This window comes from Hippopotamus amphibius, chromosome 7 (genome assembly GCF_030028045.1).
Source record: "Hippopotamus amphibius kiboko isolate mHipAmp2 chromosome 7, mHipAmp2.hap2, whole genome shotgun sequence".
NCBI lineage: Eukaryota > Metazoa > Chordata > Mammalia > Artiodactyla > Hippopotamidae > Hippopotamus > Hippopotamus amphibius.
In genome coordinates, this window is record NC_080192.1 from 109,917,448 (window position 1) to 109,988,991 (window position 71,544).

The 71,544-nt window shown below is 49.2% G+C and overlaps 1 protein-coding gene across 1 annotated transcript; it reads left to right on the forward strand.

Moving 5' to 3' along the window:
- Positions 1–10,186: 10,186 nt before the first annotated feature.
- KCNK12 (potassium two pore domain channel subfamily K member 12) lies at positions 10,187–56,221 on the forward strand. The gene is made up of 2 exons (XM_057742724.1): positions 10,187–11,132; positions 54,898–56,221. Exons 1-2 carry the CDS (start codon positions 10,739–10,741, stop codon positions 55,797–55,799), a joined length of 1,296 nt encoding a protein of 431 aa, XP_057598707.1. The 5' UTR covers positions 10,187–10,738; the 3' UTR covers positions 55,800–56,221.
- Positions 56,222–71,544: the final 15,323 nt, after the last annotated feature.

Here is a 71,544-nt window from a genome sequence, read left to right on the forward strand (position 1 = left end):
AGAGGCCTTTGCACATGCTGTTCCCTCTGTGTGGCTGCTCTCTGGCATTCACACGCCGTCCTCTTTGTCAATGCCTGCACATCTCTGCCCTGTTTGGTCGAATCTCCCTGCACTCATTTTCACAGAATCATGCGGTTTTCCCTCACAGTATTGTTACATTGTTAATTTCTCATTTACTTCTGTGATTTGTGATTCCCCAGTGGCCCAAAGCTGTGTGAAGCCCGAAACAACATCAGTTTTGGCTCTCGTAGCCAGCACTTAGCAGCACACCTGACATGTAGTTGATGCCCCATAATACTTGTTGGAAAATGAAAAAGAAACAAGCAAATGAGCCTGCGATCTTTCCCATGAACCTGAGGCCCTTTGAGATGTAGTTTCTCTTTGGGGAAGGGGAAAGAGAGGAGAGAGTCACTGGAATCCCAGCATTTTCACAAGGGCCCTCCCCTACCCCTGTCTGGGCTTTTCTTGTCATAAAATCTGCTTATGAGGAATGCTGGGGGCAGCCACAGCTCCCAGAGTGAATCCAGCCAGTGCTTCACGGGCTTTTTACCCCAGCTTATCATGCTTTTTCACATGTGACATAAGGAAGGCTCATATCATGAGAAAACACCTCCCAGATCGTAATCAATTTCCAATAGTGCTTTTACTCAGCACATTCCTCCTGGCTCAGCAAACTGGGGAGAGACTGGAACTTTTCTGGCAGACTTTTCCGGAGCTGGTCTCTCTTGTCTCCCTTTTCATTCTCCCTCATCTCTCTGCCTGACAATTCTCAACTGTTCCACTGCAAGGGTGTGAGTTGCTGAATAGGCTGAACAGAAGGGTCTGCAAATGTGGGGCTTCAGGCTGACCTCCTTGGGGACCCTGGAGATGATAGAAATACATTTTCATGACTGCTCCTGGGAAAGACTGAGTCTGGGTTCCTAGGCTTCCAGGAACCTCCCTGGCAACAAGTCAGGAGAGTCTGGAGTAGAAATGGAATGTCTTCCAACTCTGAAGAGGTATCTCTTAAGAATCACTCATAAGAAAGGCTTTTAATGACATCACCTCTTTGTCCCTGAGCTGAGCATCCAGGATACCTGGACACAATCAGGATTCAGCAGCAAGGATGTTTGTTGGTGGGTCTGGCTGAAATAATTATCCACAGGCTAAGGGCACCTAGCCAAAGTCACCTAGCCAGTGAGTGGCAAAGCTGGCCCTGCAGCAGGCTTTGCATTTCTTTGACCTTTCCTCGTGACACAGGAATTACGGCCAAGTATATTTCCAGACTCTGACCCTGTAAGACCCATTTCAGTTGATCCAATGGACCAAGCCCAACTTTCACAAACTCAAGGGTCCAGGAGGCTCACCTGGGAAGTCTGTGGCCCATGTAAGTTCCCGGGCACAATCCCTAAACATTGGGATCCTGCAGGTCTGGGCTGGGCCCTGTGCACTGCATATCTAGTAAGAGCTCTAGGGAATTTGGATGCTAGAGACCCCAGGACCATACAGAGGTCCCACTTCAAGCCCAGCCAGTCCGGTGGGCTTTTGGGCGGACAGAGATTGCAAATGCACTGTGGGATGTGAGTACCTCTGACTGTCCCTCTGGGCCTTAGCTTTCTTATCTGTGATTCCAACTGCCCTCAATGGCACTCCACCCTCTTTCCTATCCCATCCTAAAATAATCTGTAATGAGTCAGAATCCTTAATAGCACAGTACCTGCACAGAGTAGAGGTTTGGAAATATTTGTTGTGTAGGTGGAAGGAAGGAAGGAAAGAAGGGAAGGAGGGAGAGGGGGGTAGGGAGAAATGAGGGCAGGTTGATCACATTTACATGTTCATCTATAGAGAAGACCTTCTATCTACAAGGAACACTGCTGCCCCCAGAAGCCCTATTGACTTATGTAATACCAGAAAGGGGTCCCCAAGATTCTTCTCCCCACCCCATCTCTGCACCTACCTCCATCAATCCTACCCTCCAGACACCATCCCCATTCCCACTCCCTCCTCCAATCTCTCTACCAACCAAGATTCATTACTGGGCTATTAGCAAGGGAAACAGCACGTTTCCCTAACAATTATTTAAGGTGAGCATGCTGTTCTGTGCTGTGATCCATCTTTAGCACAAGAGTTTTAATTGATGCCTAATGAACAAATTTCATCTTTGCACATGTTTCACAACCTATAGCCCAGTTAACAACCTGAAGAATGATTTGGTTATAAGAACAATTGCTTCCAAAAACTGCCCATTCTCTAATGCTGCCTTCCACTCCTCTCTCCTCTTGGGCTCAACCCTCTTTTTTGAGTTGTCCAACCAAAAACAATGCTTTAATCTCTAAAGATCAGTTCAACATTCTTAGACCTCTGACTCATTCACACAATGAGGTATTAGCTATGATAACTCCAAAGCATCTTTCTCCATGTGCCCTCCTCTTCTGCTTTGTTTTTGCTTTTGGGTCTGGTAACCTAGTATTTTTGAATTTAAAAAGTTGCTGATATTTCAGCTCCCCCAATTGCAAGAATATGTAGGAATAAAGTGGAAACACACACACACACACACACACACACACACACACACACACACACACGCACACACACAGAGGAAAGTCAACCATCATGAGACCACAAAGTACAAGATATCCAAGAGAAGGGAAATTGGGGGATGAGAGGGAAAATTTGAAGCAGAAGAAGGACTCAGGCCTGTTGATTGTCTCACAATATTTGAAGGTCTAAATTCTCATCTCAGACTGATTTCAGTCAGGAACTTTTGAATATTCAGAATATTTGACTAGTGAAATGGGTTAAATACATTAAAGGTTCATTCTCTTCCATATAAGAAGACTAGATATAGGCATTCCTCTGTTATGCAAGCTCATTTCATCATCTTGCTCTTCCACAAGGTGGCTTCCCTTCCTCAAGGGCACCTCATGATTCAAGATGGCAGCTGAAGTCCCAGCTATCACATCCACACTCTGGGATGCATGACTGAGGAAGGAGAAATAGTGGAAGGATAAAAGGGCACCCCTTCCTATGGATTTATCTTCCTTAATTCACCCTTCCTGAAAGTCTTATATAATATTTTGCTAGAACTTATAAACAGTCTCACCTAAGTACAAAGGAGGCTTGAAAATGTCATCTTTTAATTGGACATATTGACACCAAAAATAAAATGGATGTTCTGCTGCTGAAAAAGAGGTGGAGAATGGATTTGAGTGGGAATTAGCAGTCTTACTGAGAAGCCAAACCCAGACATCTATTGATATTTTAATAGGGAACTAAAGATAGGGGAGAGGGATGAGAGGGAAACCTTAAAAATCCAGGAATACCTGTCAGTGTGAAATTCAGCTACATCTTCATTTGGAAGGGCACTATGCCAACAAACGTCTGTCTGTCACCTTTTTTTAAAAACATGAAAGTAATGTAAGCTCCATGATCATTAATCAGTCCGAGTACATGGAATAGTAGGTGCTCCACAGGTATGTTTGAATTGAAATATTTGAAATATTTTTTAATGATCTATACTGTTAAAGAGTAGGTTTAAAGCGGTATGTAACACCTCCCATAATTTTAATAAAATTAAATATGAATGCGTAGATAGATAGATAGATAGATAGATAGATAGATAGAGCCAGCCACCAGGCAGGAGAGTCATTAAAATGACTGATGATCATAATTCTCTCTGGATAATGGAAAGGAACTGTAGTAATTTTTTTTCCTTTTTTGCTTTTTTAAATCTTCTCATTATTCTAAGTTATTTACACATTACTTACATAGTCTTTAAAAAGTTATATCAAAATCTATTTGGGACAAAATTAGTACATGTATGGCCTTACCTACAGAACAAAAACTCAGATTTAAAATAAGAAAGAATTGAAATAGACATTTAAAAATCATTTCTTAATAAAAAGTGATTTGGCATTGCAAGAGAGGGCTCATGAGACATTGAGATAAGAAACCCACAGCTTTCTGAACAAGAAAATTAGGAGGCAAGGAGTGGTCTCCAGTGGCCTCATAGCAACTCCTCACCCTAGGATTCTGGGCTTCATTTCCAAGCTCCTTATAAACAGACAGGCATCAGTGACTTCATTAATTCTCAAGCATCATGTTGATATAAAGACGACACAGTGCATTCTCCGCAAAGACAGTCGCAGAAGCTGGATCCCATGGAGGTTTTAACACTAGAGCCCTGACTGTACACCCAATATGTTCCACATCTGTCACAGCTAGCTCCACATGGCAGTATATGTGGGGAAACTAAAAGTTTGCCAAAAAGCTGTCTTCATTAAGCTCGAGTCCATATCTGATTCTCACTCTGGAAGGAAAGCACTCAGCTTTGAGTTTCACAGGGTAAGTTATCACACGCACTAGAGTCATATTGAGAGGCTAAGAGGCCAGTGAATCAGGTCATGGAATATAAAAGACAGAGACCCTTCCCTCTCTTCTCACCCACATTTACTCTCTGCTTGCCCCAGTTCCTTGAACAAAATATGCTCTTTCCTGCTTCCACACTTGTACCCAGCTCAGTTCTCCTGGCTGGGATGTTCCCTTTCTTCCAGTACATCTGAACCTTACGCATCCTCAGGACCAGCCCACATACTGCCTGCTACCTAAAACATCTGACTCCTGCAGCCCTCACCACAGACCCCTTTCTCTGACCTCCCATGATCAGAACCACACACGTCAGCTCCTAACTATATGTGCCATAACATAGTCCTTTCTGCTTCCCATATGCATATCTTGTCTCCCTAGCCAGGCTTTAAGCTCTTGCAGGAAGAGCAGAGCTCAATCACACACACACACACACACACACGCGCGCGCGCGCGCGCGCACGCACACACACACACGCAGAGTTCATAGCACACTGTTTTGTATCTGGTAGATTCTCAATAATTATCTATTCATTGTTTATCTGGAAATACATCAGGAGGCAGCTGTTCAATCACAGGCATTCTTAACAAGTTCAGTTGCAAGACAGAGTCTCATGATCTATTGTCTACAAGAGACTCACTTAACATCCAAAGACACAAATATATTGAAAGTGAAAGGGTGGAAAAATATATTTCATGCAAACAGTGACCAAAAGAGAGATGGAGTGGCTATACTAATATCAGACAAAATAGACTTTAAATAAAAAATTAGTATGAGACCAAAAAAATAAATAAATAAAAGGACATCACATATTGTTAAAAGGGTAAATCCATCAAGAAGTTATAACAATTGTAAACATATATGCACCAAACAACAAAGCCCCAAAATATATGCAGCAACCACTGACATATTTGAAAGGAGAAATAGATCATTTTACAGTAATAGTTAGAGATTTCAATACCCACTTTTAATAATGGATAGAACATGTAGATAGTAGATGTTCAGTCTAAAAGTAACTCCCTCTTCCAAATACCAACTGTAAAGAAAAGGAGCAAGGTTACCCCTGTTATTGCAAGTGCCTCTGCACTGTTTGTAGCATTGCTTTTCTATCACTGTTCAGATGCACTGAACAGTGCATCCATGAGTTGCCACCTTGGGCACCAAGGCTGCCCTTTTCTCAGGTCACAAGTCCAGGTTCAACCCTACTCTTCAAATCTCACACAGTGCCAGGGAGATGGACCTATGGGGCATCCAATATCAGTTACATCCTGTCCCACCAAAGCATTTAGACACTTGTCTGAGCCTAGCCTCTACTCAGATTGCTCTTCCTCAGAAAAATTTCAAAAGGCCTTCCCCCACTTCTCCCACCCCCAATCTCTCTGTGTCCCTGGGCTGTGGTTAGACACTGCCCCCTACCTTTCCTCAGCAGGGTCTCTGACCTCAGATTCAGGGAAGACAGATCAGACATTTTTCCTTTCCATCTGCAAAGGCCTTGGGTAAAATTGGTCCACTCCTCCTTGGCCACCAGCTCTGTAAAACACGTGGTGAGAAAGTTTTTGCCAAATCACATAAAACATAAAAGGCCTTATGAGACCCTAATTACAGAAGAATGAGAGGAAGAGGGTTTCTGCATTTGTACAACTGAGAATGCTATTCAAGTGATCCTTTACAGGATAGAGATGATCAGCTTCTCCAGATTTTATGTTATATTTTTATATTTTATATACATATATTTATTTATTTATATAAATATATATGTGTGTGTGTGTATATGTATATAAGTTTTGAGATCAGGAGGATCAAAGAAGTTTGGAGACATCCAGGACATTTGAAATTTGCTATTTGGAACGCAGAATTTTTCATAAAAATGTTACCAACACAGATTAATCTTTAAGAGAAAGTATTTTGTGGCACAAACTCATTTATTCAAGTTTAATTTCATAATCAATTTTCCCTTTAGCACAGCTAAACTTTCCATTTTTTCCTATTTTCTTATTTTAAAGAAATTATTTTTCTTGGGATAGGTTCTTTTCTATTTCCATTTTTCAATAAAGATTTGCTTGATTAGTTGCATTTGTATTTGGTTTTTAACAGCTTTACTGAGATATAATTCACATACCATACAATTCACACATTTAAAATGTACAATATGAAGCTTTTTAGTATGTTCATAGAGCTGTGCAATCATCACCACAATCAATTTAAAAATATTTTTTATCACTCTCAAAAGGCACTTATCACTCTCATACTCATTAGCAGTCACTCCCATTCCTCTTCAATCCCCCAGCCGTAAGCAACCATTAAGTTACTAAGTCCTTATGGATTTTCCTATTTTGGACATTTCATACAAATGAAATCATACACTATCTCATCTTTTGTGACTGGCCTCTTTCACTTAGGATAATGCTTTCAAGATTCATTCATATTGTAGCACGAATCAGTACTTCATTCCTTTTTATTGCTGAATATTTCATTGTATGGATGTACCACATGGTACTGATCTATTCATCAGTTGATGGACAGAGGGGTTGTTTCCACTTTGGGGATTTTATGAATAATGCTGCTATGAACATTCACACACAAGTTTTTGCATGAATGTATGTTTTCCTTTATCTTGGACATATACCTCGGAGTGGAATCGACAATTGATTGCATTTGACCTTACCTAATTTTCCTGATTAACACTCCTGCCATTGTGTTTTCTTTTACAAAGTACAGAAAGACAGAGAGAGAGAGAGAGAGACTGGGAGAGTCAGAGAGAGGCTGTACCTGCTCAGGTGTTTTGTCTGAAGTTGTTGAGGACATTCAGAATCAAATAATCTACAGTTGAAATGATGACAAAGTGATTGAGTCAAAATATTCTACAAAAAAAAGAAAAGCTTTCTAGACGAATAAAGGTCTAACCTGAGTTGAGCTGCATATGTGAAGAGCCAGAGAAGAAGAGAAAGAAGACGGCACTCCAGCAGGGGACATAGCATAAGACAAGCACTGGCGACTGGGCTGGTTATGGAGTACTTGGGGGATATGTAGCAAGTAGTAGAAGGTGAGGTTGGAATGATTTGTTGGGAATCACACTACCAAGGACTTTGAATAGCAGCCACAATGGTTTAAACACTGAATTTTTATCGTTTTGAAGGAACCATTGGAGACTGTAGTCTAGGGACACCAGTCGCATGATCAGATCAAATGGGCAGGATCAGGGCAATGACGGGCAGGCATAGGCAGAATAGACAGAAGCATGGACACATCTGTGATGGCAACCTCCCACTCTTTGGAGTCTGTTGCAGCAATTCAGGGCTGAGATAAAAGCTTTGAGGATAGCCAGTTGGAAGCCAGTGACTTATATTGATTCAGTGGGCAAAAGCAGCATACATCATGGTGCTGGTTCCCCAAAGGACCCAAGCTTATGTTCAGGGAACTCATCATTTCCCTATTATATAAATTGATTAGATCATTCAGAGCTGAGATTGATGCCAGGGGTTTGCTACTAATCAAGCTGGAATAAGAAGCTGGAGGACAAGGCAGGCCCTCTGCCAACTGGGCAAGGAGCAGGTCCAGAGGCACAGAACACTGCAGCAAAGCACTGTGTCCCTGCCCTGGGAGTCTGGGCAAAGAAAATCACTGAAAAATCAGGCAATGCCCTTCAGCTGCATCTGGAGGCTCCAGGGCCAACTCCTGGAGTGACACTTCTAGGAGTTCTGTCAGAGCTGACCAGTCAAGTGGAACCCAGCCCTGGAGGTCCATGGCTAGGCTGTCCTCCCTGCCTGCAGGACCTTGTAGAGATGGGGGTATTGTAGGGATGGGGGAACAGGTTGGGGTGACACCAGTGGTGAGCATAGGGGAGGCAAAGGCTTGGAGAGAATAGTTGAGATGTATTTTGCCAATAATAACAATAGTATGCAATAGCAAAAACTTGTGTTTACATAAGGCTCCCACTGTGCTCCAGAAAAAGGGGGAGAGGGCTCTATATTCCCAGTGGATGAAATGTTCTCTCCCTCACACAAAGGTTCCCCCTTTCTGAGAAGACCACTGCAAAGCTAACCACATGCCATCCAGTACCAGTAAGGCTGGTACTGACTATGCTAGTGGTAGAGCTTCTCCCACTTGTTCCTTCTCTAACACAAATGGGAGTAGAGTTGGCTCCATCTATAAACTGGAATAGAATTTCTAGGAAGATCCAAGTCTCTGACGTGCCCTGGTTTGGGAAAAGCAACATCTCAAGTCAGATGCCTTTTAGTTTCTGGACAGCTCCCTTGCCTCCCCCCCCCCCCCCCCCCCCCCGCTCTCCAGTCTCCACCTCCAGGCATAGGGTCAGAAGGACCTGGTTTCCAGGGTTTGAAATGCTTAGTGAATGGTGGACGCTTGCTCAGGAACCACTTTGAGTTCCCTGACGCTTAGGGGACTGATGATGCCACTCCTTTGGGTCAACCTTAGCTTGAGTGTTTTCTATGGTGGAAGCCAGACAGCTGGAGATTTGGGGTGGGAGGCTAGTTCTGTATTTTGCCGCAGTTCACCCACCTAGGGTATCTAAGCACAGTCTCCATCATTGTCTTCATTTTCTGTCATCTGTATCGTCTCATCGTCATCAGGGTCCCCCTCTCCTGTGGAAAGGAGACGGACAGAGAAGGGGCTGGCTGCCAGAAGAGGACGGTTTTCTATCTGTACCAAGGGCGTTCCTCGACACAGAACTTACAGATGCAGGCAAAGCCGGCCTGCGCGGGGCAGAGAAGCTCCGGCAGGAGGGCCGAGCCCCACGCCGTGTTTCCCTGTTGCCGTGGGGCGGAGGGGGAGACGACATAAGGCCCCCCACCCCCCACCCCCACCCCCCCAGCGCTCAAGAACACAGCCTTCCCGCCGCCGGCCTCTGGGGAGCCGGCTAGTGAGCTCTCCCTACACCTCCTCTACCCACCCTGCCGCAGCCAGGTTCTTACCCAGGGTCCCCCACCCTGGGCCGGGGTGACATAAGGAGATCCAGCAGCCGGGTGGGCCTGAACGCTTCCTCCTCCCGTGGCACCTTGGTCCCCTACTCGCTCTTGACTCCTCCCCCCGTCTCTATTCCGCAGCGTCCCCGCCCTGTCAGCACTCTGCTTCAGCTACCGCACCTGCCTTAGGGGCTGAGGGGACACACTGGAGGTAGGAAGGGAAACAGAGGGTTTGGGGAGCACAGCGCAGCAGGGTGACCCGCTGGTCCCGCGCCGCGGGTCCCCGCAGCCCGAGCGCCGCCCGCCCCACGGCTGCGGCACCGATGCGCTGTCCGCGGTGCTGACGCCGGCCGCCCGCTCGGTCGGGAGGGGGAGGAGACGCCCTCATTCCCCAGCCTCCCCAAGCCGAGTGACCCCACCCCCGCTCCCAAGCGGGATCTGATCCCCAAAGAAACCCTCCAAGACCTGGCATTGTGGATGGATTCAGGAAGGAGAAGTGAGCGAAAGGGAACTTAAACTTCTGATGGAGCCAGAGAACCCAGTGTCGGGAAATTAGCGTCTTTCGGCCTCCAGCACCTAACACCGCAGGACAACATCAAGTTGAGCAAAGTTTGGCGGCGGCTTGGACAGAAGGGAGGGATTCCGGAGTCGAAGCGCAGTGAGGGCCTGGACGGTGTTCCCTGGCGGGGTGGTAGCCAGCACCGCAGTCCGGACACCTGCTCCGGTGCCCCGCATTAGTGCCGCCAGAACGACCGGGAGGCGTCGCAGCAGCCCAACTCCCCACCCCTTCTCTCCCTTCCTTACTCCCCACCCCCCCAACACCCCGCCCCGGGCGCCGGTGACTCCGCCTCTCCGTGCCGGGTGGCTCTCCGGCTGGAGCTGGAAAGGGAGCGCTTCCCCGGACTCCGCTCGGTTCCGAGGCTCCGAAGCCGACGCCGCCAGCTCAAGCCCGGGGGCGGGCGCTGGACCGCCCACGGAGCCCGCGCCCGGGAGCCGCTGAACTGGGAACGCCTTATGGGACGCCGCCGGGGTCTCTCTTCGTGCCCTGCTGCCCTGTCCCGGTCCTAGGCGCCTGGGCTCTACTGCCCGCCCCTCCCGCAGCCCGCGGCCTGTCTGGAGAGGAGTATGAGGCCCGGGGCCCCGCGGACGCCGGCCACAAGGCGGCAGGGGCCTACCTTGAGACCCCCGCGCCCGAGGGCGGTGGGTGAGAAGCCGTGGGAGCCGGCCAGGCGTCGGGGCGCGGAAAGGAGCGCCCCAGCTCCGGCGCCCGAAGGGCCGCGGGACCCGTGTGCGGCCTGAGCGCCGAGGAGGAGGCGGAGGCGCCCCGCCGTCCGGGCTCTGGCGGAGGCGGCGAGGGGCTCCGCGGCGGCCCCCGACCCCTGGTCACCATCCTCACGTTTCTGCTCCCGCGGGGGGGATGTCGCGGCCCGGGCCCCGAGCGCCGCCCCGGCCCCGGGGCTGAGCTCCGGACCATGTCCTCCCGCAGCCCCCGGCCCCCGCCCCGCCGCTGCCGCCGCCGCCTGCCGCGCCCCTCCTCCTGCTGCTGCTGCTGCTGCCGCCGCTCGCACCTCAACGAGGACACGGGCCGCTTCGTGCTGCTGGCGGCGCTCATCGGCCTCTACCTGGTGGCGGGCGCCACAGTCTTCTCGGCGCTCGAGAGCCCGGGCGAGGCGGAGGCGCGGGCGCGCTGGGGCGCCACGCTGCGCAACTTCAGCGCGGCGCACGGCGTGGCCGAGCCGGAGCTGCGCGCCTTCCTCCGGCACTACGAGGCCGCGCTGGCCGCCGGCGTCCGCGCCGACGCGCTGCGCCCGCGCTGGGACTTCCCCGGCGCCTTCTACTTCGTGGGCACCGTGGTGTCGACCATAGGTGAGCGGCGCGCCCCGCGCGCGACTTTCCTCTCCGCGCCGGTCACCTGCAGCCCTTTCCACTGCTCGGGGCTCGAGCCGCGTCCCTCGGCTCCCTCTTCCCTTCCGATGCCCCGTTGCCTACTTTCATGTAGCCCTCTCCTCCCAGCCCGTCCCCCTCCTCCTGCCAGTCTCCCTCTTTACTGGCTTTTGGCGCGGGAGGTGGCCTGAGAGGCCCGTCTCTGGCGCTCACCCGGCGGGGACTGCCTGGCAGAGAGGCCACACGGGGAGCACCCTCACCCGGGCGCTGGGCAGACCGGGGGCCACCAGCTATGCAGCACTTGCCAGCTCCGTGACCTAACCTCTTGTGCCTCCGTTTTCGCTTCTTGAAAAGGACTTGGGTGAATATGTATCAGGGGCCTGCAGCTTCCTTCTTATTTCTCACGCCCCTTGGTCCTCGGTTTCCTCATCCAGGTGATTTGGAAAGCCGATCCTCTCTCCACTTACAGAGTTTTTATCTCCTTTCTCTGTCTCGTCTTTCTTCTTTTACCACGCGTTTTCCCTCAGAGTCCTCTAGCCCTTTTAAACTGGGGAAGGCGACCTTTTCCCCAGACTAATACCTAGATCTCCTTCCCACCTTTTTTTCTGCAGTCTACAGCACCCCCTCCCAAAAGAAAAGTACATTAGACTTGGAGAATAGGACTTCAGCAGCTCTGGTTCTGGTTTTCTCCCCTTACTCCGCCCCCCACCTTCTCCAACTTCCCCTCCAATTTCTTGACCTCTCTTCTTTGTTACCTTGCTATCTTTTCCAACCAATAGTGGTGCCAAGGGGTAGCTTGGGTGCAGTGGGTAGTTTCTCTATACTTTTCATCATCCCTTCCTCTTATTTTTGGTAAAATAGTTAATGACTTTGCAACTGTACAAAAAATTCTGTGCAAATATTCCTTGAAGCCCCTCACTTCTTTCACCCCTCCTCTGAGCCTCTCCTGTAGCGATTCTGAAGCCACCACTGCTCCCTACTCCACCCTGTCCCTCTCTTTCTTCTCCTCTCACCCACTTTCTGCATACCCCCACCCCCACCCCTTCCCTGGGCCCTGGGTGTCATGTGAAACAGACCTCCTCCCGTTACTGTATAGAGTGCAGAATAAATACAAGATTTTCACTTCAGCAAGACTTTGTGTCTCATCCACTCTTGCTTTGAGTCCCAGCCAAGGCACTTAGCTAGTCATGCCTATAATCACCCCAAAGCACTGTCTCCTGGTGGTAGTTTTGAAGGAGGGGACTAGACTCACTGGGCTGAGAGGTGAGGGATTCCATAGGCATGCCTTCTGTGGAGGGGTTCTGGGCTGGATTGGTATGCCAGCTTAGAGGTGGAGCATGGACTAACTGACCAGTGTAAGCCATTGCAGATGGCTGCTGGGAGGCACAGAGAAAGACTGCATCCACGTGCAGAATATGAGCAGCTAGAGATGGCTCTCTGAGAGTATATGTATAGTCTACGAAAGGGCTTCCTTTCAGTGAATTTTCATGTGTCATGTTTGATCTGATGACTTTAAATAGAAAAGGCAAATGTGGCCCAACTCCAAAGCACACACAAATTGGATAAAAATACGCTTTAAAAGCTATATCATGTTGTTATGGTGATTGAAGATATAAAATGACCCCCTTAAAAATTCCCCTTTTAAGAGCTGCATCAAGTTGCTATAGCAACTAGAGTTTTTTTTAAAGTGCTTTAAAAGTACTAAAGATGCTTAGTCCTGGAAGATGACATCATGTGTTCATAGCTCATTATTGATTTATTCTCTTCCTCTTGTAAACACACCCTTTTGCTTTTACCTAGAGGCACACCTGTACACATATTGGGCAGCCACAGCATTTCTTTCCCAGGGTGTGCTCTGACTTTGGCTTCCTACAGTTTAAGGGAAAGGTGATAGAAGTGTCCCCATCCTCTACAGGCCATGAATCTATCCAAATGGGGCCTCATTCTAGTGACCTGTGATCTCTGTGTCTTTCTGATGAGTTCCCATCAGTGTCTTCTTGCACTGCCCAGCCACAGCTTCTACAGCTTCTTTCAGCTCTTTGCACAAAATCAAGTCAGTGTGTTGGCAAATTGTTCCAAGCCCAAGCCTTTAATCTACTGGCAGGATTGGTTGTTCTTTAGTCAAGCAGAAAGAAACTATGTTCTCTTTCTTGATTTGTGTTTTGGGAGGTAGGCAAGCATTGTAGGAGGGCTACATTGAAGCTTGTGGCTATGTTACAAATGACCCAGCACACTGTTTCCAAAATCTGCTGCAGGGAGACAGTTATCTCTGAGAAGAGCTGCACTCAGGGACCAGAACCCGCCTGTGGATAGCTCAGCATTGAACTAGCCCCTTTGCAGAAGTGCCAAGAGAGCCACACAAGTAGCAGGGCCTCTGTCAGTTATCCACCTGCTGTCATGGTCTGGGGCAGTGGTTCAAACTGATCACTCTGTCAGATAAGTTCTGCTGAATCCTGAAGTAGCATGGTTTTTATTTCATCCTTCTCTTGCAAAGTGTACTTGGATGAGATTTAAGTAAAGACCTACATATATCAGTTTCACTTCTGTTTATATAGCTCCTTTCCCTTAAATGCCCGGAGTCTTCAGAGACAGTTATTATTGGTGCTTTTATGGATTCAGCAACTCAGGGAGCCAAAGCTGAGTCCAAATTGGGCAGTCAGGATTCTCTATCTGCCACCTCATCCAGCGAACAGGAAAATTAGCATGCACTCAGTTTTATTTGACTGTCTCAGTATGGTCCATGCAGCAGTGTAGATGTTTTCTTATATTGTATTAGACTCAACTAAATGATTTGTCTAGACTTTCGTGCAGAAAAACCTCTCTTCATTCATCCCATAAATGTGATATATTGTGATGTATATATCAGGCCCCAAGTGCTGTATTTTGAAATGTTAAAGCTTATTCTACAAGACAAATGTTGAAGCATATTCCAACATGGATAGTTGGATTGCAGTGTTCATGGGTGCCACATCTTGGCTAGCCTCATTAATGATGATTGGAACAAGGAGGGGTCCTTTGGTACAAACCCATGCGGCTCAGAGTGTTAAGGGATGTGTCTCAGGTCACAGTTAATTATGTGTTCAGCTGGGTCCAGAATCCAAGTGTTTATTCTGCCAGTTTCATTCATATATAATCGGTGGGCACATTCCTGTTTGAGGCTAAAGTGTTTAATAACGTGTGTGTGTGTGTCTGACAGACACCGCAGCAGGGCTGAGCAGAAGGACTGGTCTGTTGGTCAGGCCAACAGTTGATTAAGTCCAGAGAAAACATGATGTGTAAGACGCATCTTAGAGGTCACATAGACTAGAAGCATCTGGTAAGTCTTAGACAGCTGGGAAGGCAAGAGCCAGTACCAAGAAGGTCAGAGACAGGAATGCAAGAAAGTAGGATACGTTCGGGTAAATTTTGGTCCAAGGACAGCAGGCACTTGCTCTCTGCTTTCTTTTGCACCTGTGTGTGTGTGTGTGTGTGTGTGTGTGTGTGTGTGTGTGTGTAGGGGCGGGGAAGGAGGGGCAGGAATGGGCCTTCAGCTAGAGGTGGACATAGAAGAAAACTTCAGGTGTGGCTGTGTGTACTACAGTTAGATGAAACATCGTGATGAGGTGGAATATTTGTCCTGACATTTGGCTTGAACAAGGCCCATATCCAGAGCCAGGAAATTTGCAACTGTGTAGACACACATAGACCCAGGGGGAAGATTTGCCAGTGATTGTCATGGTAGTTGAGGCTGCATAGGAAGTCAGTCTGAATAGCTCCAGCAATATGAAAATCCACTTTGTGGCCTAAATTATTCATATTGATTGCTTACACCGAACTGAAATCCTGGGCAATTATTACTTCTCCCATTTATGCTATGGGACGTATTCCCAAGGGGTTGAAATCAAGTTTGTTTTAATGTAAATGCTTCCATTTATTCATTCCTCCATTCAACAAAATCCAAGACAAGCAGAACTCGTAATCATGCATGGGTCACCTTTGGCGTGTTGTTATCTGCATCTCCTGTGATTACATGAAATCCTGAAGATAAAGACGGTGGCTGGTGTTCTTTTAGTTATAAGCAGTATTCTTGGAGGCAGTCCTTAGCTCAAAGGTATTCAAACAATCCGAAGAGTATTAATCCATCATTTCATATCCTAAAGGATGTTTTATTGGTTTACTTTGAAAAGATTAAAAGGAAACTCTCCACTGGGGTTTTAATTATGCAATTGCTGTCAGATTTACACATAGGGAAGAACATATTTAAAAGTCTCTCTCAAATGGCAGCTTGATATAAACAGAAATATTTTTGCTTCCTTTTATTAGGTTTTCTGGCAGCGTATTTTAGCTATAAAGCTAAAACCATGCCGCTATAGCCAGGATGGTGTAGGTATGAGAGATGTTACTTTTGGCACTGCATAATTTAGCTTGCTACTTTCAGAATTAGGCATACTTAATTATTCAACTGCGAGGTTAGTAACAAGTCCTAACTTTTTTCTTCTTTTTTAACATGGAGTTTTTTAAACATTTTGCTTCAAAGGAAACTAAGACATTATAAGACCAAAATGTCAATACCACATTTACATTTGGTTTTCTTCTGACATGTATGTAATCCAGCTGGAGGTGGCTCTGATGCCGGGAGTGAAATACGTTACCCAGAAGGAGAGGAGCACCTTTCCTCACTCATTTCTCTCATCAGCTATTTTTTACTGGAAGATGATGCTATGACAACTTTGAAGGACATTTAGGGGGAAAGAATCCATCATTAGATTTGAAGCTGTAGATGGAGAGCAAGGAAATACATTCTAATTCACTGCTCATCCAGCACTGAACCCAGCACATTGTAAATAGTCAATAATTATAATAACTCATAATACTCTGCCCTAACATAACTGTTTTCATTTTTGCAAATTCCCATGGAGTTCTTTGTCACCTTTTGTAGGAAAAAGAAAGGGAACTAATTGACAAGTGCTGAGCTACTTTTGGTAGCATTTTATCATCAGTGTTGTTTCCACGTTTCCACACACCGTTCACATACTAATTTTAATGGGTGCATAATATTCTATCTAATTGATGTTCTGTAATTTACTACCCCTATTGCTGGATAGTTGGGCATGGTTCCCAATTTGGGGGCCTATGGTGAGTAATGCCACAGGGATCATGTTTATGAAGATGGCCTTTTCTTTATGCAATATCTCCTTTGGTTGAATTCCCAGCAGTGAAATTGATAGTCAAGGCACTCTGCCGTCTTCATGGCTCTTGGGGTCAGTCCCTTTGGAGTGAAGGACTGTCTCTCCTGAGCTGAGCCTAGAACCTCTACAAAGCCTAGAAGAGACTGGACAGTTACCCAGAAAATTGCTCCATGGAAACAGGCCACAGATCCACTTGGTTTTCTCCAGGATTGCACTCAGTCCCAGGGGCTGAGCTGACCCCTGAACAAGGCAGTGGCTTCAGCATCTCCAGCCTCCCTTGCTTTAATGAGAACCACTTCCTTTGGGAAATTTTAGGGTGTGAAGAAGGGCAGGAAGGAAAACGGGAGCAGCTACCCAGCCATTAAAGTCAGAGAGGGAACACATGGACCCTCTTCTTTCCTGTCCCCTGCATTCCCACCACTCCTGGGCCAAGCCAGCTGAGGGAGAGTGTTATTCGCTTTGGTCCTGACTGTGCCCAAGGACCCCGGCCTGGAATGGCCCAAAATTGTGCCACATGGAGCAGACACCTACCTCTAGAGTATCCCAGCTGGATAGCCCCATAAAAATCCTCCAGAACTTTCCCCAAGCATTCATACTATTTTGTCAGCAAAAGCCAACAAACAGCCTGTTACAGAAAACAGATGGTAGCTGAGCTGCTCTAACTGGGGAAGCGGCTGGAGCCCCACCCATCAGGCCTCCCCTTAGATGCCATGCACTCCCTGAAAGCTTTTATGAGGAGCCCTAGAGCTCCTCCAAGACCAACCTGAAGAAGGTTAACTTAGCCTTGTTCCTCATTTTGCATAGGTTCAGAGAGGGAAAGTGGTTGTCCAAGATTGCACAGCAAGTCAGAGGGGCGTTTGCTGAGAGCTGGAGCTGACCCAGGACCTGCCTATGTAGACTCTGAGGTGCTTGAGCTCTCATGCCACCTTGGAAGTTTCCTGAATACTGCTGAAGATCGATCTCTCTCTATCTCTCTCTCTGTGTCACACACACACACACACACACACACACACACACACACACCCCCCCAAATGATGGGACAAGTACAGAACCAGATCCAGCCATGGCTCTTCTGAGCAGGTACCAGGCTTCCCAGAAGGAGTGAAAGTAAAGCAGTACATCAAGTATAAAGGGGAAGGGCTTGGTGGGAGGGGAGTAGGGCATCTGAGGAGAAGCAAAGTAAGGGAGGTGCCTTGGAGGGGTCCTCCAGGGAGAAGCTCCTGCTCCATCTGAAGGTGGTGGTGGAGCCTCAGGTCTATGTTTGAAGGTGGAGCTCAGTGCCCCCACCCCGGTCAACTACAGTGGGACTTTCCATGCCCTTGCGTGGTGACCTCGGATTCAGAGGAGCTGAGATGGAGCAAAAAGCCATTGTGTTCCTGTGCTCAGCTCCAGCCCCAGGTCTTCCCTAGTCTCCTAGCTCTCCCCTTGCTTCTGCCCGGCTCCACTGACCTTCCCAGGATCCAGCGCTCAGCCAGGGCCTGCCGGCCAGCAAACCAGAACGTGTGTGGGGCTAAGATGGGCATGCAGTCCCAGCCTCTGATCTCACCTGGGGTCAGTGACAGGGTTTCTATGAGGCAAAGTTTGGGGAGGCAGAGGGTCTTGAGGTTCTGAGGACAAAGGACTTTCCGTGGGACTGAGAAAGTACAGGAGAGGTGCTGGTAGAGAGCGAGGGAGAACCCAAGCCCCTTGGCTCTCCCTAAGCCAACTCTTGGCTGTCACCACTGCTGTCAGCTCTGGCCCCAGGAAGTTCTGTCCTAAACCAGGCCATTCTCTAGACAACTGCCAGGTCTACTTCTTGGGGGAATGTAGGCCTCCTCTTCTAGCAGCCAGTGGCTCTGGTAAGGATGCTCTGGACCGTCTGTGAGTGTCGCGTCCTCCCTGGACTTGGGCAACCCCAGCTCAAGGCGAAGCTCCCAGCTCACTAGCAGGTCCGTAGGGAAGGGTGTGTGGGGCCCTGTGAAGGATTAAGCTCTGGGGGACCCACTCTGTCACTTTCCCCGGATCTTAGAGGGCTCATCCCAGGTGACTCCAGGATGGGGCTTCCAGTATCTTATAATTTGAAGGTTTACAGTGTCTGGATACAGTGTAACAGATATTCTCGACCAGGAAGGCCAGGTAGCACAGAGCAGTGCTTCTCAATCAATAAAGTGCATGCAAATCATGCACTTGTCAAAGTGCAAGTTTCTGTTCAGTTGGTCTGGTTGGGACCTGGACTGCGTTCCTCACTAGCTCCCAGTGACGCCCATATTCTTGGTTCCAAGACTGCGCTGAGCATAGCACAGGTACAGAGAAGCAGCAGTGAGTCAGGGACTAGCCGCCTGGACCCGCTCTGCCGCTCGCTGGCTGCACGGCTGTGGGGAGGACACGTCACCACGTGGGGCCTCGGTGTCTTCATTCCTAAAAGCAGGGCGTGCCGGGGTCACTTGGGTCCCTTCCAGCTCTGATGTTCTCATATCTAGGAAGCCTACTCACTCACATCCTCTCGAGCAGTTGAGTGCAGGCTAAACACACCAATGCTGCAGACTGGGTCCCAGTCCCAGTTCTGCCACTGACAAGCCGTGTGCTCCCGGGGAGAGGATGTGCCTCTTCTTACCTCAGTTTCCTCCTTTGTAAAGTGAGGATAACGATGCCTCATGGGCACCTACAAGGGTTGAATGAGCTAATCTGTGTGTGCTTTGCCTGGCAAGCCCTCGGAAAGCATCAGCTCCTCGGAACTGGGCAAGCCTCGTGGGTAAGCCCTGAGCTGCCACCCTGTGTGGAAGGAAACCAAGGCCCAGTTCATCCCCAGCCCGCCCCTCTGCGTACGGCCCTCTGGGTCTCAGCCGCCCACCCTCTCATGGCTGCTGTCTCTGGGGTGTGTTTCTGTCCCATGCTGTTACGTAACTGACCTGGGAGGGTGCTTTTTAACATGCATTTTCTTTGGTTCCTCAACTAGAAGGTCTTACTAATTCCTCATGGGTGTGCTCTTTGATCCTTTTAAAGAAGCTGTTTGGTGAACAGCTGAACAAGTGACTGAGTGGTGGCTTAGACTAGTGTCCCCTGGTGCGTCTCTGGTCCTCACCCTCAGAGCAGAGCCCTGGGAAGCCACACCCCTGCCCACCCTCCTGGTTTAGTGGGCTGCGGGCCTCCGGGCAGTGCTTGGGCTTAGGGGGAGCTGGTGGAGCTGAGACCCTCAGAGAGCCCGGATGTGGCTGAGGCCAGGCCTCACCATGCTTCTCTGAGGTGGATCTGGTGTTGGGACTGTAGGTGGAGGCAGCTGTAGGACGGCACTGAGGCAAACAGCTCCAGCGTGGGTGGGAGCCAGGGTGCTGCTCCAGGTCCCCAGGCCCAAACCTTACTCTATACCCTTCACCCTGGGCCTGCTCAGCTCCCCTGATGGGTGGAAGAAGCATTCCTAGTCCTAGGGCAGGACAGGGGAGGCTGCAGGCCTGCCAGCATATTCCCTCTCCAGACTCCTCCCTGCCGGCAGCCAGGGCCTTTGTTCTGGGGAGCAAGAGGGTAACTGAAGCATTGCTGGTCTTGTTGACTGTCACCGCCCCCCCCCCCCACATGTCATGTTTGCCCATTTACTGTATTTTTACCCATGTTTACACAGGAACCTGCCCCAAACCCTAGGGCAGCAAAGAGGATGCTATTACCCCATTTCACAGATGAAGCGAGCCAGGCTCAGAGAGGTTAAGCTACTTGCCTGGGGTCACACAGCAAAAAGTCAATGGCAGGAGAGAGGATTCAGGGTTCCTGACTGTAGAGCATCCTTTCTGTTGCCCCTGGGCCATGTACAACCACAGAGGGAAAAGAGTCACAACCCAGTCTGGGGTCTGCTGGGTGGTGGGGGCAGCAGAGGTGAATATGAGGTGGTGTCAGCAAGGGCTCAAGCACAGTTTAGGGATTTGGATTTGGCTGTGCTGTGCTCCTCATAGCCCCAGTGGCTACACTGAGCTTTGCATCCTACACAACGCTGAACCCTTTTTGAAGGCAGCTGCAGGCAGGCAAGAGAGAGTGGACAAGCGTGGTGCTTCACGCAGAGCTCACTACAACTCTGGGAGCTGTTGATGGGAACTTTGGGGGCCCATTGCACCAAGCTCCTGCCCAGAGAAAGGACCTCATGAGCTGAGGGCCCTCAGCCTTGCGCTTGGGGTAGTGGCAGTGGCCACGGAGAGGCAGGAACAGAAAAGCAAATAACCAGAAGGTCCGCACTTGAGCACATCAGCCAGGAAAGTCTGGGGACACGGCCAGCTCAGGACTGTCCAAGGTCATGTCCTGGAGGCAAACCCGCCCAGAACATTGAGGGAATGCATGAAACCAAGCACCTGCCAGTGCACCCCTGGCTCCAGCCACTCTTAACTTCTGGCCATCCCTCCTCTACCCCACCCCTCCCTCCCTCCCCCAGGACCCCACCCCTGAACTCCAGGCACATTCAGCCTCCAGGCCATTGCTCATGTTGTCTTCTACACCTGGAATGTTCTTCCCTTTCTCTCCATTTTCCACCAAGGGAACTTGGTCTTCAAGGCACAGCTCAAACAAGGCCACTAGAGCAAGACCTTCTTGGAGCCCCTATTACTGCCCCCAACATATGGTCATTATCTGTTTTTGTGCCAGTTTCCCTGGCAATAATGCCAACCTCTGTTTGGTGGGTAAGGCATGGTAAAAGCTGGCACAGGACCCAGAACCTAGCAGGTGTCCTTTCTCCTTCCTCCAGGTCAAGAGCTCTGTCTTAGTAGTGCTTGTCACTGCTACAATTAATGACAATAATAGCCATATGGCAGCAGCCATGCATTGCATGACTGCTATGAAGTGGGCACCGTGTCTGGGGATGGAGATAATTAAAAAGCAAAGAGGTAGTTTCTGCAAATCATGGAGCAGAATGCTTGGCACAGAGGCGATTAATCAACGTATGTTGAATGGATGGAATGAATAAATGAGTGTGAGTAACTGAGAACCTTGGACTGCTGGAAATAATAAAAAGAGAGCGGAAAAAACTGGGCCCAGGCTGGGCTCCAGGAACCTCCCAGCACCTCCCTCTCCCTCCCCGCCCTGTGGAGCCGGAGGGGCTGGCCATGCACTGGCCCTTCTGCTGGGCCACGGCCTTAATGATCTCTCAGTAGCTGGCAGGTGTGCAGCAGACAGCCAGCTCATTCTGGCTGGGGTTCCCCTGGCAGACAATGCTGTCTCCGTGGCTCTCTGAGTCAGCTGGGTGCCTGTCCTACCCTGCCTGGGGCCCGGCAGAATCACTGGAGTGATACCAAACCAGAAGATTCTGAACCTCAGGCCCCGCTCCCCGGGAGTGGCGGGAGAAGTTCAGTTCTGAACCAGGCCAGGCTTCTGGTCCCAGCTCTGCCACCGACCCCGATGCCCCATCTGGCTGTGGCCACAGCTTCCAGCTGCAAGGAAGCCCTGCTGAATTTTGCCTCTCAGCTCAATAATTCTGCCTTTTCCATCACCAGCCCATGGCACACCCCTTAGAAATCAGATGTTGGTTCACAAATTGGACAGAAGTTTTATCAGTAACTAAATGCAGTTCCACAAATCCAGAAAACCACCCCTGTCCGCATAGCCCAGCACCATCACAATGCCTCTAAAAATACTTGGGGAAGCTTTTACTGGAATGGGGTGTCCCAGGTTCTGGAAAGTTACAGTTGAGATAAACACAAGCCCCAAATCGCACTCCGCGTGACTTCTCCGTAACCCTTTCCAAATGGCCACGATCTCATTCCCTTGCTGCCAAGTGTTCTGAATTCTGAGCGCCTCATGGTGAGCTGCTCACACCAGGACCTGCCAGAAAAGCTGCAGGGACAGCCCAGGCCAGAGAGGGAAAGGAAAACATAAAACTCTGCCCACGTTGAGTGGAACTGCAGGGCCTGATCCTCCCAGCACCCAGGTGCCTGTCTCTCCTGTTCTCTGGTCCATCTCCCGGTGCCTAGCACCAGGCTTGGCACATGGGATGGGCTCCACAAATATTTATGGAATGAACATAAATTTGAATAATTGGCCATTTCCAAGATTTTCAACTCTACCTAGGCACCAGTTTAAGAAAAAGTAAAATACGAAAATCTCCACTTAACAAATCAGGTGATGATTCACTTTGTGAAAGAAAGCTTCAGTTTGCAAAGGGATTCACTCCAGGGCTTCTGTAAGTAGCCAGGCACACCAGTGTATTCAAAGTGAGATGAAACGTGCAGCCAGTATGTCAGGAACCCAGCAGCCACATCAAGTCCCCTTTTCTGCCATTGCCACCTTCACACAAACCCCAAATCCCTAAGGCAGTCCCTAAAGTCAAGGGCTTCTGGTCAAACTAGTGGTCAATACACATGACCTAGTGGGTGATTCGGAAGCGTGTATTTCAAGAGCTGATGTGGGTGATGTATCCTGTGCTGACTGGAGTTACCCAGGTCCGCTGGAGCAGTCTAGCTGATGGAGTGTGTGCCCAGTGTATGGAAAGTGTCTTATAAAGCTCCTTGATGTGCACTGTTCAGCCAGGCAAGTGGGTATTGTATGTGTCTCCATTTTAAGAATGAAGAAGCCTGCATCACCAAGAGACAGTTTGCAAAGCAGTGTACTAGTTAGGGGCAGGTGCTGATGACCCTGGCCTGGGTTAGAATTTCAGCTCAGTCATTCACTAGTGGGTTTCCCAGGGAGCATCTCCTGCTCATTCACTGAAGAAGTCTGGCTTACTGCCTCCCTGTCCACCCCTCTCCAATCTTCCAGTAATGATCCATCCAAGATCTGGGCCTCACATTCCTTGACCATCTCATCTACAGCAATGTTTCTCTCCATCCCACTCGAGCACGTACTCTGTTCTACCCATGTCCTTGCTGTGACCAGTGAACTGCACTACCTTCAAAGCTCACCTTCTGATCACCACCTCCCATCCTTCCAGCTCTCATCCTCTGTTGCCCCAATAGAATATTCCTTGGACCCCAAAACGGGTCGTCGTCTCCTACTATGTTTCCATCATCTTTTGGGGGCCCTTGTTTCTCTTCTAATCCAGCTTAGATTCACTCCCTCTGCAAGGACCCTTCACTTCCTTGCCCCTATCTCTCCCTGCATTGCATCCCTATGCCCGCCCTGGTACCATCAAAATGCCAGCTTCCCACCTATTCCTTACCTGTGCCCAAACCACTACATGTGGCTGGAGAAAACCATGCAAAGATGCTGACTGCTCCAAAAAAAGAGTCCAATTTTATTTATTTGTTTGTTTAATTTTATTTATTTAATTTTTTTATTGGAGTATAGTTGCTTTACAATATTGTGTTAGTTTATACTGTACAGCAAGGGGAATCAGCTATATGTATACATATATCCTCTCTTTTTTGGATTTCCTTCTCATTTAGGTCACCACAGAGCACTGAGGAGAGTACCCTGTGCTATACAGTATGGTCCAACTTTACATTAGTGACCCTGGGGACCAGCCAGACGCTCCATGCTGGCAGGCCCTCCCACTACCTTCCTACTGTGTCACCTCACCGCTTATCCCTCTTCTTCCCACCTCCGGCCGCCTACATGCCTCACTCTCTGCTCACACTTCACTGAGAATATAAAAGTAATCAGACACAGACTCTCTTATCTCTACAACTCCAAATCCATTCATCATGTGGAGCTACTTCTCCCTTATGACAGCAGACACATTGTCCACTTTCAAATGTCTGCTTCACTGGGTCTCATCCCCTCCAACTTTCTCAAAGACTTTGTTTCTGCCATTACCGGCACCATACATTGTCAGTCTGTCCTCCGTCAGTATGCAAACATGCTGTAATTTCTTCCTTCTTAACAGACCCCTCCCTTGATCCCTGCATCACCTTCCAGCTACCTCCCCATTTCTCTGCTCCTCTTTATGGGAAAACTTCTCAAAAGAGTAGTCAACATCTCCCTTCCTCCCCTGGATCCACATCAATCCAGATTCCACCCCCATATTCCCACTGAGTCTGCTCTTGTAAGATTGCCCCATGGCCTCCTTTCTGCAAATCCAGTGATGACTTCCCTGTCTTCACCTTACTCAGTATCTCAGCAACTTTTGACACCACTGGCCATTCCTCCCTGAAATCCTCTTTTCTCTTGGCTTCTGAGACATCACGCTCTCCTCACTGGCTGTGGTCCTATCTCCTTTGCTGAATCCCCTCCTTTGTGTGATCTCTCATTGTTACAGGGCCCCACACTCAGTCCTTAGGCCTTTCTCCCTGGATTTTCTTTCCAGACAATGTCACTTAAAATGTAGGGGAGGAAAGCTTTTTTCCCATATCCCCTTATGTTCTATACCTAAAGTACTGCAAATTAAACTTACAAAAGCAGATTAACATGAAAAAAAAAAAAGGTTTATTATGTATGCATGTGGAGGCCTTTATAGAAAAGAATTGAAGACCCTAAGAAGCAGTTGAGCCTGAGGCTTAGATACCATTTTAACAAAGAACAGTAAGTTGTGGAGAAGTGATAAGGCAAAGGCAAAAGGGCTTGGGCTACTAGGAGTGGTAAATTGTGAGAAGGTAAATGTATGGGGGAAACTAATGGCAGGTAAGGGTTATTTTAGTGAGGCTTGTTGCGCAGACACCAACTTGTGCTATCTTGGGGTGAAAAGTGTCTCTGGTGATTAAGAGTTGTTCTTTCCTGGTATAGTTGCAGAGAGGGGGGACACCTTCACAAAGGGAAATCTATACCCTACCTCTGGGCAGATAGGGGAAGGGTAGAGAGTTTTCCTGAGTCTGCTGTTTCTCTGTTGCCTCCAGCTCAAAATAATCCTTAATAAGCCAAAGTTGCATATTTTGGGGTGACCTTCTCTAATCCCCTTCACACCCCATGGCTTTAGAGCCCACCTATCTGCTGATGACTTCCAGATGAATAACCCCAATCTTACACACTCTGCTTCAAGACCATGGGTCCAAGGGCCAACTTGACATCTACACCTGGCTGTCTAATATGTATTAAAACTTAAAAAAGACCAAAATACAACTTTTGATTTCTGCTTTATTCAGTCTTCCTCATCTCAATAAACGGTACCATCATGATGAGCCATCCTGATTCCTCTTTCTCTCTAATTTTCCATATTCATCATCAGATCCTGTCAGCTCAATCTGCAGAATACATTCCAACTGCATCTCCTGTCTCTGTGCCCATCACTACTGATCTACTCTGATCGCAACCATCGTATGTTGCTGGGGCAACTAAATCAGTCTCCCCACCAGTCCTCCAGCTTCCTCTCTGCTTCTTGACAACCTCTTCTCCAAACAGCAGCCAGGGAGATCTTTAAAAGTATAAATCAGTCAAGTCCTTCCCTTATTTGAAACCCACCACTGACTCCCCATTGCAGGAACGCTAACTCCTCCCCATGACCTGCAAGGTCCGCTGTGACCTGGCCCTGCCTCCTCTCAGCCTCACTAGCACTGCTCTCCCCTTTGCTCAACTCACTACAGTGGCCAGACTGGACTTAGATCTCAGGGCATTTGCATTTGCTGTTCCTGCTCCTAGGAGTCCCGCTCCCTGGGTCTTAGCATGGCTGACTTCTCAACCACGTTCAAGCCTCAATATGTAAAACTAAAATATCACCCCTTGAGGAGTCTTCTTTAACCACCTGACTATAGTGTCCCCCCCTCAACCCCAGCCACTGTCCATCACACTACTGTCTTAATTAGAGCATGTACCACTTTCCTAAATCATCTAGTTCCTGTATTTACTTGTTTGTTGCCTGACCTCTAGCCATCCCTGCTCCGTGAGAACAGGGGTCTAGTCTCCTCACCCACTGTTATATTCCCAACGCACAGCACAGCTCCTGGTGTTTGTTGAACAAATGGAACAAACTTCCAAAGCTTCTGTTTTAACATCTATAAAATGGGGATAAAACAGTGTCTATCTCACACTGTTTGTTGTTGGGAGAATTATGTGAGACCATGAATGTAGGTGCTTCATCTGGTCATGGCATTTAATAAGCACTCTAATATGAGCTAGTGTTTTTATGAATAATTTGGCTGAGATCACACAGTGAGTGGCAAAGCTAGACCCCAGTTCCTTTGCTCATTCCAGCGTCTGATGCCACCTCTCAGGTTGCAGGGTAGGCCTGGGGGAGCAGTGTGAGTGAGGTCAGGACTAGCCTGCCTTAGGCACGTTGAGGACCAACAATAGGTAAAACTGGTCTAATAGGTCTAGGTCAAAGCTGGGCAGAAACATCTTAGACTTGGTGTGGGGAGCAATAAGGAGCCATTACATGTTCTTGAGCAGGAGTGTCATGTGATGATGAGTGTTTGAGAAGAGCATTCTGGCTGATTAGTCACTATATAGTTATGCCATTAAATCAGACAATCTAGTTAGTCTAAATTGTCGGTCTCTAGACTGCCTGGAAACAACCAGATAATTGTGAAGTCCCTTGTTTTGGCTGTTCACTTTGAACATTTAAATCAGCCCACTACCAGCTGTCCCCTTCATTTTATGGGGAGCTTATGTGTCTCTATAGGTGGCAAATCCTTGAGTTTGTAATATTCATCTCTGAACTGCTATGTGGTTCCAAACTCATTCAAAAGAATTGCCAGTGTGTATTGTTTCTTCATGAGCTCTAAGTGGCTCATGATATATGATAGTTCTAATTTTATAGCCACTGGTGTACAAACTTTGAACAAAGAGCAGAATTTGGCACGTTCGACTTAGCAGCTGTACAAATCTTTCTCACAATGATGTCTGCCTCATGGGGTTGTGGGGAGGACCCTGCGTAATAGGCTAAGGGTCAATGAATGTTTGTTCATTTGTTTATGTGGCAGGCCAGGATGCTGAGTATTTGTGTGCAAAGTGATTTGGGTGGAGAGGGCTAAGGCTAGGGGCCAGGGATCCTGTGGCCTTTGGAAAGGAGACTAGAAGAAGTGAGAGATGTTCTTAGAAGCCAAATGGCAGGATCTAGTAACCGGCACTCAACACGACTCAATATTGACCCCAATAATCTTTGTTTTTTTTTTTTCCCATTTTAATTTTATTTATTATTTTTTGGGGGGTACACCAAGTTCAATCATCTGTTTTTATACACATATCCCTGTATTCCCTCCCTCCCCCGACTCCCCCCCCACCCTCCCCCGAGTCCCCCCGACCCTCCCTGTCCCAGTCCTCTAAGGCATCTTCCATCCTCGAGTTGAACTCCCTTTGTTATACAACAACTTCCCCAATAATCTTGGTTCTCACTCTCTATCCCTTCCCCAGTTCTTTCTATTTATTTATTTATTTATTTATTTATTTATTTATTTATTTTATTGACTGTGTTGGGTCTTTTTTGCTGTGCGGAGGCTTTCTTTTTAGCTGTGGTGAGTGGGGGCTACTCTTCGTTGCGGTACTCAGGCCCCTCGTTGCCGTGACTTCTCTTGTTGCAGAGCACGGGCTCTAGGTGCGTGGGCTTCAGTAGTTGCAGCACATGGGCTCAATAGTTGTGGCTTATGGGCTCTAAAGCGCAGGCTCAATAGTTGTGGCGCACGAACTTAGTTGCTCTGCAGCATGTGGGATCTTCCTGGAGCAGGGATTGAACCCATGTCCCCTGCATTGGCAGGCAGGTTCTCAACCACTGTGCCACCTAGGAAGCCCCCTCCCCCATTTCTTGACATCAAGATCACACGTGAAGATCCAGGGAAAGGGACTGACCGTGGGCCTGGGGATCTCTATGATGCATCCAGAGATTTGTGTGCATGCCTCATAATGAGAAGAAAGGAGTTGAGGGTGCTGCTGGCTCACAGGAGGTGGGAAGTGAAGTCAGGCTGAGGCTGGGGGAGAAGGCCCCTCCTCCAAAGCTGGGTTCAGCAGGGCAGCCCTCGCCTCCCTGCTCAGAGGTTGCTGAGGGAAGCCTCCTGGGCCCTGCAGGTGAGAAAGGCACTGGGGGAGGATGGTCTGAATGCAGTGGATCTTGGTGTGTAGCAATGACCTTAATTCATGGCATCTTTGTCCCAAGAATCACCTTCACCTTCTTCTAAATCCCTGGTTTATATCTTTTTTAATGTTTTTCCATAAAATTTCTTCTTCTTTTATAGCTGTTTATGGCTGAAGGGCACTCTAGCTTCAACTCGGGGCTGAGTACTCTGATTAATTCTATTCCAGCTCCTGACCCTCCCCTCTCCCCAGGGCTGAGCAGAGAGGAAAGAGCTGATGCAGACCCTGCAGAGAGATCGAATGAGCCAGCATCTGCAAGGCCCTGGCTGTTCTCCCTTGTATTTTTCCAGGGTTTCCAACCCCAGAGTGGTGCCACTGAAGTGACACACATGTCATTTAGAGCTCCTCCCAGCCCCTTTGAGCTATGCGCAGGGTAGCCTGTGGTTAGAGCTGAACTTTCAACCAATGGCTTGCCTTCCCCAGAACTGGCACCAAAATGTTTTTATGCATCAAGGAGTCTAGAACAAACTTGAGGTATGGATGCAGTGCGTGTGTGTATGTGTGTGTTACTGATTTCACATTCTGTGTACAACAGTGAATAAGTAGACAAAATCCCCGCTATATGGAGCAAGGCAGTCAGCTGGGGGAGGCAGTCAGTCAAAAAATAAGTAAGTGTCAGACAGTGACAAATGTTACTAAAAGAAAAAGGTAACAAAATGAAGAGTGATGGAAGTGAGGGTGCTTCTTTGGATAGGGTAAGCTAAAAGAGTCTCTGATGACATGACCCTTGAGCAAAGACATGGAGTGAAGCAAGGGAGCAATTCACGTGGCTACTTGTAGGAAGAGTATTCTAGGAAGCACAAGGTCCTTAAGTAGGAGCTTACATGGTTTATTGGAGGAGCAGCAAGGAGGCCAGTGTGGCTGGAGTAGTGTTTGAAGGAGGGTCAAGTGGAAGAGTGTTAGAATATGAACTCAGAACAATAACCAAGGACTACATCATGTAGGGTCTGTGGTCCATGGCAAGATTTTACTATGAGTAAAATGGGAGCCATTGGAAGATTGTGAGAAGAGGAGATGACCTTATATGTGTAGGGGAGCAAGTGTTGGAGCATGGAAACAAGTTAGAAGGCTTTTGAAATATTTCAGGTGAGATATGATGATGACTTGGACAAGAGTGGTGGGCAGTGTCAGAGAAAAGTGATTAGATCTTTCATAATATCTTTTGGAAAAGATACATTCACTGGGTATAGAAATCTAGGTTGAAGGGCTGTTTTGTTTTGGCCACACTGTGTGGCATGTGGGATCTAAGTTCCCCAACCAGGGATTGAACCCACACCCGCTGTAATGGAAGCATGGAGTCCTAACTACTGGCCCACCAGGGAATTCCCTCAGCAGTTTGATTTTGATGTGCCTCAGTATAGTTTTCATGTGCGTGTTTATCCTAGTTGAGGCTTATTGAACTTATTGGAGCTGTGTGTTTATAAATTTTATTAACTTTGAAATTTTTTGACCATTATTTCTTCAAAAAGTTTTTTTTTTTTACCCCCACCATCTCTTTTTTGGACTCCAGTTACACATATGTTAGACCACTGATATTGTTTCACAGGTAACCAAGGCACTTTGCTTTCTTTTTTGTTTTTCAGTCGTTTTTCCTCTCACTGTGCTTCATTTTGGAGAGTTTTTATTGCTATGTCTTCAAGCTCAATCTATTTTTTTCTGCAGTGTCTAATCTAATGTTAATCCTATCCAGTGAAATTTTTATCTCAAATATCACATTCTTTATCTCTAGAAGGTCCACTTTTTTGTTAGAGACCAGAACATTGTGAGTTTTACATTTTCGATGCTTGATTATATTGTCCTCCTTTAAACAGGGTTGACCCAGTTATGGCAGACAGTTAAGCCACTTATAGATAAGTTTGATCTTTTCCAGACTTGTTTTTAAGCTTTTTAAAGTCAGGTCTTAAAGAGCCTTTTCTCTGGGACTAATATAGCCACGGTACTAGGGATAACCTTTCTGGGGCTCTGTGGAATGCCTTGTGTATTCACTGAAACCTCTCCACCCTGGCTGATGAGAACTCAGGTGATTCCTATCTCTATGAGAGCTCTGGGAATTATTTGACTTACAGCTCTTTGGCAACTGTTCCTTCCTGGAAGTTGTTTTTTATTTTCCCTTGGTCTTGAGGAGTTTCACCCTATACCTGCACAGACTTATTCAGCCAAACACTCAGAGGAACCTCTGCACAGATTTCTGGAGCTTTTCTCTTGGTAGTTCCTTCCTCTCTGGCAGCAGTCCCCAACCTTTTTTGCACCAGGGACCAATTTCGTGCAAGATGGACAGAGGTGGGAGTGGGGGGTGTGTTCAGGCAGTAGGTAATGCAAGCTATGGGGGCGATGGTTCAGGCAGTAATGTGAGTGATGGGGAGCAGCAGATGAAGCTTCACTCGCTCACCTGCTGCTCACCTCCTGCTGTGCGGCCCGGTTCCTAACAGGTCATAGACCAGTACCGATCTGTGGCCTGGAGGTTGGGCCCCTGATCTCTGGTATGCTACCCTGCAAGTGTGCCTTTTTTTTAAGCTGCCTTGTCCTCCCTGAACTCAAATCTCTTGTTTCCTCAATTCAGTGAGCCTGCTGGCTTCTGGATCTCCCCTCCCTCTCTTGCTATCTGAAAACTGTCGCCAGACAGAAAGCTGGGGCAATCAAAGGTCTCACCTTGTTTGTTTCCCTCTCTCAGGAACCATAATCTTGTACTACCTGTTTTCTAGTGTCTGAAATTAATTATTTCATAAATTTTGTCCAGTTTCCCAGTTGCTTATATTGGGAAAGAAATCTGGATCCAGTTATTCTCTCATGGCCTGAAGCAAAAACCAGTGGTTAGATTTTGGGTATATTTTGAAGGTAGAGCAGCAGGATTTGCTAATGGATCAGATGTAAAGTATGAGATAAAAGAATCAAAACGGACTTGAAGATTTTTGACCTTAACAACTGGAAGGATGGACTTGTCATTTACTGAGATGAGGAAAGCTGTAATAGAACTAAGGAGGGGGGTTGTTGGGAGAGAGATGAGGATCAAGAGCTCAGTTTTAAAAATATTTATTTTGAGATGTCTCTTAGTCTTCAAGTCAGATGTCAGGCAGTTGGAATGAGATGCAGATTTAGGATTTGTGAGTCTGCGGACCACTGGTTCTTAACCCTGGCTGCAGCAATATTAAAATCACTTAAGAAACTTTAAAAAAAAAAAATCAATGTTTAGACCTGACCTTAGGCCAATTCAATCAGAATCTCTGAGGACTGGGCCTGAACTAATATTTTAAAAAGTTCTGTAGATAATTCTAATGTACAGGCGGGAATGAAAACCGCTCTTCTAAGTATTATTCAAAACCCTACCAAATATCAACCAGGACAGTGTTCTCAACCCTGGCTGCATATTAAAATCACCTGGGCAGCTTTTAAAAGTCTTAATCCCCTCCTCCCCCTGTGAATCCAACTGCATCATACTCTCCAGGGGTGGGGCTTAGGAATGTATATTTTGTTAAACTCCTCGGGTAACTCCAGTGTACAGCCAGGACCACAGGGTCCTAGGGCATGCTAGTGGGACCCGGAAAAGTGATATGAAGATGCAGGCTTAGTGGTCTTGAAGATGAAGGAAGGACTGAACTAGAGGGAGGCTTTCCTCAGAACTGTGGCTGTCTACTCATTTAAGAATTAGAATCGAAACTCTAACTGGAAGCTCAGTGCATACAGGTGGGGCTTGTGGACTCAAGCCTCTCTATAGGTCAGTGGGTGAGCAGCCAGCCACTATCTGTGTGGTGTTACCCACACCCAGGGCTCTTTGGGACAGTTCCTCTTCCTCCCCTCCTTGGCTACAGTCCTCTCTGAGCTGCACCCACCTTCACCAGTCACCGTTCTCACTTGCCATCCCAAACAAAGTCTGTTGAAATTCCTCATCCACTGGAAATCTCCCGCCCCCTTCTCAGTGTTTGAGCCTTTATATCCCTTTACCATCATTTTAATAGATTCTTGGGAGGGAGAGTAGATATGATCAGGTGATTAGATGATCATTTTTTTATTTTTATTTTTTATTTTATTTATTTATTTATTATTTTTTGGGGGGTACACCAAGTTCAATCATCTGTTTTTATACACATATCCCCATATTCCCTCCCTCCCTCAACTCCCTCCCACCCTCCCTCGAGTCCCCCCCACCCTCCCCATCCCAGTCCTCTAAGGCATCTTCCATCCTCGAGTTGGACTCCCTTTGTTATACAACAACTTCCCACTGACTATCTATTTAACAATTGGTACTATTAGATGATCATTTTAAATCAGAAGTCTCCCAGCCTTTTTAAGTGTGAAGATCACTTTAAAACCTAGCGATATTTTTACAGAACCTGTCTGACAGAAGTCACACATACTTCCAGCATCCATTCTTTAACAGGGAAAAGTAGGGACACACAAAGTCCTCTGAACTAATTCAATACCACTTTTAAATGCATATTTTTCTCATCATAAAACTATTTACACATGTTTGGAAACCAACAGCATGTAGGAGAAAGTTATGACAGCTGAGAACAAGACTCACCGAACAAATCCATTCGGACACCTTTGCAGTAATTGCAGAGTCACAAGCGTCCAAGTCAGATGACTGGGTCCCATGGCTCTAGAACCTGGGAAGCCACTGGAAGTTTTTGAATGGAGGAGGGACTGTTCCTGGGGCTCTTAAATGCTACTTCCTTTACAGCTTTCCCTCCTTCCAGTCTGATCTCTAGCTGGCTCTTTCTCTGGGAGATTAATGTGGGGTGGATTCCTCCCCAGGAGAGCACATAGGTAATGCCAGCTGGTCTCCTGAGCAAATCATTTCCCCAGAGAAAACGAAAGGAGCCTAGTGAAATTCAGTCTGGGGTTTCTATTCATTTCCCCACCTTCCTCTTCTCCATTCTTCCTTATGCCCTATCTTTAGAAACTCTATTCCTTGTTCTCTAACAGCTAGCACAATGGTCAACATTTCCAAGCCCCATGCTAAGTGCTTTTCACACTTTATCTCATGCAGTCCTCATCACCTCCTGCGGAAGTAGGTACCATTCATACCCTCGCTTTACGGATGAGGCAAAGAGAAGTCAAATGGTTTTCTCAGACCAAAGAGCTAGTGAGTGGCCAAACTGAGATTCTAACTTAGGCGGCCCTACTGCCTCTGCCTTCCTGCCTACCTGCCACCCTTCCCTGGGCAGCAGAGTCGGTGCTGCTTGAATGATGAGGGACTTAGAGACGTAAAAAGTACGTAGTAAATGACTGAGGGAACTCCCTGGCAGTCCAGTGGGGTTAGGACTGGGCACTTTCACTGCTGGAACCCGGGTTCAGTTCCTGGTCAGGGAACTAAGATCCTGCAAGCTGTGCGGCGCAGCAGGTAAAAAAAAAAAAAAAAAAAGACTGATTTGGGGAAAGACATCGGCCTGTATCCAGACGTCCCAAAGGGCCCATCCTCTGGCAGCAGCCTCCCTGGTTTCCTCTAGGGGAACCTCCTTTACAGTTTCAGGGTTCTACAAACTGGCCCAACCCCTCAAGCCCGAGGGGAGTTAACGTTTCCCTTGCTGCACTAGCTCTAGCCAAATTACATAGACCAGGTACCTCGCACCTCTGGGCGCTCATTACAACGTTACCTCTGCCCAGAATACCCTCTCCCATCCATCCCCCTGCACTTCCCCCAAATCCACATGCCATTCAAGGGCCACTTCCTCTGCAGAGCCCACCCTGATCACGCAGGCTTCACCGACCCGCTTTCTTAACTTCTCTTCTGCCTGTGATCATCTGAGCACCCACCCCTCACTGCCTTACCTTCTCACGGATGTGTGACTTCCCACCCCACCATGCTGGCAGACCCTGACTTTAAAAAATAAGGACAAATTGAGTTACCTGTAATTCGTTAAAATAATATATGCTCGTTAGAATTCTTGAAAAAGAAGCGAAAGGGGAAAAATCCCCACATTTTCACCCCTAAAATAGAATCATTACAAGCTTTTTTTTCTGGACAAAAATTTGGGGTCCTGCTTTTTATATACTGATATATAATGTAGAAATAAAACGTTCGAGCACCCCTGTTGTTGGACACATAGTATTCCTTGGAGAGGATGTGCTGTAGTTTGTCAGAAGCAGGACTGCTCCCCCCTCCACAACCCAGGACCTAGTCAGGGACCCCCGGGAGGGCACTGCTGAAGACTCTGTCAGTGAGTAATTAGGTTGTCTTGAGGGGAGGGGGTGGAAAGAGGGTGGGTTATGTTTGGTGGGTGGTACATGTTAGCTACAGGGGGCCCATTTAGGATGCTGGAAAATTACAGAGAACTCATGCTGAGCCCACGTCTGCCAGCAAAGGGCATTTAAAACAGATCCCAGGAAATTATAGTTTCTGCAATCTATGAGTTACTCAGACAGGAAAGCACACAGGAGTGATGTATTTTAGTAAGCACAAGGAGAACAATGGTGCTAGCCATCTTGAGGGCCTGGGAAGGTAGTGTTTGAAAGGGAAAGGCTCTGCTAGGTGCTATTGTCAGTAAGCAAGCCCTGTCCTTCAGAGCTGATGTGGCAAACGCCCCATACAGAGATGCGGGGCTTCCCTGAGCTATGAGGCCTTGAGGGACAGGCTGAGACTGTGCTAAGAACTGATGTGATGAGAATTCCTTTGGTCTATTTTATCCCTGAGGTGCCTTGTGTATGTCAAGGAGGAGGTGGGGGACGGGACAGCAAAGAGAGGATTCGGGCATGTCTGTGCATCCTGCGTCAGGGTCAAGGTCTGTCTCCTCTCAGACAGTGGAGTCAGTCCAAAAAAAAGAGATGAAACTGGTGGTGTCAAGAATGTTACTTGGCCTTTTGCTGCCACCAAGAGTTGAGGGAGGGCAGGCCCTGGGGACTCAGCACCACATCTGGGGGAGCCTGCTCCCAGGAGCAGTGATGGGCATCCTCCTGGCTCCTTGGTGAACAGAATCTCTACCCTCCTCCCATCAGTGACAGAATAGCTATGAGAACTGAAGCTGGTGGACCATGCCTCACTGGTGGACCATGCCTCACTGGTGGACCATGCAGAGGGACAGAAAATAGAGACTTTAAAAATGGTGAACATCCTTCTCCAGATCCCTAGAACCACAGCAGCAGGGGAGAGGAGGGACGAGCCATTCCCCACCCCAGCTTGCTGGCCCAGCTCCTGGAAGACCAGTCCAGGGGCAGCGTCCAGGACCTCCTGACCATCCTTTTTCACAAAGAGCCAACAGGGTACACGCCTGGGAAAATACACCCTATTGCCTTCTGGGGTATCTGTCCAGCCAGGGGGCAGGAGTACCCAGCAGGACAGCTGAGCTTCCCAAGGGTTTCTGCTCTGAAAGCCCCAGACAGTGTTGTCACAGACCCACAAGGGGAGGGCCAGCCACTGTGGGGTCACTGACCCAAATTCTGACACCACCTCCACCTCGCTTGCCTGAGACCATGCCTTTCTGAGCCTCGGATTGTGCGTCTGAAAACAGGATAGTAGTCCCCACATCATAGATGCTTGGGAGAAAGGTACAGAAACTGTGTGTGAAAATGACCTCTAAAACCATAAACCCCACAGAAGCCTCATAAGGAAAGTGATGCAGTGCAGTGATCAGAGCTTAAAAAAAAAAAAAAAAGTGGTTGTCACCTGTGCTGTTGTGGTGGAGGTTGTAGCTACTTGTGGCCGTGATGGGGTCTGCTATATAAGGCATGGCAGATCTTTTTTCATAGTTCCATGGACACCCCTGCTCAAGTAAATTAAAGTTCCCACCTCAAAAATTCCATTAAAGAGCACACATTCGCGTGTTGGAATATAGACTGACCCATGTATTTATCCACCAGGAGTAGAAAGTGTTTCCATAGGCAGCACTGAAAACCCACAAGCTTCTCCCTGGCTTTTCTTGCCTGTCCCTGTGGTGCAGCGTCCTGGCTTCCTGCAGGCTCAGGTTCTCTGCAGCCGCAGCAGACTGGACACCTCTCCCTGGCTTTGGTACTCTCACCCACGCTATCCCTGAGGCCCTCGAGGGTCCCAGGGCAGCAGTGATTTCTCTGATAAAACAAGAACCTATGTAGTGTGGCCAGGGTCCAGCTGAAACCTCCTGCAGGCTCCTGGCTGGCTGCAGGAGCCAGAAACAGCCCAGGGTTGCTGGAACCCATTCCCAGGAAACCATCCCCTCTGAGCTCCCAGGAGGATGGATGGCAAAAGCATTGTACAGTTTATGAAGGTATGAATCTAGACTAACTTTTTTAAACCAAAACTAACAAACAACAACAACAACAAAACCCCACAACGTTTTCTTCTGTTTATTGAGTACCTACTAAGTACCTGGTGTTATGTTGAATCTAAGTGATATTAGCATCTGTGGGGGGCCAGTGGTACAATGAATAACTTGCCTGACTTGCAGATCAGAAGATTCTGAGGTTAGCATCGTGACTCATTTGCAAAGGCACTGGTCCTTGGTCTGGGCACATTGTGGAGAGGTTCTCGGAAGCAGTCAGCCTCCTCACAATCCCCGTGTGCACCAGGTAGACTCCGGGCCTGGGAGCCCGAGTCCCACGTAGGGGTTCGGAGAGCAGTGCATCAGAGCCTGAAGGGAGGAGGCAGCTGAGAAGCATGGGGCCTGAGAGTGTGGGCCCTGCTGGAGGAGCCTGGCCAGCCTGAGAGAGGCAGCTGTTTCCTCGGCTGCCCCCACCTCCCCCGGGAGGTTATTGCTCTGGGTAGAAACAGTCCCCTGCAGTTAGCAGGATAAATATAAACACAGCCTCCTGATCAGGGTTTAGAAACTAAGCTTTGCATCTGAGCTCCCTGCAGCCTCAGCTGCTGCAGAAAACAGCACGGGCAAGGGTGCAGCAGTGCAGGGCTCCTGCCACCGAGCAAACCAGGGCTGCGTTAGCCGGCTCAGGCTGCCAAAACGAAGCATCACAGGCTGGGTGGCTTTAACGGCAGAAGTTACTTTTCTCATAATTCTGGAGGCCAGAAGTCCAAGATCAAGGTCATCAGAAAAGTTGGTTTCTTTTGAGACCTCTCTTGTTGGCACATAGATGGCTGCCTTTCCACTGTGTCCTCACATGGTCTTCCCTAGGTGCATGTCTGTGTCCTAATCTCCTCTCATAAGGACACTGGTCAAGTTGGATTAGGGCTTACTTATATGACCTCATTTTACCTTAATTACCTTTCTAAAGGCCCTATCCACAAATACAGTCACATCCTGAGATACTGGAGGCTTCAACATAGGAATTTTGGGGAGAGGCCATTCTCCTGCCTTCAAACTGAAACATGTCAGGACCCCCTGGGTAATGGGGAGTCAGTCTGCATTTTAAAGACCACCTTAGAGAAAGAGATTCCATGTATTTGGTGGGACTACTGTGACTAGAAATTTCTGGAAATTGCTGTTGTTTATTATAGTTGACTAAAAGTCAGCTTACTTCCACAAAAGATTTGAACAAATTTAGGTGATAAAACTAGAATAATCTGAACCGTATGCTCTAAGAGGGCAGGACTGTGTCCTAGCAGAATGATTGCTGATAGCAGGTGCTCAACGGATCTTGTGGACAGGAGGAGGAGGAGGAGGGAGAGAGGAAGGGAGCTGAAAAAATTAAGAATTGATGAGAGACGTGCCATGGGCTAGACACCTACAGCAACTGATCATTGCACTGGCTCTGAGTATTTAGCCAACAAATGGGCACTCGGGGTTTACTAAAAGGGAGCAAGTGAACGTGTTGCCCCTAGGAAACCAGCATTTTGGATCCTTAATTCAAGGAGAAACGAACTTCACAAGTCTTTAAATCAGGGGCATGGGCAATGATATTTTTCCTTTGGTTTTGCAAAATATACAGACATGGTCTTCAAATGGATGTTTCCACCATCCCTTCTTAAAGGCACGAGATAAAACATTAAATCACAGGGAAGGCCTTTCTGTGGGGAGCAGGATAATGTGGTCCAGGATTGCTGTTTTCTGATGACCTGACCTAATATAGAGACAGCACTTTGGAGTTCCCACAACAGGGAACTTACTGCTTAGGGTCTCTGGGCTCTCGTTCAAGCCCCTAATGGGGTGAGCCTGTGCTCTCCCACTTCCCAGGCCAGACACTAAGCCCCTTGGCACAGCAAACACACCTCACAGCTGGCACATGGTAGGCATTTCATGATATTATAAAAGTGAGTGACCAGGCGAGTGCACGTGTGAAGGAGCGCTGTGGTCTAAATGTTGGTGTCCTCCTAAAATTCGTATGTTGAAACCTAACCCCCAAGGGATTATTAGGAGGTGGGGACTTTGGGAAGTGATTAGGTCATGAGGGCAAGGCCCTTATGAATGGGATTAGGAAAAAACCCCAGAGACTTCCCTTGCTCCTTTTACCATATGAGGACTCAGCGAAAATGTGCTGTCAATGAACTGGGAAGAGGGTTCTCACCAGATGCTGAACCTGCCGGTGATTTGATCTTGGACTTCCAGCCTCCAGAACTGTCAGATATAAATTTCTGTGTTTAAAGGTATCTAGTCTGTGGAAGTGTGTTATAGCAGCCCAAATGGATTAAGATAGGAAATGAATGCCTTAAAAGCAGGACCTGACACTTGATATGCAGTTATAAAATTTAAGTTCCATCATTTGTATTTTCTCCAAGACAGAGGTCTGCCCAGCTAGGCCTTCTCCCTTCTCTGCCCTCTGCAGAGCTGTAATAATGAGCATATTTCCTGAGTGCTTCCTCGGTGCCAAGCACTCTGCTCAGTGCAGGAGCCACCCTGTGAGGTCATACTGTCCCCATCTGATAGATGAGGACATGGAGGCACGGCCAGTAGCTCTGAGTGAGTGCTGGGGGCTGAATACAACCCGAAGCTCTGGCTCCAGGCCCAGGGATTTTAACCACTGTACTCGGATACCCCAGCAATTGACTCAACCTCCCTGTCTCAGTCCGTTCAGGCTGCTATGACAAATATGCCATACACTAAGTGGTTTAAACATTATTTATGTCTCACAGCTCTGGAAGTGGGAAAGTCCAAGATCAAGGCGCTAGCAGATCTGGTGTCTGGTGAGGGCTCACGTCCTGGTTTCCAGACGACTACCTTCTTGCTGTGTCCTCACATAGTGAAAAGAGGAGCTCTCTGGGCCCCTTTTATGAGGGCACTAATCCAATGCATGAGGGCTCCAGCCTCATCTAATCACCTCTCAAAGGCCCCACCTCCTAGTACCATCACATTAGAGGTTAGGATTTTGACCTATGAATTTTGAGGGGATACAAACATTCAGTCCATAGTACTGCCTAAGGTAAAGTAAGTGAAGTGCATGTCTTGGCCCTGGCCTTCCCAGGTGCAGGTGTCCTAGCTTTCCCCATAAGGTGCTTCAAAGGCAGTCCCCCGGGTCATTCATTTCTTCCCCTTTCGGCACCTCTGCAGCCACCTGCAGTCTGGCATCCACAGCCAGCTTCCTCCCAGTTGCCAAATCCCAGGGGAACTGTTAGGTTCCCATCTTACTAGGTCCTTCTAGAAGTTTCTGACCACCCCATCATTCCTGTTCCCTCCTCTAGCTTCAGTGACTTCATTCTCCCCTGTGTCTGTGCCCTCCCTTTGGTCTTCCTTCCTTAGTTCTTTTTGGGCTACCGCCCTGCTCTGGGCAACCCCACCTCTTTGATGCTGCAGCCTCTGAACTGGACTCCCTGACCTGCCCCTTCAGGCATCCTCAGCACAGCAACCAGAGAGACTGGCCTTTTCTTTTATTACTGTCAGTAAAATTTTTAGTAGATAAACAAGTAATTGAGAGCATATTAATACTGTATACAAAATACAGACTGATATGCCCTCAAATATTTCCCTTGTTATCACTGAAAGATTATAAGCTTGAGAGACGAGGTTGGGAGAGAGGAGACAGGCTCAGACTCGAGGAAGTCCGATGATCTCCCATGGATCCCATTTCCTCGTCTATAAAATGGGACAATGATGACATCTTTTTCCTGGGTTATGGTGATGATCAAATGAGATAAGACATAAAAGTTTGCTCTATTCATTGTCCAGAGATATTAAAAACTGTTGATGGTTACCCTTATCATCTTAATACCTTCTAAAATGGCACAAGAGTCTGCTCATAGAGAAAAAAAGTTATATTCAGCATCTCAGCTGTCCTTTGAAATCTGCTTGAATATTTACTGCATTTCTTCTTCTTTTTATAAGACCACTTGTTTCTCTGTTTGTCCCTCATGTTAAAATCAAATGAGATACTGCCATTGCAGGAGACACGGGTTCAATCCCTGGTAGGTGAACTAAGATACCGCAAGCTGTGCACTGTGGCCAAAAAATAAAGTATAACAAAAAGAGTGAAAAAAAAAAAATCAAGTGAGAGTGATAGGTTTTTTTCGTATTCTGGGGCATTTGTGTAACAAACTTTGCCCTGAGAGTGTCCATAAGAGATCCGCTGACCAATCTCTTTGTCCAGTGTTTCCTTTATTTTTCCCACTTCTCCTGTCCCCCACCTCCATCTCCCTGCCTCAGAGCCTTTGCTCTGGCTGTTGATTGGCCTGGGACATCCTTACCCTAGATGTCACCTCCTTCCAGTCCTTCGTCAGAGGTTACTTCCTCAAGGAGGCCTGCCCTGACCCACCCCACCTAGTACAGCAACCTGCCTCCTACCTCCCCCAGGCTCTCCCCGCCCCCTCAGCCAACTCTCTTTTCTTCTTCTTCTTCTTTCCATAACACTTGCCATTTTCTAAGATACCACACAGTTTACTTGTGTATTATGTTTGTAGTTTATTATCTGTCTCCCATGCTGAAATGGAAGCCTTGTGAGGGAACTTCGTCTGGATCACTCATGAGTCCCAAGGGCCTGATAGATATTGGGCCCTCAGTAACTGTTTCTTGAGGGAATGAAAGCCTCCTTCACAGGTTCCTCTTCTGCCCTTTAAATGCTAGGGTTCCCCAGGGGCCCCCATTCTCATGCTGTACATGCTTCCTGGGATGTCTTATCCACATGACCCTTGAACACAAGTTCTAGCCCAGACATCCCAGACTCTCTCCCACTGCCTTCACCTGCTTTGGTAAGGCATCTTTACGGCTCAGCCAGCGGCACCTCCTCCAGGAAGCCCACCCAGACCTCTTCTTTTGTTTCCTGGCATCCCCCGATATCTCCCATGCTGTCATTTTCATAGGGTGTCATGGTCATTCTCTTGAGAGAATGTGATCTTGCTCCATTAGTCCCCCCTTCTAGGTAAGAATTATTAAGATACTCAGTCCTAGAATTACCCCTGCTCCCTGCTTCAGTAGCATCCAATCCAGAGCAAAGCCCTGCTTCCTTGAGGTCTCCCAAGTCACCTAACTCAAGCCCAGATCCTAAATGAGCCCTTTCTGATACCTGCCGACTGCGATGCTGCCCCAGCTCCCCATGGTGGACGGTATCCTTTGTTACAATGAGTCAATAGATTCAACTTTGTTTGACTGCAGGTGTGTTCCTGGTGGCCTTCAGCTGCAGGCATGGACAATATTGTACATCTGAGTATTCTTCCCCTCCCCATGACTGGCACACAGCAGGTCGCAAAAACATGTTGGAGATGGAAACCACATTTCTGGAACGGAAACTGGTGGTGGTCGCTAGACAAACTGCCAGTTCTGCCAGGAAGTTAGCAGCTGTTCCTTGAGCCCCTGCGTTATAAAGGGTGAGAGGAAACCTGAGACATGGGCCACATCCTCACTGGCAAGGCAGCACAGAAACACACAAGGTTAAATAATGCTCTGGGACCACAGTCAATAGTACAGGGGCCACTGCGAGCAGCACATAATTAAATGCCTGAGGAGCTCTGAGTGCTGCCAGATGATGAATGCAGTTCAGGTAGGTGAACAGAAGAGGAAAGAAGTTGTTGCAGACCTTGAGAGGTGGGAACAGTGGGTGCAAAGGAACAGAGAAGGGAATGTTCGTGGTATGCTTGCTGGACACTAGGTTCTTTCAGGCTGGAATTCTTCCCATCCTGCTCACCTCATATCCCCATAGTGTCTGTTACAGAGCAGGCTTTCAGTAATTACCTGGTGGATGAGTATGTGTGTATATGGATCAATGAGGGGACCCATGGTGCTGAAGAAGAAGGTTCAAGGATGCTAGAAAAGTAAGTTGGTGCCTTGAATCTCAGTCTAAGAAATTCCGGATCTTCCTGTCTAGAGAGCTCGCTGTGGTGTGAGCAGGAGAGAGATCCGGGCAGAGCCGTGCTTCCATGCAGTCAATCTGGGACAATGTGCAGAATGGACCAGAAGGAGAATGCTGCCAGAAAACCAGGAGTCTGGGTCCCAAGTCATCAGGGCCTCTCTGTGCGAATGGGGGGAGAGAGGTAAAGGCAAAGTGATGAGGTGGAAGGAATGTGGGATCTGGAGTCAGCAGACCTGAGCTGAAATTTCTGTGACCTTGGACAAGGTCCTTAACGCCTCTGAGCCCCAGCCTCCATCTCCTGTTGCTAGGGATCTGCTACAGACTCACGCCATAGTCCCAGGGCAGGCATTCTGGCCACAGCAAGTCCTCCTGCATGGTATGACTGTTTGCATGTTTCTAAACAAAATCACAGCCACCATCTCTGAACCAAAGGCTGAGTCAGGCCTTAAGAGGTGGAATGGAAAGAGCCGTGAACGTGGTGCTTGGGACCTGAATGCTGGTGGTGTTCTCTCACTTGTTATTTTACTTCTCTGAGCCTTGGTTTCCACACCTCAGTAATGACCAGAAGCCACACACTCCCCCAGCCTCCTGGAGCAGCTCTGGGGGTTCCTCTGTGAAAGCACCAGGAGAGTGCGGGGCATAGAGGAGGGCTCTAGACATCCAGTCCCTCCATCCCTCCCTTCCTGTGAGCCAGTGATCAACCTCCCTTCCCCGCAGGGCGGCTGAGAGCAGAATGTGCAGTAGGAACAGCCCCTGCCCCATCTGGAGAAAGAGATGCCCCTCACCCCTTAGCCTCAGGCCAGGGGCCACAAGTCCAGGCCCTCCCGACCCAGCCAGGCCCTAACAGAGCCCTTCGGGCTGGTTTTCTGGCCTAGCTGGCCAGGGGCCCTGTCAGCAGGCCAGCAGGGCACACCCAGGCTTCCCCAGGGACCCTCTGCCCTGCTCCTCTGGCTGCAGCGTAACGTGTGGTCTGTTTCCAGCCTGCCTCCTTGGCGTGATTACTCCTCTGCAGCAGGCAGCCAGGCCGCCTTCTGTGAGGAGAGGGGTGGGGAGGCAGCCAGGCACTGGCGCCAAGTCGGTGGGAGGGACTCAGAGCCCTGAGGAGCGGCGCCCAGGCGTGAGCCTCTCAGGCATCGGCCCCTTTTCCCGTGTCTCCCCTCGGCCCGGGCACAGAGGCCCTCCTTCAAATGTGGCTCGTAGCTGCGTGGGCAGGGATGAGGCCCTGCTTCTCCAGGTGCATAAAAACTGAGTTAACTGAGGGGAGTTGAAACTATGCACGTGAGGGCGGGGGCCTTTGCTTGAAAGGAACCACCACAGAGTCCCTTTAAAAAACCTGCTCCTCTCTGATCTAGGATTTGAGGTGAAATGTGATTCCGTGGATACTGTATGGACACTTCTGGGCTGATGGGCCTGCTTTCTCCCCACAGTAGTTCTGTCTGCCCTTCTGAGAGGTGGCCCGTGCCTCACCACGGCCCTGCGTGGGGACCCTGAGGTGGGGGCAGCAGGGCCGAGGCTGGGCAGGCTTCAGGGCCTTCCTCATCTCACTGCCCCAACTCGGGCTCTTGTTAGCCAGACTTCTGTCCCATTAGGGACTGTCCCTGCCTTCCCTGGCCTTGGAGCCAGTCTTCTCCCCAAATTCTGGGCTGAGACTAAGGCCCTGCTCTTTTTGCGGCGGGCAGGAGGGGCGGTGAGCTCATCCCTGGAAAGGATTAGTCATCAGAGAGACAGGGACAGATCTGGGGGGCAGGACGGGGGACGGGCTCTATGTAAATGAGTCATCTTCCCGCCAGCTCCGAGGGCCCGAGCTTGACAGCTGCTCCCCGGGAGAGGCTGTTAAGCAGGAGCTTCCCGGGGGCAGACGTAGTTAACCAGCTTCTAATAACTCATTTTGCTGAACGATTTCTGGTGAGGAGAGAAAAACCTTGATCCTACAGATGAAGCACACAGTGGGGCCAGGTTCAATCAGCCCCACCGGCGAGGAACCCAGCGCCGGGATTCAAAGCCCATCCTCAGGGTCACTTGCCCATCCCTCCTAGGTTACCGAAACTTTCCTGATGTTAGAAGTCCCTGGCCTGCAGCCTGTGGGGTTGAGCCTCCTCCTAGCCCCTCTGCCCTCTTAGCCCACCCCCACATGCCCCTGCTCTCAGCAAACAAAGATCATTCCAAAGGCCCCCAAAGAACAAGCAAAAGCCAACAGGAGAATGGGAGGGCCCGCTTTCTCCATGTGACTTGCGTCTTTCTGTGTTGCCTCTTTGTCCTGAGTCAGGAAGCATCTAGCACAAGCCCAGCCCTGTGCCTGGCTATGGAGGGAAGGAACCCAGTGCCGCGCCCTCAGGGAGCCGCCCATCTAGGTTACAACGTAGACAAATCCGCAAACACCCGCAAACGTCGCAGCCCACAGTCTCAGCTTTTCCACCACAGGCCCACGCTCCGGTACACCCCCCGCAACCCACCCTCACCCTCCGACTGCCATACTTGATTTCGGGATTGGAAAAGATGGTGCCTCCCACCCAGCACAGGGACCAGAGCCTGAAGCCAGCCCAGAGGGGACGCTGCCACTCACCTGGGACCACGGAGGACTCGGAGGCCCGGCGAGGTGAAGGGACTGTGGTGGAGTCGTCTCGAGTGTGTGTGTGAGGGCTTTTCCTTGCCACTGAAATTCCTAGTCATGGTTCACCCATTCCTTGCCCCACCTGTGGCTCTTCAGCTGTGATGTGAGGGCCAGGCCCTCCCCGTGGTGTTTCCTAGCTAAGCGTGAGCACCTGCCACGTTCTAAGCGCTGTGGGAGGCACGAGGGAACCACCTCCTCATTTACTCCTCACAAAAACCTCACGAGGTAGGCGGTCATCGGGCCATTTTTAGAGGGAGACTAACTTGTCCCCGCTGGTCCATTAGCAAGTGGAGACGCCAGAGTCTGAAGCCACTGCCTCTGCTCTCAACTCTCCAAGAAACCTGATGTTGGCCCTTCCCAAGCCTGCAGGAAGACTCACTGAGTTCATGTTCTGCAGCCTGATGTTTCCAGAGTTTGTAAATTTCTACAAGGCCAGGCATGTTGCAGGATACCAGGCCCAGGTGACACTGTCACTGCCACAGAGCTCCTGCAAGTTCAGCCTGAGTACAAGGTGGATGGGAAGGTCTCCCAGCTGTATCCTTCTCCTTCTGCCACAGGTTCACCCGCTCCATCAGCAAGAGTTACTGAATGTTGTCTGTGGGCCAGACATCAAGCTGCTTGTGGGAACCAGCCAGGCTGAAGGCAGCCCCTTACCCTGGCCCTGTGCACAGCGCTCTCCCAGCAGGGCACACCTTTCTCAAGCCCAGGCCTCTACTTCCTCCCTCTCGAAATCCCATCCATCCTTCAGGATTGAACACAAATACCTCTTCCTCCATAAGACTCTCCCCGTCACTGTACTAGGAGAATGTCAGCCCTGCTTCTGACCTAAGCTGGTCTGGGGACTAATTTAAACTTCCCAGGCAATTCCATTATGGAGCCAGAATTAAGAACTGCTGCTCCAACCAAAAAGCAAGCTATGTCTCTTTCTTCCTAACTCTTTGCATTTGACTTTCTCCCTTATCACATCACAAGCTGCTTCCTCTAGTTTCACACCCAGGCTCTGCCACTTGCTTGCTCTGTTATCTGGGCAAGTTATTTAACCTAAGTGCCCTTGTTCAGTGTGACTCAGTTTACTAATCTCACAAATGGGAATAATAATAATTCGTACTGTAGTTCACCAAATCTAAGACATCATCAATTATAAATGTACCAATAATGTGTACCATTAAGAATTTAGAATGCTGCCAAATAAACTGTGTCGTCACTGATTGTAAGATGCATCCTGATTTCAGGAATGTTAAAATTTGCGGGAAAAAGGCTGTGACTTAGAATGAATGATACCCAGTGCCTCACAGAGTTGTGAGGATGGAATGCAGTGATACACATGAAGCTTTGGCACAGTGCCTGGAAATAGTGAGGGCTCAACACGTATCAGCTATTATTATCCCCTCCGCATTTCCATTCCTCACTAAATGCTTTAATAACTTCTTCCAGCCTTTCTTTCATCCTCAGCTGTCCCAAAATGTTTGGCCAGGCTAGTCAGTTGTCCTCCTCAGGGGAGGGACTTGGAGAAGGATGACATGGGCAGCCCTGAGGTTCCAGGACTGGAGCTCATGTCCCAGGGAAGTCTCACCTCTCAAGCGTCCGGCCCTTCTCCATGGAGCGTGGCCAGAAACCGCCCCTCAAATCTCCAAGAATCAGTGTCTCAGCTCCCGCCACAGAGTAGCCCGATGGCAGCCCCACCCTCTGCCCCACAGCCCACCCCACCTCTCCCACGGTGCCCTGTTTGGAGAGGGAGAGGCACTGGAAGACCCAGCTGCTGGCCTGGTCTTGGGCAAGATCCAGCTCTGTGTGAGCTTTAGGCTCCTTGATTGTTAAAGTGAACCTGTTAATCCCTCCTCCAGCCAATCAGGAAGGATCCCAAAAGAGGGGATGTTGGGAGGGGCCTGCCAGGGGAGTATGCCCAGCAGACGCGTGGGGCCATGGGTAGGGTTGCAGATTTAACAAATTAAAATACAGGACTCACAGTTAAATATGAATTTCAGAAAAACAACAAATCAGAGACTTCCCTGGTGGTGCAGTGGTTAAGAATCCACCTGCCAATGCAGGGGGCATGGGTTCCATCCCTGCCCCAGGAAGATACCACACACCCGTGGAGCAACTGTGCCCGCGAGCCACAACTATTGAGCCTGTGTGCTGCAACTACTGAAGCCTGCTCGCTTAGAGCCCACGTTCCACAACAAGAGAAGCCACTGCAACGAGAAGCCCGTGCACTGCAATGAAGAGTAGCCCCCGCTCACTGCAACTAGGGAAAGCCCTCATGCAGCAACAAGGACCCACCACAGCCAAAAAAATAAATAAAATAAAAATAAAATTAAATTCTTAAAAAAAAAAGAAAAATCGTTTTTTACTGTAAATATGGCCCATGCAATGTTTGGGATGTATTTACCTTAAAAAATGATTTGTTAATCAGAAGTTCATACTTACCTGGGAGTCCTGTGTTTTATCTCATAAGTCCTAATGCATCCTTTCTCATCCTCTGCCCACCAACCCCGCACCTCAGCTTTTTCACTCTCTCTGATATTTAACTCTCACCCTTGAGAGGTTCTTGAAATTTTTAGTTATTCAGTCAACAAATAACTATCTGTGCCTATTTTATACATGATTCCCTTGTTCACTCTAGAGAACAGAAAGAAGACGCCCTCTTTATTAAGGGCTTATTAATGTGCTAGGCACTGTTCTAAGTGTTCTAAGTATTTGTACAAAAATACAAATATTATCACCTCCACTTTACAGATGAGACAATTGAGGCACAGAAAGGTTAATTAAGTTGCTCAAAGACACACAGCTAGGGAGCAGTAGAGCTAGGATTCAAATCTGAGCAGCCTAGTTCCAAATAGCCAATATAATTTGGTCCCTAATCACAAAGTGTTCATAATCTCATTGTGGAGACAGGCCCCAAAAGACAATTAATACTATAAGTCATCTGTGTTTGGTACTCAAAATAAGGTTCACTGACAAGCTTCAGGGGCCTCACCTGGACCCAGGTTAGAAGTGTGGAATTATAAGTGCCACCCCAGAAGCTAACATGATCCCCTGATGGGTCCTAGATAATCACGTTCAAGAATCGCTGCTCTAAACCAGTAGAGTGACAGTCTATTCATTCACTCAAGAGACGTGGTCCAGCACGTTCCACACGCCAGGCCCTGAAAAGGCATTGCAGCATTGCAGTTACTTTTTTAGAACGTGGGAAATCCTCACGAATGTTTTTAAATGTCTCATCCTTAATTCTTCACGAGGATAGAGTATGGCATTTCTCAAAGATTACTCTTCGAAATACTCAAGTCACCTGAGGTGACTAAATACATTCTATGGTCAAATTAATTTGGGGGACACTGGATAGTGTTAGTATAGCCCTTGTGGTTTCATAAATCACATTAACACAGTGAGCACTCTGAAAAGTCCTGCAGTAAATAAACTTATTTCATGTTATTTAACTTTTTTTTTTTTCATCATGAGAATTCTCTCCACCTCCCATTAAGTCTACTGTCTCATCTTGAGGAACACACATTGGCAGGTTGTAATACAATTTACAGAGAGGGTTTGCATCAGGAAGTAGACATTTTACAGATGAAGAAATAGAGGGTCAGAGGAGTTAGTCTTAGTGACTTGCTTCAATTACTTGGCTGATAGAATCAGGCTACAACAGAAGTCAAAGCTTTGAGTTCAAGTCTGGTACTATTTCCTGACCCTGGGATGTTTAACCAGGCCCTTAACCAGGCCCTTAACCAGGCACCAGTGGGAATGTGTTTGGTTGCATGTCACAGAAGGCTTAAGCAGAAAAAGGGATTTATGGGCTCAAGTAACTGGAAGTCCAAGGGCAGGTCAGACAACCTGGCTGGTTTGATCAGACAACTCAATAGGGTTTTCAGGACACCTTGATTCAGGCTTGTACAGTGTCAGCTTCACCTAAGGCTGGCTCCTCATGGCCACCAGCCACACCTGCTCCCTCCACACCCAGGGCAGCTCTCTTAAAAGTGAGAAGCAAAAAAAAAAAAAAAATGGTACTGATGAACCCAGTGACAAGAATCAGGATGCAGATGCAGAGAATGGACTGGAGGACACGAGGTTGGGGGAGGCAGGGGGTGAAGGGGAAGCTGGGATGAAGTGAGAGAGTAGCATAGACATATGTATACTACCAACTGTAAAATAGATAGCCAGTGGGAAGTTGCTGTATAACAAAGGGAGATCAACTCGATGATGGATGATGCCTTAGAGGGCCGGGACGGGGAGGGTGGGGGGGAGTCGCGGGAGGGAGGGAATATGGGGATATGTGTATAAATACAGATGATTGACTTTGGTGTACCTCAAAAACTGGTACAAGAGTGTAAAGCAATTATATTCCAATTAAAAAAATGTAAACAACAAAAAAAAAAAGTGAGAAGCATTTAACCCAGAAACTCAGAGAAACTCTTCTCTCATCTGTTTGGCCTGAATGGGGTCACATGCCCATTCCTGAGCCAGTCTTTGTAGCCACTGAATATACCCTGCACTGAGAGGCTTAGGGCTGTCCAGTCTTGAGCCAGTTGTGGTAAGGGACTGGATTTTCCTGGTTGGCCTAGACTAGTGGAGCCCACCTCTGGCAGTTGAGTCAGTTCTCCAAGGGGCCTGGCTGCTACACTTTAGGGGTGGGGCGTGGGGTGACGGTTGTTAAGGAGACAGCTGCAATGTCCACAACAAGGGTTTCCGGCCACTTGAAAGTTAAGCCAACAAATCATCATGATGTATATTTTAAATATCTTACAGTTTTATATGTCAACTATACCTCAATAAAGCTGTTTTGTTTTGTTTTTTAAAGAAATTTAGGAACTTCCCTGGTGGTCCAGTGGTTAAGACTCTGAGCTTCCACTGCAGGAGGCACAGGTTCAACCCCTGGTCAGGGAATTAAGATCCTACATGCCACATAGCATGGCCGAATTAAAAAACAAAACAGAAGAAGAACAGCACAATAAAAATTTAATTTAAAAAATAAAATAAAAAATAAATTTAAATCAAAATTTGAAATTGGGCAGATTCCACCAGTAGGGTTATCAGGGATACAGTATAATATCGTTTCTTAAAGGAAGGGATTTAGCCCACTTGTATTAGAATCATCTGGGGACATTTGTTAAAATACAGATTCCTGGGCCCTCTCTCAATAAGACTCTGGAGTGGGACCTGCCTTGGAATCTGCATTTTAATCATGCATCCCAGTTGTTTGGATTCAGCCCTGGTTTACACCTGTTGTCCTGGGGTAATTATTTGCTCTCAAAATCCAGATTGGATTATAAACTGTATTTTCCTTCCACCAAGTTGACACTGCAGAGCCAGTGGAAAAAGTCCCCGAGGTGACGAGCCCAGTGGAAGGGGCTTCAGGGTCAGCTCAGCCACTCACAGATGGTAACTCAGATGAGTATCTCCAGTTCTCTTGGCCCACGTCCTCGCCTGCATTATTGGGGTTGATGTTGCTTGCCTCTCGGGGTGGTTGGGGGGACTGGATGAGGGGACATGTGTCCAGTGTCCAGCACAAAGGCTGCCAGCCAGGGCCCGATTCAGATCAGTGCTGGTCTCTCCATCACGCTTCCAGGCTCTCGCAGCTGAACTCCGGAGGCCCTGTCACCAGGGCCCCATTTGCGAAGGCGGCACCAGACAGGCTGTGGGAATGAGCTTCACAGCTTTTGTCAAAGTGGCATAATAAAGCCCCCAAGTGTCTGCTCTTTGCAAACTGGGATAGCAGATCAATTGTGGCATAAACAAAATAGCAGGCTTGGTGCAAACCTGGGGACAGATTACGCCTCTGCAGGGTGTGAGTGGGGGAAGGGGCGATTTTCAGGGTGGCTGGGTTTGCCTTTTCTCTGGCTGAAGCTTCAAGGCTCCTCTCCAGAGCCAGCCTGGCTCCCCACAGATTGCCAGAGCTTGGGGGACTGTCCTTCCATCCTGGGAAGCATCTGGCTAGGCAGCAGCCCTGGGCACAGGCCTTACCGCTCTCAGCAAGAGGCCTGACCCAGGGGTCTCAGCACCCCCAGAGCTCTGAGCCTCTTAGTGTTGATGGGGAAGGAGAGTAGACCGTGCCCCCTCTACCCCGTCTGTGGAGCTGAGCTGACAGTGGGCCTCTAGGGAAGCAAAGGGAGGTGAAGTGGGCCAGACCTCAGGAATCGGAGCAGTGAGAGGGACACTTGTGTTGGGTGCCCTCTGTGCTGGCAGAGAACCTCCTGACCTGCCTGTCCCCTTCATTCTGGGCAGAGAGTGACACACGCAGTCAAGCATCTGCCATCATTTTGGGCCTGGAGTCACAACCATGAGGAGACCTCAGGACAAGGTCCAGCCCAGCCTCTGCATGGGGGCAGCGGGGTAAAGCTGTGCCCTGGCCCAGGGATGAGCCACTGGCCGCAGAGGGGTGGGGAGCTGTGCAAACCTCTAAGAGGGCAGCCTGGATCCTCTGTGAGCGCATCTGTCTGGTTTTCCAGCATAGCCCTGAGATTAGCACGAGGCCTGCCAAACCAGGTCCTCAGTAAGTGTTTGCTAGAAAACGGAATCAGCAGGTGGATGTTGGTCTTCTGGGTGCATATCTGGTGGTGCTGTCATGTAGAGGTCCTAGCAAAGGCCACAGTCCTGTGGGGAAGGAGAAGGTGAGGGGAAAAATAGGTCTCATTCTGGGTTCTGCCATCCAGGGAAGAGGCAGATCCTCAGCAAGAAACCCAGACTCTAAAGGGGATGCTGGGGCAGAAGCCAGGAGTCCACACATGAAGGAGTTTGGAGGAATCTGAGGATGCTCCCCGAAAATGGAGATGGCCTTTGACTGGGCAGAAGGTCAGGCAGGGGCAGTCCTGTGGAGAGGCCGGCAGGAAGATGAGTCCCCTGCCTGGGGGCAACCAGCTAGACTGTTAGCTTGATGCAGTGGTCCCCTCTGTGCCTCATTCCTCCTGCTGTCCCCAAGCCCTGGGTTGAGTCTGGTTTGAATCACTCTGCTGTCTTAGCTGCGCCATGGGAAGAGGGATGAGTCTGCCTTGGTGGGGACATTAAGGGAGGAGCAGTGGCCCCTCTCCCCAGCAACGGTCAGTGGAGAGAGAACCACAAGAGGAGAGCAGACTCTTGGGGACAGGCGCTGTGACTGAGGGTCAGCCACTCTCTCCACATGAAAGTGCTCTCCTAGCTGCCAGTCCTGGAGGACTGCAGTTTGGTTCTCTAAGAGGAATGGAGGCCTGTGGTGCCCTCGGAAGGCAGTCTAGGGTGGCGGAGAGGAGGTGGATGTTACACACCAGCTGACCTGGGCTTCAGGCTCAGCCCCACCATATCCCGGCTGTGTGGCCATGGCAACTATTTAGCCCCTTGACCCGAGGTGTCCTTATCTGTTAAACAGATGTGGGGGTTATAAATCACAAGACCCATTTTGCTGTTTTAATAGATACAACAGATGTATCTAAAAATTCTCTTTAGAATGAGGGCTAATGTATTATATGTCACTCTTAGCTTTAAGACTTTAGCTGAAAATTCTAAAGAATAGGAAAATCCCATTCAATATTCTCTTAGGTATAGTATGAATATGCCAGGCTCAGGATTTTTCAATTCTTTAGGAATTTAGCCAAGTGATCACCCTACTAGAGGTGCTGTTTTCCCTTCATGAGCAGCAGCAGTGTTGTGTATGATGGTCTAAGCACCAAGCTAGAAGCCAGGACACATGTATGGCATCTGTCCCCCACAAACTGTAAGTCATGTGGCCTCTGCCCCTGCTCACTCGCCTATGCAGTGTGGGGCAGACCAGAATTAAGGTCCCTCACAGTTCTAATAGTCTAGGCATTTTGAAGTTTTTCTTAGCACGACAGTACAAAAAAATCATAAACACACAGTTTGAAAAGTTATTATACAACGAACACCCATGTAACCACCACTCAGATGAACAGAACATTCCCAGTGCCCCAGAGTCCCCCTGGGTCCCCTCACAGGCTCCACACCCTGCCACCCCCAGAGGAAACCCCAATTCTGACTTTTATCAAAATTAAGTCCTCAACTTCCCTTATAATTTTACCAGCCAAGTATTCATCCTGAAAAAGATACTGTAGCTTGCTTTTGCCTGGTTTTGAATTTTACACAAATGGAATACTTTTGTGTCAGTTTCTTTTAACACCCTTTTTGTGAGATCATTTACATTGCTGCAAGTAGCAGTGGTTTATGCTTTTTCTTTGCTGTATAGTACATTTCCTTATATGAACAGACCATGAATTAGGCTGCTGGATACTGGGTTATCAATCTAGGAGTTTTTATAAATACACACACACACACACACACACACACACTCCCACTCCACACATAGTCATATTGATTCAGAGCTAATTTCTTTGTGAATTCAAGAACTTGAGTTTGGCTTTAAAGTGTAGCAAGGGACTTCCCTGGTGGCGCAGTGGTTGGGACTCTGCACTCCCAATGCAGGGGGCCCGGGTTCATTCCCTGGTTGGGGAACTGGATCCCACATGCATGCCACAACTAAGAGTTTGCATGCTACAACTGAGGAGCCTGTGTGCCTCAACTAGGGAGCCTGCGAGCTGCAACTAAGACCTGGTGCAACTAGCTAAATAAATATTTAAAAACAAACAAAAATAACAACAAAATAAAGTGTAGCAAAATCCCTCTATTGAGTTCCTGGTTACACAGCTAGTTTGGTTTGTTTCACACTCTTATGGCCAAATTCTGAATCTAGGGACATAATACATCTTCCTCAATAGAGGCATCATTATAAGACTTTGTCCTAACTTGAGTCATTAAGCATAAGATGAAGACAGTGTCGGGCAATTGGGTATTTCCTCCAAGGAGTCTAGAAAATGACTAGCATACAAGTTTAAGAGATCATTCTGAAAAAAACTTTCTCTGGCCTTTTTAGGGAAATAGTAAGCCACACCATTCCCAGAGCTGGCCCCACTCCACTAACAGTTCACAGGTAGACCTCCTGACGTTGGGCATGTATTAAACAGGAATGCCCCCAAACTTTTGCTACAGAGGTGTTGACAGGTGCTATTGTGCCACTCAGACAGACGATGCCTTTTCAGCTCAGACTCCAGGCAGCAGTAGGTCTTCATGCTAAGGGATTACATCCCCTGCTATAACCAGAGTCAGGCAGCGTGGGTCCCACAAGGACATCACAGCCAGCAGCTGGCTGAGAGCTCAGGTTGGAGGAGCAGAGCTGCCACTCTGCGCTGCCCTGGATGGCATGGGCCAAGCATCCTGGCAGGAAGCCAAGCCTTCTGCAGAAATCAGTTGATAAAGAAGCTCCCTTAAAGACTGTGCTTTGAACAAATGGGTAAATTAACACTTAATTATGAGTTCAAAGCATTAAGCAACTGCCCTGGCACAGAGCAGACCTCTCAGGACAAAAGCCATTCCAGACACATGGCAGCACAGGACCCAACTGGGCCCAAACCTTTCCCCTGGCTACAAGTGTGAGGAGGGGTGATGGCGGTCCTTGGGTGAGAAGGAGCAGATGTGCAATGGCCGAGCCATGCTCACTCTCGGAAGGTCATGGACTCATTCTCAAACAACCCATCTGTCAGTTTCATAAATTCCTTTTCAGAGACCATCAAATATAGCTACCTGGACTGAACACACCCCACCTCCTCCTCAGCAATCCCATAAAATGAAGCCTTTATGGAATTCTGTCCTAACAAGGCCCAGGTGTGCCAGTGGTACGTTAAAAACAGTTTGAGGGATGGGAGAGCAGGTGTCACTTGTTCGGTTTGTGGGCATCACAGTAGTTTGCACCTAGCAGTGGGTTCTGTTTTGTGTGTCCTGATGGATCCTTGCTAGTGACTACCTTGCCCCACCCATATTGATTTATAGATCCCCAAGACGACAGGCCACAACTCCTCCATCAGTTTAGGGGTTGCCCAGATTAAGAACCATATCTAGGGAGAGAAATGTCTAAGTACCACTTGAGTGATGCCACTCAGGATAGGAGCCATGTCAGCACCTGCATACACCTACCCTGCGCCAGGTGGGGACCACCTGCTCAGCCAGGACCTCACTGACCCCTGCTCTGTCTCTACAGGTTTCGGCATGACCACCCCCGCAACGGTGGGCGGGAAGGCCTTCCTCATCGCCTACGGGCTGTTCGGCTGCGCCGGTACCATCCTGTTCTTCAACCTCTTCCTGGAGCGCATCATCTCGCTGCTGGCCTTCATCATGCGCACCTGCCGGGAGCGCCAGCTGCGCCGCAGTGGCCTGCTGCCCGCCACCTTTCGCCGCGGCTCCGCACTCTCGGAAGCCGACGGCCTGGCGGGCTGGAAGCCCTCAGTGTACCACGTGCTGCTGATCCTGGGCCTGTTCGCCGTGCTGCTGTCTTGCTGCGCCTCGGCCATGTACACCAGCGTGGAGGGCTGGGACTACATGGACTCGCTCTACTTCTGCTTCGTCACCTTCAGCACCATCGGCTTTGGGGACCTGGTGAGCAGCCAGCACGCCGCCTACAGGAACCAGGGGCTCTACCGCCTGGGCAACTTCCTCTTCATCCTGCTCGGCGTGTGCTGCATCTACTCGCTCTTCAACGTCATCTCCATCCTCATCAAGCAGGTGCTCAACTGGATGCTGCGCAAGCTGAGCTGCCGCTGCTGCGCGCGCTGCTGCCCGGCACCCGGCGCGCCCCTGGCCCGGCGCAACGCCATCACCCCGGGCTCCCGGCTGCGGCGCCGCCTGGCCGCGCTCGGCGCCGATCCCACGGCCCGCGACAGCGACGCCGAGGGCCGCCGCCTGTCAGGCGAGCTCATCTCCATGCGCGACCTCACGGCCTCCAACAAGGTGTCGCTGGCGCTGCTGCAAAAGCAGCTGTCCGAGACGGCCAACGGCTACCCGCGCAGCGTGTGCGTCAACACGCGCCAGAACGGCTTCTCGGGCGGCGTGGGCGCACTAGGCATCATGAACAACCGCCTGGCCGAGACCAGCGCCTCCAGGTAGACGCGCGCCCCGCCGCGCCACGGACCCTCACCAGGCTGGCGTGCAGCCCGGCGGCGTTTGCTTGCCTTCTCTCAGACGCTGGCGCTTTCTTAACCTCTATCCAATAAAATGAAACCAAAAAAAATTTTTTTTAAAGAAATACTATTTGGCCAGGCCTGATGTTATCAAGGGCAGGTTTGGGGGAGCCTGTTTTCCTTACGGGCGCCCTCTTGGAGAACCGTAGTCCCCAGCAGATTCTCCTCCAGGGAGAGAAAAAGTGGCACCCCAGACCCTTGCCCAGTGCACGTGGCTGAGAGGAGAGTGCCGCCCCTGGGTTTTGCAGACTGGCACTGAACCCCGTCTCCATGCACATAAGCAGCTGGCAACCCCAAAGCATATGGTGCAACTTTTCATGGCTCTGAGTTACCTCCGCAGCATTTAGAATCCTGGCCCAGCCTAGCAGCTTCCTTCTGGTCGTCAGAAGTGATATAGTCACAGTTATGACAGGTGGGGGTGGGGAGAGCCATATGTTGCCTCCCGATGTATATATATAGAACAGCCGCTACACACAGAGAACGGTGTAGTATTATGCAATGAGATGAAACATAACACCAACTTGCGGACTGTGGCATTTCCCAGAGATTTGGGAATTGCAGGGGTAAGGGGCTTAGCAGGCCTTTCTCAGCCTGGAGTTAGTCCACTGAGCACAGTGCACTGGGCAACTTCTTTTAAAGAGGAAAAGCCTGGGGTGGCCTGCAGGGCGGGGAGCTGCAGGTTGGAGGACACGGGCTCTGCTTCAGCTGGCTGATGTCTGAGGCTCAGGGCACATCTCTGATTTCCCTCAAATCTCCTTCCTTTCGCCAGCATCATCCATGGGAATGCTTTTCGTTTTTAACCAGGAATGTCTGAGTCTTCTCAGATAAGAGTTTTATTTGATGGTGTGGATTTTTTTCCCCCCTTTTAGAGAGCCCAAGGGTGCAGAGCACAGTACCCTCTTCAGCCGCCCCTCCTCTACATCGGGGCTCTGCCAGCTACACCAGTGGGCACCAGAGCCTACAGCACCAGGAACCAAAGCAGTCATCCTGCAAGTGTCAGAGAATTTGACTCCAGAGCCCCTGATGTGTTTGGGACACATCCCATTCCAAACCCGGTCTGGCCCTCGCTGACACTCAAGTGAATGTGTTCTCTCCACACACACAGTCTGTATGGGAGGTGGAGGAAAGCAAGAGGGAAGGCAAAGGGAGAGAGCTGGTGGAATGGAAGCTATTTTAGGGTTAAAGTTTTGCTCTGGATGATCCTCAAGCTGAAGGACAGGTTCTCCCAGACTCACCCTCTGCCTCGTAGAGGGTCACTGATCTGGAGGAAGACCAGGTACCCAGCCTTCATTGAAGAGATGGGGTTCTTGAACTGTAAAGGAACAATACTTTTTTTTGGCTCATTTTTTCCCATCTAAAAAGATGGCAAACCCGAGGACAAATCCCAGAGCCTAGTCAGACACGGTATGACCCGCCAATATATACACAGCTTCTGATGGGAAGTCTTAGCAAAGCACCAGGACACCTCACACCATCTGCCTGAGAGGCATCAAAAGCCATGAAATCGCCCACCCTGGCAGTGAAGGAAGCACATGTGCCTGGAACACACACACACACACACACACACATACACACACACACACATACACACACACACACACACCCCAAGCATTAAGAGTCATGCTTGAATGTCAGCCTCCCCTCACCCCTTCCAGTTCATGGAAGGAAGGAAAAAACAAATTAAATTGTGAGTAACTCTCCAGCTACTTTGGGTAATTTCTTTTTTGCAGGGGGGTGGGTGAGGGTGATTTCTAATTTGGATTGGAATTGGTTTTTAAACACAGACTGTAATCTGGGGGTAAAGCCAGTGAGGAGGAGCTGACCAGGACAGAAGTCAGTCTTGCCTTGCCAATTCCTGAAGGGTAGGCTTCCAGAGAGCCACGCTTTCAGGATGCACTATGACATCAGCCAGGCCAGCTCCATGAGCCACCCTCCCCAACCCTGCCACCCCTTCCTCCATCTGAGCGACAGCTGTGGCCACACTGAAGGTACTGCATGCTCAGAGAGGCACACATTTTTTAGAGCAGAGTCCTCTAACAGGACCTAGAAATAAAGTATCAGATTTAGGCCTTTAAAAGAAGGAAAGATCGATTAAAAGATATCCAGTTAGAGGTGTCACCTAGGCAATGGGAAATAATTTGGGGATGTGAGCCATCTAGAGGGGAAAGAGACATCCCCATGACAGAGACATCCAGACCATGAGGACTTCATGGCAGGCAAAATAGCAGCCATCCCAGAGAAAGTGAGCCCCAGGAAGAACACAGGAGGCTTAAGACAGGGTCATCAAGGCTCTCTGAGCTAGACAGGCCAAAAAGGCAGCCAGGGAATCACTGACCGGCAAACAGGACTGCATAAATTCCCATACCCACAGGAGGGAACAGGCCCTGCCTCCAGAGAAGAGAAGCTCACAACCTTCCTCAGCTGTCTTCTCTGTCACCACTGCTTCCTAAAGTCTATTCTGGGTTGCTCATGCTACAGCCTTAGCTGTTTTCACTTCTTTTCCTATGCTTTGGCTTTGGGAGGAGGCAATTGCAGGCAGCTTGAGCACACTTCTGAAGGAAGTGAAAGCATGGTTCAGGGGAGCCAGAAAAGGGACTCTTCCTGCTCAGCAACCACCCAGAGAAACACCAGTCCTCCAGTGTACAGTGGTAGCTCAGGACTCAGTGGTATGCACGTATTTTTGTCCGTGTTCTCCTAGTCCCCCTGCCTTCTCAATAATCATTGTCTTTTACCTCAGGCCAAAGGGCTCAGTGCCCCCAGATGCCAGGGGCTGCTTCCCTGGGAAAAGCCGGGCTCCCAAGGTCAGGGGGATTGTTGGAGCCTAGACTCGTGCCTAAAGGCCTTGTTTGACATCCTGCTTGAGGGTGAGCATCGAGAACCAGCTCTGCTTGACAAGATGGGATGGGGTCCTCCCATCCTCTCAGGATTATAGACATTGATAGGGACCCCTTTCTTTGGTGCAGGTTCTTCTGCACCTCAGGCTAAGAAAGGGGTCCTTTCTCTTAGATTCTGTGGCTTCTCCCACCATTCAGGGGTCTCCAGTCTGATCCACAGCTGGCAGCTCACTGTAGTCACAATGCCCCCAGGCTCCATGAGTTGCTTCCTAACCTGAGGCCCACACTCATCACTCTTGCGCTGGGGCTGTGGGGCTCCCGTAAAGACAGCACGGGCTCTGAGAGGCCGTTGTCACCCAGCTGTGGCCACACAGAGGCCAGGGACTTAGACGGCAGCCAGGCCTTCTCAGAGCAGAGCAGGCAGGGAAGGAGCCGCCCTTGGTGCCCTTGCTCGCTAAGAAGGCCAGGTGGTCAGGCTCCTGTGTCCTCTGACTGAAGCCAGTGCCTCCAGGCCTGGTGAAGGAGTTGGAAGTCTCAGGCAGCCTCAGGCCCTCAGCTTGTGAAAAATGCCCTGCAGTCCCGGGCTTTTGCCAGGACTGTCACACATCACAGCACCATGCACGCACATTTGGGTACACACACATGTACACACACACACACACACGCACACACACACGCGCGCACACACACACACACACACACACACACACACACACACACACACACACACACACACACACACACACACACCCCAGCCTTATAAAGAGCTACTAGTCCCTTTCCCCGTGGAGAAAAAGTCCTGGTCTGGGCCACTTTAAGAAGGATTTTGCATTTTTAACTCCCTGGAGATCTGAGAGGGCCTGGAAAATTCCTCCCTGTCTTGGGGGAGTTTCATGGACACTTTGCATGTATCTGTGTTTTACACAGAAGCCAGCGGCCAAACCCAGGCCAAACCCTGGGAAAGAGCTGCTGAAAGTACCCAGGTTCCTCGCCCCTCAGACAGGCCTCCTAGCAGATCCCTCTCCCCACGCCCTGGGGGAGGGGTGAGCGAGTCCTCCCGGCCACGGCAGCCCACAGAGGCGGAGACCACAGCAGCCATGGGCCAGGTGGCTCCATCTTACTGTAACTTTTTACATTCTTCACAAACAAAAAGCACAATTCCACACGCACACTGTCTGGAAAGCACATTCAGACAGACTGCTGGAGGCACTTCTGATCCAGAAGAGGCGCTGGCTGGGGCTCGTTTCTTTGTTGGAACGGTGGTTGTAAAACGTGCTGGTTGGTGCCACGGAAGGCCCCACACTCTGTGGGGGGAGGGGAGAGGGGGGAGGGCTACGGACACCACTCCTGACCCCCAGGATGGGCTCATCAGCACGGACTCAGGGCCTGGACTCTCGCCCCTGGAGCAGCTCTGACACCTCCAGGCACCACACCCAGCCAGTCTCATCACTGAAGTGGTGAGATTTCTGTACCAACTTGGCCCAAGGCCCCCTTCCCCTCTCTGTCAGCCTCCCCCACTCCCCCTCCTCCCTAGAGAAGCTTTACAAATCATTCTCTATGTTACCTGTTCTGTCGGGAGGGGGTCAGAGCATACGGGGCAAGCCTGCAGGGTTTCTTAGACAATATATTTATTTTTCCCAGCAGCACTCCAAGAGAGGGCTTGAAGGGTGTTTAAAGTAACGTTGAATAAAATGCAGCCTGCCTCCCCTGTGAGCTGTTTGCTTTCTGTCTGTCAGAGCCGCCTGCCTCCCCAGCTCCCTGATCACACCTCCCCTCAGGGGGCCCAAGAGACGTCAGCTCCCAGGAGTGGGCCCCGGGTGGCAGTGTCCTGAGGGAGTTACTCTGCAAAACACCAGTGACATCCGTACGCACTAAGGGCACCAGTGGACCTCGCAGGGAGCCTGGTCAGATTCTGATGGCCATGGCTGGAGAGAAGGTAGGGGCATGGAGGAACCCAGCACTGGGGGAAATGGTCCCAACTGTGGCTGTGGTTTCCAACCCACTGTGCACTAGATTCTCTGAAGGGAGCTTTGAAAGATACTGGCCCCACCTCCACTCCCCGATTCTGATTTCAGAGGTCTGAGGAGGGGAGCAGGCAGGCACTGGAATTTTTTGGTAGCTGCCCAGGTGATTCTAAAGGGCAACCAGGGGGACTTCTCTGGCGGTCCATTGGTTAAGACTCCATGTTTCCACTGCAGGGGGCACAGGTTCCATCCCTGGTTGGGGAACTAAGATCCCACATGCATCAAGGTATGGCCAAAAAAATAATAAGTAAATAAGTAAATAAAATAAAGGGCAACCCGGGTCTGCAACTTACAATCTAAACACAGAGCACTCATATTGTGGTGTGGAAAGGGCATGCATTCAGAAGCTAGTAGGTCTGGATTCTAACTTCACATCTGTCAGTCAGCTTCATCAGATCCTCAGTTTCCTCATCTCTAAAATGGGATAATGAGCTCATCACCCACCTCACCACCACCTTGCAGGAGGCTGGGAACTTGGAAGAGTGTAAAAGCTCCACAAATACAGTATCACCATTACAGAGGCATTTAATGATAAGGGAACAGGTAGCCCCTATTGCTTGTTTTGTTTTTGTTTTTTTAATATTTGTTATTTATTTGGTTGCACTGTGTGTTAGTTCCTGCAGGTGGGCTCCTTAGTTGTGGCATGCCAACTCTTAGTTGTGGCATGCATGTATCCCACATGGTCAATTCCTGACCAGGGATCGAACCCGGGCCTCCTGCACTGGGAGTCTTATCCACTGTTGCACCAGGGAAGCCCCACCCCTATTGCTTCTGCAGGGGGCCCTTTCTGTGGTGCCAGCTGGGGAAGAAGGCTGCAGCCAAATGACTGCTTCTGCCCACGATGCCTTTGCAAACCTCTCCTTTTTGGCACCTCTTTAATCACCATCTCCAAGCTCCACTAAGACTTCCTCTCTCTTCCACAGCCCCCTCCCAGGGTCATCTTCTTCCTTCAGTTTGCCCTAGAGATGAGAAGTAATTGACAGGTCACTCAAGTGCAGATCTTGCCCATCTTGATCTGCAAAATTACTCTCTGGCTCCCCCCAGCCCCAAAGATTTCATACAGCTGCAGTGATACATAGTGTACTATTTTCCATTCTGGCTTTTTGGTTTTGTTTTGTTTCAATGCTGGCCAAAGGTATTAAATTGATTTCCTGATCTGCCTAGGAATCATACCCAGCAGTTTGAAAAACTCTAGCCTGTAGTGTTTCTGGAAAGAGGCCTTCCTATTTCCCTGCTTCCAGATAAGACCCACCAGCTAGCTGTGGCAGTGAATGGGCTCTGGTCACCCATCAGCTTTCCTCTCTCTTTGGGTCTTGTGCCCCAGCTGTGTAATCAGCTCAGGTGGGTGTTTTAGCTTCATGAAGTGGTCCTTACCTTCCTTTCAAGCTCTAAGGCCTATGATTCCAATGACATTTTAGATCCCCAGCCCTCCATCCTGGATGGACTGCCAACACTCTCCCTTCTACAGTCAGTTGGTCAGTTTACCTTTCTGTTTTCCTGATGAGAAGAAAAGAAAAAAAGAACTTATTTTACCAAGCCAGGCCCTTGGACAAGAGGTTTGCAGATTTATCTCAATCTCCTATCAACCCTGGGAATTTGGTACTTTCCCCTCATTTTGTCCTGGGCCAGAGAGGGTAAGTAATTTGTTTAGTTTGGGGCCAGAAACCCCCTGTCATGTTAGAGGCTGGAGAGACAGGGTGAGAGAGACAGTACAGGCCTTACTCCAGGCTTGTGGGAGGCTGATAGTGGACACGGCCCCACAGCTCTGCAGGATGAGCGCTCCACGTCTGCAGGCAGTCTGAGTTGCCAGGAGCTCCCACAGAGAGGCAGCCCGCCCGCTAGGCAGCCAGGGGAGGCTCTCAGAGGCAGGCTGTCTAAGCGGAGCCTGAGACGGCCGCGGTGAGCCGGCTGCTGAGGGGCAGACGTGTCCCAGGCAGTAGGATCTGTATGTGAGAAGACAGAGAGGGGAACTGTGTACAGTCCCACAGGCCTGGAGGCAGCACAGTGCTTTCTTGACTGTGCAGTCCCAGCAAAGAAAATTACTTCTAAGGTCCCTCTCTACTTCATTTTAAGGGAAACGTTCACAGAAAGGTTGGTGGTGGAATCACTAAAGAAATGTTTAGCCATAAGGCAACAAATGCCCGATGATGATGAGTGCTCACTTCTGCCTCTCTGGCTTCTGCCTCTCTGGCCGATCGTGGGCAGATCTCCTCCCCTCACTAAGATTCCTTTTCCATGTCAGCAAAATAGGGGCTCGCCTTTCAGCTCTGTAACTCTGAGGTTTCGGAGGAGAAATGTAAGAGTGCCACAGGGATTCCTATCAAGAACCACCATTAGCTAACTTCAGCCATATGCCTGACCAAGCCTAGACAATTTGTCCTGGTTCTTCTTTGTCCATGGACTGGGTTGAGCAGGACCAGCAATCTGGGTGCAGGAGGGAAGGAACTGTGCCCCCTGAGGACTGGCTAGCTTCCTGCTGAAAGCTGCAGCCCCAATACACCAACCCTGTAAGAACATCTGCGAGCGCCGGGTCTTCCTTTTCATTTGTACATTCTCTACAGCTTTGCTGTCCAATGCAGTAGCTGCCAGCCACACAGCTCTTTACTTTTAAATGAATTTAAATTAAATGGAATTAAAAAGTCAGCTCTGCAGCTGCATTAACCACGCTTCAAGTGCTCAGGAGCCACATGTGGCTAATGGCGACCGTATTGCCCAGCACAGACAGAACGTTACTGTCACTGCTGTGAAGTCTGTTACACAGTGCTGCTCTACAGGAGCTCTGAGAGCAGAAAGCTTGAACTCCATGGAGAGAGGCTCTGCAGCCGGGGCTGGCAGAAGCTGAAGTGGAAGCTCTTCCCCATTATGGTCTCCTCCATTCCCAAGTGGCCTCTTCTCCCTCGTCCTTATGGAGAGCCTTCCAGCTACTGTTCACCATGGGGCACCCATCCCTCCCCATCCCTTGGTTACCTGTTGAGATGTCCCTTAGGGTTTTATACCAGTGTGGGTGACATCCACATTGGTAAAATGGGAGCCTCTCCCACCACGGCCACCACAGATGTTGGGGTTATGGGTAGATTTCTTTGGGATGCACGTACTCACACATATGAGAGCCACTGGTCCAAAAACATGTGTGCATGCACGCACACAAACATTTCAACTAAATGCCTAGTTCCAGGAATTGCTGCAAGTAAGACATGAAGCAAAACTGTTCACTTTGAACATTCTTTGAGGAACGTTCTGGCAGAGGAGGAACAAAAAAGGAGCATTGGCTTGACTCTGCAGATGGAGGAAAATGAGGCCCAGCAAGGAGAAGATCACACAGCAATTCATTAGCCAGCCTCCAGCAGAAGCCAGGTGGCCTTCCTGCTCGGCCCACAGCTCCGTCCAGCCCATGTGTCAGGTCTTGTGTTCATTCATTCAACAGATGCATATGAGCACCTACTGCGTGCATGCTTTGTGCTGGGCCCTAGGGCAGTTATAGTCAATAACACATGAATCCAGCCCTCTATGGCCCAGGAACTATGACATGATGGTAGGTGACCATAGAAGCAGATACAGCCAGGGCTCGGGACTGGGCCCCATGCCCAGTGCTGGGTGGCTCTGTACTTCACCCCAGTCTAGTCCTTTGGCTCCCCATTCCTCATCTACCTTCCACCTGGCAAAGAATAAGATACATTCTTCATGTACCAAAATCTCAGCAAGCAATTAACACCAGAGTTTAGAATCTTCATCTACCTACACCCCATCCTCTCTGCTCCTCTACCTGAAATTGTTCCAGATCAGGTTCTTAAAGTCCCTCTCACACCCAGGTCGCAGTACTGCTGAGCTGCACTCAGTAGGCACAAACCCTGATGGCGGGGCACGTTCGCAGTTGCAATCACAGCTGCCCGCACATGAGAGTTTAGGTGTGTTCCGAAGGCCTGTCAAAGGAGATCCTAGAGCCTTTGTTTTTGTCTGCCCAGGATGCTCTCCTGTTCCCTTCATCTGGGAATAGTATCCCTGTCCCTCTATCCTTTGGGAAAACTCCAGCCCATCTCCCTGTGGTCTAGTGGGCCTGTGGATCACAGGGTGCCTCCTGTGTTAGTTAGCAATGCATTCAGCTGCAATTAACAAACAACACAACAGAGGGTAGCTTAAAGAAGCAGAAACAGGGGTTTATTTGATGAAGATAACCAGAAGTCTGGAGGCAGGTGGTGTGGGGTGGCGTGTGTCTCAGTGATGCCTGCCATGCAGCTAGCTTCTCCTCTGTTCCTGTCCCGGGGTCCCTAACATGACCTCAGCAGCTAGCTACACTTCCAAGTCTCACATCCATGTTACCAGCGGCAAGAAGTAGGAAGGGAGAATTCCCAGTAAGCCTTTTCCCAGGCTTCCCTAGGGACGTTTTGCTGGCATCTCATTGACCAGAAGAATGTCCCATGGTCACCACTGCCTACAAGGGAGGCCAGGAGATGGTGCATTTTGCTTTCAATCCTCTATACAAGAGGACGGCAAGGGGACTTGGATGGTGTGGAGTAACACCACCTAAGGTCTCTGCCACCCTCCCCTCTAGGCTGGACCAATCATGGCCTCACATCCTCAAAGACACAGTCACTGGTCCAAGGAAAGGCACATGCCCCAAGCCAGGCGAGAAGCTCCCTGGCCTTACAAAAACTGGAAGTGATAGAGTAGCCCTTTCTTCTCTTGGATTACAAATTAGGCCTAGTATACCAGTCAGAGTAAAGTTAATACAATAGAATTCAGCCCAGCTGGTTTAAGCAGAAGAGATTTATTATAGGTGATAAGCTCTGACCTGGCCACTCAGCACACTGACACTGACAACCTGTGACATAATACGACTCAGGCATGTCACTGGGCACTAGTGCCATAGTCCCTGGGCGGGGTCTTATGTGCTTAGGAGAGACATCTGGACACCACAATCCTGAGACAGGCACCCGTTGCACACAACAGGCCACCACCATTCCCAAAATGCTTACACAGCCAACAAATCCAGCCAACATCACTCAGAGATTTTGCTTTCCTACTATGGGACAGAGAGGGAAATTAAAATCTTTTTTTTAAGCTGAGGTATAATTGATATATAACATTATACTAATTTCAGGTGTATAATATAATAGTTTGGTATTTGTATACACTGCAAAGTGATCACCATGATAATTCTCCTTACCAACTGTCACCATACAAAGTTACAAGACTTTTTTTCTTGTGATGAGAACTTTTAAGATTTACTTGCTTAGCAACCTTCCACTATACAGTACAGTACTATTAACTGTAGTCACCATGCTGTACCTCAAAGCAGTCTTTTGGTTTTAAAAGACCTACAACCAATTCTTCTCAAGAACCTCATCCAGGGAACTCCCTGGTAGTCCAGTGGTTAAGACTCAGTGCTTTCACTGCCATGGGCCCGGTTCCATCCCTGGTCAGGGAACTCAGATCCCACAGGCTGCATGGTGTGGCAAAACAACAACAACAACAACAACAAAACAAACAAACAAACAAACAAAAATCCTCATCCAAATAGCCTTCCTAGACCCCTGGATCAGGTTTCCTGCTTGGCAGAAAACTTTTTCACTCAGCACTTTGCTTTTGGTCTCTGATGGGCTTCATTTTTTTATTTAACCTGGGCTGTTAAATGGCCTGTTCATCACTAGGAAAGCTGAAAAGACTCTAGGTTGAGCTCTCAGGACCAGCTCTCAGGAGAGACACACCCACAGAGCCAGGTCACTCACGGTGGTGCTATCTCTCTTATGACCACGAAGCAGCCCTTTCCTTGAAGGCCACCATGATCAAGAAGCCACTTCCCCAAAACCAGATACACCCACTTGCCAGCAGAAAACAGCAGAAGCATGGGCTCTACCTCCAATCTGCCTTTCAAATCTTGTGCAAGTGCATCTAACATTTGGAATCTCATCCAGAATGGCAGCAGCAAGAGAATCTTGGAAGTGTAGTTTTCAGCCTTCTAGCCTCTGCAGTACAGGACAGCCTGTTACAAGGGTGGGTGGGATAGATGCTGAATGCCTGTCTGCCACATGCTGCCTGCAGGGGCTGTCAACAAGCAATCAACCCCCTCCTCTGCCACGCAGAGGGTCTGTTTGTAGGAGGGGAGAGGGAGGCCACTGTGCAAAGAAAGCAGAGGCTGGCCTAGCCGCCTGCCTGAGCCCAGCTGTGCTCCCTGAGGCCTGGTGCCTGGAGTTCTTCCTCCAAATCTGGGAGCCTCCTCAGTTTTGTTTACCAGTGTGAGCCCATAATTTCCCCCTTGGCCTGTGGGCTGAGTTAGATTACTTTGCAACTCAAACAATTTTGGCTTACACTGTCTCTTTACCCCAAATTAACTCCTTCCTTGGTCCTTGAGGGCTGAAATGCCTTTTACAGTGATAGCCACTTTCATAGGAAAGTTCAGTCTTGGAATGCAGACTTGCTCTGGGAGAGTGAGTACAAGAACATTTCATGCTAAAATGTAAATGACTGACAGTGAGGCCTCTCCCGAGACCAGGTTCTGAGGGAGCAGAGAGAGGGAAAAGCCTTGGCTCCTGGCTCATGGAGATGGGCGCTCTACCAATCTCACAAAGACCACAGAAAAGGCCATTTGAGGGCATCATGGATCAACCTTGCTGACTCAGGCTTTGGAGAACTGAAACCGAACAGAAGCCCTAACACTGCTTCCCTTAAAAAACAAATTTCCAGCCATCCCCTGTTACATTTCTAACAAATGCTCAGTCTCCTGTATTGACTTAATGTTTATGTGACAGGGTCTCTGCCAGCCCGCCTTCTAATTCTATTAACCAAACACCCCAACATTCACAGGAATCTCTCAATCTGTCTCCTTCTTCCATGTTCCAACTTCCCCAGATTCTCTTCTGAGCATCCAGAACTTGGGGCAAGAGGGCAGCGAGAGGGAGATTTCTCCTGGCTGGAGAGCCAGAGAACATCTCTGTTCCAGAAACTTGGGAGGTCTGCCCCTCCCCAGCTCTTGAATCCTCACCCTGCTCTCCCTAACAAGCAATTTTCCTTTTTATTGGTTAAAAATCAAAATAATAAAAAAGGAGGACAATTATCATTATTGCCATTTTATTCATCCTAAACAAGTTAACAAAAATGATGCAAAATGCTGGAGGCAGAATCAAGTTTTCTGGCCCGGAGATCTCTTAGGGTGCAGCCTTCTCCTGGATGTTACAGTCCCCCTCAACCCCTTTTCCTGAAGGCATCAAGACCCCCCTCACTCCTCTCACAGCCTCATATGCAGTGAACACCCCGTCCTCTCTGCACCATGACTGTGGGGCCCGCACTCGCACTCCAGGATGGGCTCACACCCGCTGCTCCATCATTGATGCAATGGAGGAGCTTCACTCCCGCTGCAGCAACTCCAGAGAGATTTGCCACCCATCCCAGTGCCCCCTTAGAGGCAGTGGTGAAATAAGCCATCTGACCACAGAAGGAGCAAGACGAACATCACTGCCATCTTATTGCCTGCTCCAGCTCACCCACTGCACACTAGGGAAACTGCTTAGAGCCACACACGCAAGCAGCTTGTGGACGAGGCCAGATACCAGCCTGGGCTGGCCACCTCTCTCTTGGAACGGAGACTTGAGAAATTCTCCCAAACTACAGATGACTGCACAGGCCACCATGGTTTAGTCTGACCTTCTTGTGTTACAGATGAAGAGCCTGGGTGGAGAGAAGTGACTTGGCCAGAGTCTCCTGGTTGTTACGTGGGAAAAGCCTGGACCAGAAGCACATTTGTTGGCACCTCTGGCAGAGAGCCTCTGCTTTTTCCATGATGTCAAGCCATAGCTAGGGAGAACGTGGCCTTGACTCCTACCTGCAAGAGGATGCTCTCCTCTGCTGCTTACAGGTTCCCCCTCTTCTAACATTTCTTACTTCAAGGCCTTCAATGTCTAACCCCAGGTGGCCCCAGCCCACCTGGAGAGACCCCAGACGGTTGCCCAGAGCCACCCAGATCCACTGTAGACTTTGTATGAACAAGAAATACACCTCTAAAATGTCAAGCCACTGAAATGTGGGGATTGTTTGCTACTGCAGATTAGCCTTGCTCTCCTAACAGATACACACTTGTTAATCTATAGTTGTTCTCATCATGATTAAGTGATGGTCCCCACCTCCTCTGGGAGCTCATGATCTACCCCAAGAACAAAGCCAAATTGTCCCTCCTTTTACCGTTTACTTGGACAAGTCACAGCCTTGTTGGGGATTGCTTTTCTCACCCATAAAGTGGAGTTTAAAATGTTAGCCCATATCTCATAGGGATTTTGTGAAAATAAAAAGAGACAAGGAGGGACTTTCCTGGTGGTGCAGTGGTTAAGAATCCACCTGCCAATGCAGGGGACACGGGTTTGATCCCTGGGCCAGGAAGATCCCACATGCCGCGGAGCAACTAAACCTGTGCATCACAACTATTAAGGCTGCGCTCTACAGCCCGTGAACCACAACTACTGAGCCCATGTGCTGCAGCTACTGAAGCCCGTGCACCTAGAGCCCATGCTCTGTAATAAGAGAAGCCACCGCAATAAGCCCGCGAACCACAACTGAAGAGTAGCCCCCACTCGCCGCAACTAGAGAAAGCCCCCGCGTAGCAACAAAGACCCAATGCAGCCAAATAAATTAATTAATTAAAAATAAAAATTAAAAAAGAGAGAGACAAAGCTTGGAAACAGCACAATTATTAAGTATAAAATCTCTTTACTCCCCACGTCTCCATCATCAATCCCCAACCCCACCTGCCTCAGTGCCATGTCAGGACCCAGCCCTCACCAGTGCTTCCTTGCTGCTTGCTGAGCATGAAGTGACCACCTGCAACATTCAAGAAAACCTGCAACCCCCAGGCAAGTCAGCAACTGCCTCTGTTGAGATTTCAGGCATCTCTTCCCCAGTTTCACCCACGGTACCACTTAAAGAAAAAACGCTTCCCCACCAGCTTCTTGTTGCTGAAAATTGGCAAGACTACCTGCTGTAGGACCTTTGAAACAAACATGAGGCTCAGGCCCAGACACCTTTTGTCAGGGGTCCCCAAGACCACCCTTAGGTCCAATGATTCACTAGAAGGACTCACAGAACTCAGACAAGCTACTATACTCACAGTTGTGGGTTATTACAGTGAGAGGATACAGATTAAAATCAGCAAAGGACAAAAGTACATAGAACTGAATCCAGGAAAAACCAGGTGTGAGTACCCAGGCATCCTTTCCCAGTGGAACCACATGAACGGCACTTAATTCTCCCAGTAATGACGTGTGACAACATGTACAAAGGATTGCCAACAAGGGCAGCTCCCCTGAGCCTTGGTGCCCAGGGTTTACATGGGGGTCAGTCTCGTAGGCAGGGAGCACTGACCTTAGCTACTCAGTCTTCAGCCCCTCCAGAAAGCAAACCAACACAGCACTGCCCAGGGCCCAGGTGACCACTGTGAATCACATTGTTAGTGTAAACTATGTAGCGTGGCTATTAGAGTTTCCAGGTGTACAAAGACACTGCTATCAGGCAGCATCTTCCAAGGGCTCAGAAGTTATCTCCCAGGAGCAGCTCAAGGGCCAGGCCTTTGGAATGTGCAGATGTTAGCACCCACAGCCTGCTGGGTCGACCCTTTCCTGCACACACCTGCACACAGGGCCAGTTCTTCATCGGAAGGTAGCCTCTGCCTCCCTGGGTCATGCCAGCAGAGGCCAGTAGCCAAAATGGGCAAGAAGAGTAGTGGAAGCACAGCTGGGCCCAGCTCCATGCCCCCTCCCAGCTGAATCAGCACCAGATCCCAGCCCCAAAGACCCTCTCTTCCCCTAACAGGGACCTGATGGGCTGATGTGTTCTCTTTGGTGGCCATTACAATTATCCTGCTGTGGCCATCAGAGGTGACCCTTGTCCCTTCCACCTCCTGACTCTCCATGTGTGTGGGGAGGGCCCTGACATGCTCCTCTCGCACCACCACTGGGGACGTCACTCCACTGTATCACTGTCATACACGTCCCATTTTCAGCTCTTCTGGAAGTTAGGTGTTCTCTCTCTAACAGTGTTACAGCCCCTAGTAGTGTCCCCAACAGCAGGCCTAGCTGTCTCTTTTTCCTATAGCCCTGTCACTCAAGGAGCCAGGGACAATCCAGGTCAAAGGGCACTCACATGGCACTACACGGTGTCATACCCAAAATTACCTCTCCCCACAGAACTCCAAGGTCCAGCGCAAGTGCCTTAAGTCTTTGCATCCTCATGAGGAGTTTCTTTTCTACCCTGTCAACTTCCTGCTGGATAGAGGGGGTGATCTCTTTCCTCCATCTTGGAGCTGTGCTTCCCCTGCCCCCACAAACTCCAAAGACCACAGGGACCCCTGGTCCCTGTACAAAGATATGCCAGTATTGCCTGGGCTGCCGGGTAAACAAATGAGCCCTCCACAGGGATGCAGGTAGAACAGGGTTATAATATTCCATGCCCCAAAGATGACACCTGTGAAAAACTATGTCTACTATTGGAGGCCTTATGAATAGAAATGAGGATTACTATTCTTTTGCTGACAGAAACTCTTTTCTCCACAATATGACTTGAAGTGTAAATAACCAGGGAGAAAGGAGATACTGTGATTTCCACTTATACTGCCACACAAATAGATGCCTGACAACAGAACCCTTGCAGGGGGCTGTTTATGCCAAAGCTAAAGGCAGAACTAGCAGGCCTCACTGGTACCGCGAGGGGGTAGGGGTGAGGGTGGGGAGGCGTGGGAGGGCACAAAGGTCCAGCAGCTCTGTGGTTTGTCAGAAGCTCAGAAGCCCAGCCTCAAAGAGGCAGAGCAGTCACAGCAGATTGTTCCACCAAAGAT

Bases quoted from the DNA above. Each gene is read 5' to 3' on its own strand.
- KCNK12 (XM_057742724.1), top strand. From the start codon at position 10,739: ATGTCCTCCCGCAGCCCCCGGCCCCCGCCCCGCCGCTGCCGCCGCCGC. The intron at 11,133-54,897 runs GTGAGCGGCGCG...CTGTCTCTACAG, and splicing joins CACCGTGGTGTCGACCATAG to GTTTCGGCATGACCACCCCC.